Raw genomic sequence first — 72089 nt, forward strand, 5'->3', positions numbered from 1 at the left:
ACTCAACTAGAAAGAAGGGGGCCACTGGCATATTTAGCAAATTGACCCATTGAGTAGATCTGTGCTGAAGTGACATAGGTATCACCACACACCTTTGCAAAACAGTACTGTGTGGCCATTCAGATGAACAAGGAAGCACAATTGGGTCAGATGGTACTACAACACCTATTTGCCAACTTATTTCATTCCAACTAGACCAAATAAAGGGATACTGCTGTATAATCTAGTGCCTGACATGTGAATCCACAGAAGGATTCATGCTGCAAAACAAAATAGCTTCTTACCTGTAGAAGTAGTTTTGCAGCCTGAAAATTTTCTGGATTCACATGCGACCCATCCACCTCCCCAGAAATGAGACAAGAAGCAAACAGGTGGGGAAGAGAAAAAATAAAATAAAAAAGAGACAAAAGAAAAAGAAAGAGTCTGTGGATGGAGGACCAGCACTGGACCTTCTGGTGTGCCGTCTGGCATCGGGCCGGAGCAGACTTGTTGCCGAGTGGTGGTTGAGGGCACCCAGGAAAAGAGGAGAGGAAGAGAAGAGCACAGCTTTCCAGACCCAGCCACTGGATGGTGGGGTAATGCACAGCATGTGAATCCAGAAAACTTTTCAAATTGCAAAACTACTTATACAGGTAAGAAACCTTCTCAATATATGTGTATACTATTCTACGCTTAACATGTTCATAAATCATTGCATAGTTTCTATATAAGATGATTTTTTAGATGCTTATGAGTCTATTTTTATTATATCAATAGGTAAATATTATGTTAACTATTTATCTACAAACATTTCACTATTAAAATATTGAGGAAAGATAACATAATCCTATAAAAGTACACAAAAAATTAACTTCAAATGCTGCAACACTTGGAAGTCTGTGTTTATGCAATACATCCTTAAATCTCAAAATGTTATTCTTCTTTATACATGTATCCACTTACTAAGTAAGCATGTATCTATATATTTATTGCTTTAGTCCTACTGTACTAGAGAAAAATAATCACTCTCTCGAAAGCTTTACTCTGTCTCACCATCATCTTATACCTCTATCAATCTATCCTCTATTTCCACTCTCTGACTTATCCCAAACCCATTCTACTACTATGATCTCCAAAATACCCCTCCCTAGACTCTTCCCTCCTCTACCCCTCTTGGCTCACCCAAACCTTAATTTACTACTTTTATCTCCCTAATCCTTTTCTACAGACTCTTCTCTCCTTCATCGCTCCTTTAATCATCCCAAACCTTATCTTACTACTATGATTTCCCAATTAACACTTCTGAACTCTTCCCTCTTCTATCCCTCCATTATTATTAATCCAATGAACAGACTCACATGTCCTCCACTCAAATGAACTCATACCTCTCCATACTAAACTATACTGATATTTCCCTATACTAATCCACAACTTATCCTTTTAGGTTCTGTAGTTCGTGCTACTCACCGAAAAGCCCTTTGACGCCTCATCAGGGGTAGTAATTGCTATATAAATACAATTACCTTTACAATTACAATTACAATTAGTAACCAGTCACCAGCAATGATCCCCTTCAACAATGGTGCAAGGGTGTGTGCAGTAGTGCAAGACACCAGTGTGTGTTCCAGTGCAGCCAGGGAAAAGAAATCTGTTGTGAAAAAAACATTCCTACATATACCATGCCCTAGCACTTTCACACAGGTGCATAAGAAAGTGACCACCTTTGTTGTGCTTTGTGTGAAATCTCCAACTGTGCCTCACTTACAGTGTCCAAAGAATGTAAAATGGTCCAGAAAATGTTCAAATATGTGGTCAACTAACAGTTGTCCGTAGGCCTCTGACAAAGCTACATATACCTTCACAGAGTACAAGTCAATTGTTACATCATGTACAACTCAACATACACAATGGTACCAACTCTTAAATATGAACTGATGACGAACTACTGAAAGCAGAAAAAGCGTAATGTATTTTAACCTATCATTACTACCTATACCAACCTACCCTACACTATTTAACCTAACACTAGCCTGAAATGTCTACATTAATCTTAAACTACCTAAACGCATTGTATACTATTTAAACATATCCTAAACTATTGTAACTATTATGCACACATGACTAGTTAAACATCAGCCTCCCACTCCCTTCCCATACCTAGATTGGTACAATACAAACAGCAACTACACCTAAACACATATTAACTATAAATGTAAAGCTAAACAATTATGTATTTTTGGGGTATTTTTGATTTTTTTAAACAATAAATATCCACCCTCCACCCATTTGAAAACCTAAAAGTATTAACAAATATTTTTATTAAAGCTAACCCCTGCCTACACTATACCTATATTAAGCCCTAAATAACACTATGCCTAATAGACATACAATAAATACAACAGAAGAAAAAAGAGAAGGGTAATATACAGAGGGAAAGTTAACACCAGTTCCGAAACATGAGTGAACCAATACATCTTGTATGTTTAGTTCAATTTCTCTGAGGCTAGCCAGAACTCGTTGTGTGGGGTCCATCCTCTAAACAATATTCTTAAGTTCTCGCAAAATGAAATATTTAGAAACTGATCTTCGGTGTCTTCTTTGTCTCCTGACTTTGCAGATGGTGGCTGGGAGGCAGCAGATGTCTATGGTATGGGCTGGGCTTGGGGCGGCAGCTGCTGCTGCAAATGTGATGATGCCTTTGAAACACCGGATGCAGCTTGTTGGCTGTGGCTGTGATTTTTTAAGACCCCATTGCCTTGGCCCTCTCTTACAGTTTTCCCAACTTTTAAAAGGCCCTTGAGATACACCTAATGTGGCGGTAGCGATCCAAGCATCCTTCATAGGTTTTAACCTGGTCAGCTTTCGTGTTATCTAGGGAGGTACAGTAAAAAATGTATAGATGAATCTGTAAATGTACATGACGTGTGTGAAAATATGCAGACATTGTTATACAATCATATGAGTCTGTCCGGGCCAACTCTAAATGATGAGATACAGATATGGACACTATACCTTCAGCACAAAGACATCCCCCACTTGAGCAAGACAAACTGAGTCAAGTGCGGTCAGTGTACATGCACAAAATGGAAATGTAGTCACAGTATGATTACAACTTTCTCATTCAGACTAATGAGTCACACTCATGATGATGTGTTTATATTGAAACTGGACACATGGTACACAAATTGAAACTTAAGGTATCATGCAAGTGGGCTAAAATTTGTTCAACTACACACGTGAAACTTGATGTAGTAAGACAGTTAACGTAGTTTGTCAATGGCAATCTTTGTGTAGACTAGTGCAATTTGTCCAGCTGGCACCACAATGCCAATCAGACATATTCAACGGATTGAGGCCTACTGACCCTCCATAGGTTTTTAGCAGAAAGTACTTATAAGTATACACATCGCACAGATACATGAAAGCTGACTATACAGTTAAGACCTGCCAAGCAAAGCAATATCACCAAAAACCTGCCATGTGTACATCCACACTTCCAATGTGCATTAGTCAGTAATTCTGGCAATGATTTAGACATTACCATTGTTACCTAGAGTAGCAGGCCTACAACCTTATAGCCTCCCAAGTAAATGTCCCTTTGTTACACCATTTCACATATTGATGATGTGGCCTACTCTGAGGGAAGCTCACGTACCACTGAGGCTGAATTACAACATCCATAGCTTTGATTAGTGTGAGACATTGTTTTTTTTAATTTTTTTAAAGTCCTTGGGATAATGTACTAACACCCTTATAGAAACACATGTTGCCATTTTTTGTAATTTCTGTCATGGCTCAAAGCCTTGATTTCATATAAGTTAGCACTAACACAACAATGTTTTCAACATCTATCGTAGTCCAAATGAATTGAATGTGATGGCTACCCTCCAGACACTGTCTTGCATGATTTTATAGATCAGGTTTTGATTTGACACACACCTAGATGGACAAGCATGTATCTATAAACATTTTCAGTGTTCCACCTTGTAGGAAGGTAGCCTCTTTCTAACCTTGCTACCCCCACTTTAGGCCTGTTTGTGAGTATATGTCAGGGTGTTTTTACTGTCTCACTGGGATCCAACTAGCCAGGACCCCAGTGCTCATAGTGAAAACCCTATTTGTCAGTGTGTTTTATATGTCTCACTGGGACCCTGCTAGCCAGGGCCCCAGTGCTCATAGGTTGTGGCTTGAACGTGTTCCCTGTGTGGTGCCTAACTGTGTCACTGGGGCTCTGCTCACCAGAACCTCAGTGCTTATGCTCTCTCTGTCTTTAAAATTGCCACTGCAGGCTAGTGACCATTTTTACCAATTCTGATTGGCACACTGGAACACCCTTATAATTCCCTAGTATATGGTACCTAGGTACCAAGGATATTGGGGTTCCAGGAGATCCCTATGGGCTGCAGCATTTCTTTTTCCACCCATACGGAGCTCAGACCATTCTTACACAGGACTGCCACTGCAGCCTGAGTGAAATAACGTCCACGTTATTTCACAGCCATTTTACACTGCACTTAAGTAACTTATAAGTCACCCATGTGTCTAACCCTCACTTGGTGAAGGTTAGGTGCAAAGTTACTAAGTGTGAGGGCACCCTGGCACTAGCCAAGGTGCCCCCACATAGTTCAGGGCAATTTCCCCGGACTTTGTGAGTGCGGGGACACCATTACATGTGTGCACTGCATATAGGTCAATACATATCTGTAGCTTCACAATTGTAACTCTGAATATGGCCATGTAACATGTCTAAGATCATGGAATTGTTCTCCCATGCCAAATCTGGTATTGGGGTGCCTATCCCATGCATCCCCGGGGCTCCAGCATAGACCCCGGGTACTGCCAAACTAGCTCTCTGGGGTTTTCACTGCAGCTACTGCTGCTGCCAAGCCACAGACAGGCTTCTGCACTCCTGGGGTCTGTGCAGCCCAGTTCCAGGAAGGCAGAACAAAGGATTTCCTCGGAGAGGGGGTGTTACACCCTCTCCCTTTGGAAATAGATGTTAAGGACTGGGGAGGGGTAGCCTCCCCCAGCCTCTGGAAATGCGTTGAAGGGCACAGATGGTTTCCTCCTTGCATAAGCCAGTTTACACTGGTTCAGGGATCCCCCAGCCCCTGCTCTGGCGTGAAACTGGACAAAGGAAAGGGAAGTGACCACTCGCCTGTCCATCACCTCCCCAGAGGTGGTGCCCAGAGGTCCTCCAGTGTGTCCTAGACCTCTGCCATCTTGAATGCAGAGGTGTGAGGGCACAATGGAGGCCTCTGAGTGGCCCTTGCCAGCAGGCGATGTCAGAGACCCCTCCTGATAGGTGCTTACCTGGTTAGGGGGCCAATCCTCCTCTGAGGGAAATTTAGGGTCTCTCCTGTGGGTTTCTCATTAGATAATGAATGTAAGAGCTCACCAGAGTTACTCTGAATCTCCCTCTTCAACTTCTGCCAAGGATCGACCGCTGACTGTTCCAGGATGCCTGCAAAACTGCAACAAAGTAGCAAGACAACTACCAGCAACATTGTAGCACCTAATCCTGCCGGCTTTCTCGACTGTTTCCTGGTGCTGCATGCTCTGAGGGCTGTCTGCCTTCACCCTGCACTGGGAGCCAAGAAGAATTCTCCTGTGGGTCGATGGAATCTTCCCCCTGCTAATGCAGGCACCAAACTTCTCCATCACCGGTCCTCTGGGTCCCCTCTCATCTTGACGAGCGTGGTCCCCGGAACACAGGAGCTGAATCCAAGTGACCCCGACAGTCCAGTGGTCCATCTGTCCAAATTTGGAGGAGGTAAGTCCTTAACTCCCCCGCCAGACTTTAATCCTGTGTACTGTGTGAACTGCAGCTGCTCGGGCTTCTGTGCACTTTTGGAAGGCATCCTTTGTGCACAGCATAGCCCAGGTCCCCAGCACTTTGTCCTGCATTCCTGAACTCACTGAGTTGAACACCGGCTTCGTGGGACTCTCCCTTGTAGTGTTGAGATGACTGCCTTGCTCAGTTTTCTTGCACACCTGTTCAAGTGCTTCTGCAGGTGCTGCCTGTTTCTGCATGTGCTCTCTGTGCTGCTGAGCACTTCCTCTGTCTCCTCCTCCAAGGGGAGACCTTCTGGTCCTTCATGGGCCCGGGCAGCACCCATTTTCTTTAACTGTGACCTTTGCAGCTAGCAAGGCTTGTTTGCATTCTTTCTGCATGGATACAACTCTGCATCCTCCAGCAGGCCGCGTGGACATCTTCTGTGCAAAGGAGAAGTTCCTAGCATCTTCTGTTGTTGCAGAATCTTCAGCTTCTTCCACCCGGAGGCAGCCATTTTGCACCTTCATCTGGGGTTTAGTGGGCTCCTGCCCCCCCAGACACTTTTGTGACTCTTGGACTTGGTCCCCTTCCTTTGCAGGTCCACAGGTCCAGGAATCCATCTTCAGTGCTTTGCAGTCAGTTGTTGTCTTTGCAGAATCTCCTATCACGACTTTAGTGTGTTTCTGGGGAAGTAGGGTCACTTTACTCCTACTTTTCAGGGTCTTGAGGTGGGGTATCTTGGACACCCTTAGTGTTTTCTAACACTCCCAGTGACCCTCTACACACTATACTAGGCCTGGGGTCCCTAAGTGGTTCGCATTCCACCTTCTTAGTATATGGTTTGTGTTGCTCCTAGGCCAATTGCATCCTATTGTATTCTACAGTGTTTTCACTACTTTTCTAACTGTTTACATATCTGATTTTGGTTTGTGTGTATATTTTGTGTATTTTACTTACCTCCTAAGGGAGCATATCCTCTGAGATATGTTTCACACATTGTCACTAAAATAAAGTACCTTCATTTTTAGTAACTCTGAATATTGTGATTCTTATGATATAATGCTATATGATATAAGTGGTATAGTAGGAGCTTTGCATGTCTCCTAGTTCAGCGTAAGCTGCTCTGCTATAGCTACCTCTATCAACCTAAGCTGCTAGAACACTACTAATCTACTAATAAGGGATAACTGGACCTGGCACAAGGTGAAAGTACCATCAGGTACCCCCTATAAGCCAGGCCAGCCTCCTTCACAACTCAGATATCTTTTGCCACACCTAAAGTCAGTCACCCTGGAATTATGGTGCTAGAGAGGTCAAGCAGCATGTATGAGCAAGGTATACTCAATGATGAAGAACTATATCAGGCATATTGAGACACATTTTGTATTATTCTGACTTTGCGATACATTCCTGTTCACATTTGGTAAGAGTGTCTGGGTATTAATATTGCATATCATCAGCACCTGTGTCATACACAATTTTGCACATTGGCAACATAAACCTACCCATTCAAGATTAACAATGTACAATTGACTTTGCTGCTAAATATGTTGAAACATGATAAGTTATGTTTATGCTGTTCTTTTTACGACCAAAATTGTTTGTTTTGAATGCCTGCAGAGTATGCACCAGATGATGGTTCCTGTGCCTAAAGCATCAAGACTATAGATATTCTAACCTCACCATTCATTTAAAGATATTTAAAGCATGGGGGCGTGCTTACATTGAACCTGCATTCACAACTACATGCCTCTTTCTTCATTCCAAATGATTCTGTAGCCAAGTTCTGTTGTGTTGGCACACAGACTGTAAACTGGTTGTAGTGAATAATACCGCCCTAAACACATCACAATGTTAATTAGATCACACACAGATGTCAAAAAGCTACATACCTGTACTTATTACACTTACTGGTAGCATTGGGATCTCTGAAGCTGTCCACCTCACCCTTGTTGTATTGGAGATGATCACCTAGAAGACAGAGATTCAAACCAGGGGTCTCCAAACTTTTTTGTAGCGAGTGCTACTTCTAATCAGTGACAATCATCGTAAGCTACTGAAGGCTAAAAAACTAGCGCATTGTCACTAGACACCCCACAATGCCCATCTTGATTGATTTTAAGCCTAATGCCCATAGTGGCAGATAATATGGGTTGAACAAAATACCTTGACTAGTGTCACTATGACAGGGTTGCCATGTGTGCCAGTGAAAGTGTGGTCTTTTTGGATGTATGTACATGTGTGCAAATGAATGGGATATATGTGTATGGGTGACTGATAGTTTGTGTCATAGTTACTTGTAGCACAGGACAAACATTTTGCCATACGTATCCCTGCTACATGTATAACAGAAACATACAACTATTTTTTAAACAGGAGAAACCTAAAGTGCAAACATTTTCATAATATGGAAATTTTTCTGAACCTTAAATTTCTCCCATTTAAAAAATAACTGCATTTTTTCAGTTATAAATATGGCAGTGTTCTACTGGCCACTTGCGGCAAGAGGCCTGCTGTTTTTAAAATGCAACACTCTGAAAAATAATTGAGACGATTAAAAGAAATGGTTAGATTAACCATTAAGGAAACTTTTCATTTTAAATTTCTCTGATTTAAAAGCATTGCAGAACATCATTTTGTTCTCACCTGCTATACTGAGTTGACAAAGACTTTAATTTAGGAGTGCAATAACTTAGTACTTCAATTCTTTACCTCCGGGCCACAGCCTGAGTCATAAATCTGACTCCAAACCCACTCATTATCAGACTCTACTATCTACAGCCTGATAAGAATAATGTAAAACAGACGCAGTCTTCCCTTAACTTTAAAAGGACAAAACTGACCCTGTGCTTATTTCTAAATTAACTCACAGCTGTGAGCTACTCTGAAGGAGCCTGGGAGCTACTGGTAGCTTGTGATCATCTGGGTGGAGACACCTGATTTAGACATTGCATTGTAAATAGCAGAGTTACACATGGTCAAACGTCAATGCTATTAAGTATGACATCTAACAGTTCTGGGTATACACAACATTCTTGACAAACATATGTATACATTGTATTAATATGGGATGCAGCTAGTCAGCTTGCAGGGCTGACCTCTCTGGATGTTGAAGGTCAAAGATATTTTTCGTCAAATGCCAGAACCATGCCTCAGACATGTGCATTTTTTGTCAGCATCATGTCAGGCCCCATTGTACCATGACACATGGGTGACACCATTGGCCGTAGGCAGAGCCAAGGTTTGCTGTGTTGTGAAAGGACAGGTTTATATTGTGTGTGGCATTGTAAAGACCATATTATATTTTTAATGGCACTGGTGTGCATAGTGCTGACCATTGGAAATTCTATGCACCTTTCAACTTTGTGCATGGATGAATGCCTTGTAAGCTGGTTTCTTTTGTGTTCTCTTGTAAGTCCAACATTTTTGCACATTTCAATTATTCAAAGACATATTAAACTGTGTACGTGTACAGCACAATTCATCACAATTCATCACGCATGGAACCTTTTACATCAATGGAGATTGCACATATGCTTTCTGCTTATCAATCAAAAGTGGAGCTCTGGCAATTTGGGAGCATTGCCTGGTCATGCTCACAATTGCATACAGCCACCCACAACCCATTGATCTGCCCCTTGCGCTAGGGTCTGGCAATGTAGCTACTGCCACTGGTTTGCTTAATGCTGGCTTAATGTAGCCACTCTGAGGCACACAAACTTCCATTAGGTAGGTTTATTTCTTTACATTAATTCATTAAAATGCACATGTTGCATTATGCAATATGAAAATACAACAAATCAATAAATGCTCATAGAATGTTTACGTTTTGCATGACTACTATATCTACTTTGCAACATGCAGATGGTACATACACTAAGATCTAGTCAATGCAGGCCCACAAGATTTGTCTCCCAAGCCACCACATCAGCTCAGTGATGTTTTATTTGAATGAAGGACCAATCTTTGCCACGTACTTATTGAGGTACCACGGCATATGCTCACACCTGACCTTTCTGTCTTTGTGTGGATACCCCGGGCTGACCCTACCCTTGGAGGCCAACATTCTGGGCAGATAATGCACAATGAATCATAGGAGCCCACCCAACTCTCCGTCTGAAACATTGTTCCCCAACCCTTTCCTGACATGTTCCTATCCATCCCTGTTAGTCCTGGCATCCTTGGCTTGGTCTCCCCTGTCTTTTTTGCCTCTGTTTCCCTTGTTTTGACTGTGTGCTGGGCTTTGTTTTTGCTGTTTTTGGTACTCTGGGCACTTTACAAGTGCTCCTGTGTAAAGTGTATGTGTAATTGACTTTACCATGATTGGCATATCTGATTTATCAGTAAGTCCCTAGTAAAGTGGACTAGAGGTACCTGGGCCTGTAAATCAAATGCTACTAGTGGGCCTGCAGCACTTGTTGTGCCACCCACATTAATAGCCCTGTAAACATGGCTCAGCCCTGCACTGCAGTGTCTGTGTGTGCAGTTTTAACATGCCAATTCGACTTGGCAAGTGTACCCACTTACCATGCCTAATCCCTCCCTTTTTATATATGTGAAACACCCCTAAGGTAGACCATAGGTAGCCCCATGAGCCGGATGTAGTGCACGTTAAAGGTGGGACATGTATTGATGTGTTTACATGTCCTAACAGTGAAACACTGCCAAATTTGTTTTTCACTGTTACGAGGCCTGCGGGTTGACATGGTGGCTGCCTTTAAATATTTTTTTATTATAGAGCCCCTTTGAGAGCAGATAGAAATATGGAGTTTGGTGTCTCTGAACTCACAATTTAAAAATACATATTTTAGTGAAGTTGGTTTTTAGATTGTTAGTTTGAAAATGTAATTTTTAGAAAGTAGGCAAGTTCTTGCTTAAACCATTCTGTGACTCTGCCTGTTTGTGGATTCCCTGTCTGGGTCAGACTGACAGTTGGGCTGTTTGTGAATCTTCTCTGGACAGTGACACAAAGGGAGCTGGGGTGTAGCCTGCATATCCTGATGAGCCATCTGAGTTAGAGTGGAGGGAGGACTGGTCACTTACACCTGAATGGGCTGTGCCTGCCCTCACACAATGTACACTCCAACCCCCTGGTGTGTATCTGAGGCCTGGCCCGGGCAAGGCAGGATCTTGTGAACAACAGAGACTTTCCTCTGAAGTTTCTCTACTTCAAAGGCAGAAATGGGTATAAGTAGTGGACCCAAAACCCATACTTTAGATTACTTCTGGAACCAAGAGGAACCTCTGTCAAGGAGAACAGCTGAAGAGCTGAGGCAAATTACTGCCCCTGCCTGTGACTATGCTTTGTTGGCCTATCCTGCAGTTGCTGCTTCTGCCTGTGAAAGGGGACAAAGACTGGACTTTATTGTTCATTCTTGCTTGTGAAGAATCTCCAAGGGCTTGAACTGAGCTTGCCCCCTGTTTTGAAGTCTCAGGGCCATCAAAGACTTCCTCTGCCAGCACATGAACTCTTCTGAGACTCTTGCCCTGCTAAGTGGTGAGCTCTCCAGTCCCTGGGCCCTTGAAAGGTGAAGTTGGAAGAAGAAGAGCTGAAATCCACACGCAGAACTCTGTGCTGGGAAATTTTTCTGCAACACAGCTGATAAACGATGCTCCATCTACATTGCGGCTGAGAGATCAACACATTGTGGCTGAAGAAATGACGCAACGCTTGCAGCTGCTGATAATGACACACACCCCACAGAGCTTGGTTTTCTAACACCGTGCAACTGGATTTCCCACGCATCATCCCTAGGCATCAAAGTCATCGTGAATCGGCGCACATATGATGTGCCCTGTCAGGAAATTGATGCATCACTATCTTGCAATGGAGACAAACAACACATTGCCTACCTGCCCAGAGAAGAATCGATGCATGGTCCTACTTGCGAGTAAGATATCTTCACATCACAGACTTTTCCGACGCATGCTCACCCATGCTGCTTTATTTTTAACTCAAACCAGGAACTTTGTGTAAAATCAACGTTTCTATTGCTTTCAATGGAGTAAGACTGTTATTCTTTTGAAAGTTAATATTTTGACTTGTGTAGGTTGTATTTTGGTCATTGTGGTCTTGTTCGATTTAGATGAATATTACCTATTTTTCTAAATTGGTGTGGTGTCCATTGTTTAGTGTTTTCACTGTGTTACTGTGTGTGTTGGTACAAACACTTTACACGTTGCTTCTGAGATAAGGCTGACTTCTTGTGCCAAGCTACCAAGGGGGTATGCAGGGGTTATCTAAGTGTGTTTCTCCATTGCCCTGACTAGCGTGAGGGTCCCTGCTTGGACAGAGTGCAAACTGACTGCCAACAAGAGACCTAATTTCTTTTAGTCATTGGTGAACAAAACCACAAAGAAACACCCCTTACCACTATATCTACCCATAATTTACCAACCCCTTAAAATGACAAACACCCAACAATTTAAAGTGTTAGAAATGGGGTCTCTAGTTGGCAGTGGTTTTCCACCCTGTCCACGTAGGGACCCTCACTCCAGTCAGGGTAAGGGAGTCAAAGGACTATGATAACCCCTTCTCACCTCCTTGTTAGCTTGGCAGGAGCAGCCTGGCTTATCTCTGAGGCAATATGTAAAGTATTTGTACACACACGGCAACATAGTGAAAACACAACAATAGTACTCCACACCCATTTAGAAAAATAGCCAATATTTATCTGAGGAAAACAAGAACAGAATGACAAAAATCCAACATACACAAGTTAAGAAATCACTTTTTAAAAGTTTAAATCAATAGGAATCAATGGATGTATCTTTTTAGCACAAAGCACATGGGATGCGTCAGAATAAAAAGACGATGCAGGCCACAGGGGAGGTGGGGCACCAAAAAAGCAAAGCGATGTGTTGGTTCCTTACTGCGCAGGGGAGGTGATGTGTCGATTCTTTCCTTGCAGGAGATGTGATGCCTCAGTTCCTTATCAGCTGGGGAGGTAATGCGTTGATTCTTTCCTTATGGGAAAGGCATTGTGTCAGTTTCCAGATACACAGCCTCAGTTCCTTACTGTGGTGCGCAGTTGATGAAAAATTGACGCTCAAGAAAACAGTGTGGAAAATTCAGACATGTGTGTTGATGGAGCTGCAGTGAAACTGGTGTTGTGTCGATTCTGCAGTCACAGGACTGCTGCTGCGTCAATTCTCCATCCGCGGAACATGCACTGCAGTGATTTCTTTAGCCCCATCGCGTAGGTTTATGGATTTTCTTCATCAGGTCACCAGCTACACTTACAGGGGACCAGGGACTGGAGTTGGCATCACTTGGATAGTCAGGACTCTCAGCAGAAGAGCCAAGGCACTAGCAGATGAAGTCTGTGATGTTCCTGAGACTTCTTAGCACGAGGCAAGCTCAGTTCAAGCGTGTGGAAAACATTGGAAAGCAGGATGTAGAAAGCAAAGTTTAGTCCTTTCAGTCCCAGGAGAGAGGCAGCGAGCAACAGGCCAGGAAAACAAAGCAACAGGCACAGTGGTAGTCCATTCTACAGCATTCAGCTCTTCTTCCTGGCAGAATGTCCTCCGTCCAGGAGAGTTCTATGTGGGGTCAGGGGTCCAGTTCTTATACCCATTTCTGTCTTTGAAGTAGGCAAACTTTAAAGAGACATCTTTGTAGTGCACAGGACCCTGCCTTTCCCTGCCCCAGCCCTAGACACACTCCAGGGGGCTGGAGACTGTTTTTTTGTGAGGACAGGCACAACACTATTCAGGTGCAGGTATCAGCTCTAGCTGAGGAAGACCCATCAGCGTGGTGATGGGCCATCAGGATATGCAGAGCACACCTCAGCTCCCTTTGAGCAACTGTCTAGAGTGAAGGCACAAACAGCCCAACTGTCATCCTGACCAGACATGTACTCTACAGACAGCAGGCAGAGGCACAGAATGGTTAAGTAAAAAAAAAGTAAGAAACTTTCTAAAAGTGGCATTTTCAAACTTAAAATTCAACATCCAAATTCACTAAAAGATGTATTTTTAAATTGTGACTTCAGAGACCCCAAACTCCATATATCTATCTGCTCCTAAATTGAAATTATACTTGAAGATATTTCAAGGAAATCCCCATGTTACCCTATGAGAGGGATAGGCCTTGCAATAGTGAAAAACAAATTTAGCAATATTTCGCTATCAGGACATTTAAAACACACCAGTACATGTCTTACCTTTTATATACACTGCACCCTGTCATGGGACTGCCTTTAGCCTAACTTAAGGGTGACTTACAAGTAGCAAAAGGGAATGTTTGGGTCTGGCAAGTGGGTGCACTTGCAAGGTTGACGTGGTAGTGTAAAACCGTACACAGAGGCACTGCAACGGCAGGCCTGAACCATGCTTGCAGGGCTACTCATATGGGTGGCACCATCAGTGCTGCAGGCTCACTAGTAGCATTTGATTTACAGGCCCGGGGCACGCACACCTGGTGCACTATACTAGGGACATACTAGTAAATCAAATACACCAATCATGTACAATCCAATCACCAATACATTTTAGACAGAGAACATATGCACTTTAGCACTGGTTAGCAGGGGTAAAGTGCTCAGAGTCCTACAGCCAACCAAAACAAGTCAGAAGAAATAGGAGCAAGTAGGCAAAAAGTCTGGGGCTAACCCTACAGAAAGGGCCAGGTCCAACACAAAGACAAATATTTATAAAATACAATATTAAAAACACAAAAAGTGACACATGGACAACTAATACACCAGCAAGGCCAAAATATGTTCACAATCAAAGCCACTCTTCAAAACGTCTCCAATAGGCAGCACAATCTAACAGACTGTAAAAGAAAAGAAAAATAACTTGGACACTTCCTGGTGTGGACCCTGCCACCCCCATTGCATCATTTCCTCTGTGTATCCCACCCATTTCTGCCAATTATAATTTTTATGGCATTGTTGCTGAAATGGCAAAAGTGTGATGGTTGCACTGTGTAATGACACTTCTGCAGTCAGTTCCATACATTGGATTGATGTGCAGCTTAAGACCAGGGTACATGGTTCAATGCGCAAAGCAACGGGGCGATGAGTGGGTTCTGACCCACACAACTGGCCTAATATGTGGGATCTACTGTAGATGACTGTGTAATGCTGGATCACACATTTTGGGCCCACTTCAATTGGTCCTGGACTGGGTTAGCACCAGTTGCCGGGTCTGTGTGACAGAGGGCAGTGTGCAGGTGGAGAATCTGGGTAACTGAAAGTCTTGCATGTGCCTGTAAGTTCATGATAGGTGGCCCGGTACATTGCCCGTGAAGTCAGTCTGTGTTCAAGGAATGCATGTGTATTCCTTATCCCTCAGCCAGGGGAACAGCAGGCAGGATGACAGCACAGGAACGTAGGAGTCATGAGCTGCATGATCACACATCAGTTGTCACTGCCATCACCAGTGTACACATCTGGATGTCCCCCACAGTCATATGTGCATGTAATGATTGCTGCTTGGGTCAATGACCCACTCTATTGTATTTTCTATTCTGTGTGTCACAGATGCAATAGACACTTCGGAAAGCACAGAGACAAGCTGCCTCCCCCATACTTCAGTGTATGTCCCACCCAGCTTGCAGATTTTCTGGACTTTCAAACTCCATCTGGTGTAATTCTATTATTCCACATGGTTTTGTCAGATACCCATGTCTTACGAACAAAGCTAGGCAAGGTCCTCCATGTAATGTAGTAGGGCAGATACTTCCGTAGTCAGGGTTGTATGTGTAAACTGAGTTGTGTGGCAATTGCACAATGCAACATGGTACATGCCCATCAAAAATCAAGCCCTCCTTGCATAGCCCTGTGAGGGGTCATTCATATATTCAGATATCATGGCATTGCCTAACTCGGAATTAGAGAGAGGTTTAATGACCATTCCATGGGTGTACAAATGCTACTCCCATGGTCTTAGACACATTCCCAGACTTATAGGACCAGGTAAACCTTGGAATGTGCCAGAAAGTACAACCTTCCGGGAATGGCATAACAAGTAGTTATAGCATTAACATGTCTTGTTGCTTCATCTTTGAATGTGTTCTGCATTCTGCAGCACACTTACATGGCTCATAATGTCTCACAGGATAGTTTTCTTGCAGCAAGGTGCACCTTCATGCAGAAATGCATTCCTTTATGTGACACATGCACACTTGCATAATGGTGCAAGGGTGCCTGCATTGGCACTAGGCAGCCAAAACATCACTGGCGCAGGAGAAAAGCCTGGAATGTTTTGTATTCTGTTAATACAGCACATTACTGCTCTTTTGCTTTCCCACATAACAGTGTAGTAGGGTGATGGACTGCACTGCAATGTGTGGCCATGCTCATAAAATGCCCTTCTGGTTAGAGTCACTGAAAATTCAGGGAGCAATAGTGTGATTCACAGGGATTGGCTACCATCATTATGACATGCAGCACACACACTCAGTCCCCGTACACTGTCTGGTTCTACACTCCCTTGGAACTTTACCAGATTGTGTCAAGGTAATCACACAAAACCCGCAAACATTAACTATGTGCACACTGTTCCACATTTGAACCTATGTGTTGTATATGTCTTGCATAGACACATGCACACCTCACTTGGTTTTATCGTGCGCAGATTTTATGATGGACATGGTGTTGGGCAGGGGTGAGTGTATCACACAGCAACATACCTTTTGAAGAGGTGAGTGAGCCAGTAGACCTCGCTGCAGTGAACCAGGGTCACATGGCCATGTTCAGAACTACTGTTCAGTACACAGCATGCTGGCACCCCCACTTTAGCTCAGTATTACTCCTGGAAAAGGCAGTAGCAGTACATCTACTAGGAGGGCAAGTTTTTATGTGGCCCTCCTGGTCATAGAACACTACAATTCATGACACAGGCCTATGTAATAGCACACTCATATTCCATGTTCCCTTTTGGGATGATACAAGCTTTAGTGAGCCCTCCAATCATGCAGTTGTACACTCAAAGCCGGGGTACACCACTCTTACCACGCAGAAGTGATTTCATACTCAACACCTCCATTGCACCATGTTTAATGATTAACTTTTGACATGAACACTTCACAGTTTTACCATCTTGGTATGCCTAAGATGATGTGATGCTTGAAAAAACATCTCCATTGTTGTACTTCTCTTGTTAATGCCACACATTGCAAGGTCATCTGTTCATAGGCTTGTGTTAAAGGCCCTTGAGCCTCATCACATTGCTGTGCAAAGCATGGAAAATGTGTATTTTTTCAACTGTGGCCAGATGTTCTATATCTGACAAACTGCCTAGGAAATGAGTAAGGTGTATTGTTTTGACAATCCCCACACATGCATATATGTGTTTATTACAAATAATATTTTAATATTGACACCTGGTACTAGGCATTTGCCCACGACAACTGATGCTCATGGTCTGTGTTGGTATCTGTGACAATATTTGCTCCTGCAAAGTGATGACAATTTGCATGCTTTCTCAATGCTGAGACACTCTACAATGAGGGGTTTGCCTTAGGTAGACCAAATTGTGGATATTGTTTCATCAATCATTTAGTGCTATGTGTAACACATTTTGCTTCTGCAGAACACAGAAAGACTGCTGACTGTGCTGCACTGCACTGCTTAAGTGTTTGAGGACAGGAATGGAAAATGTAGATGTAGATATGTGGCAATCCTGGCCTGTCCCTTTCATACAGTATAGGGCATCAAATTACATTGGTACGTTGGTTGATTTTTTTAATTAGAGGCATGGTCCCTTGTTGCTGAACACCTCAGACAACATGATTGTTACATGTTGAGGCCTACATCTAGTTGAGAAGATATGAGTGAACAGTTTTTTACATTGGCTTTGCCATAAGGACAACACAATGAATGAGTTCAAATGTTAATTCATACGTTGAATAGTTAACTTAATTTCAGACATTTTCTCCATCATGTTGTCATAGGTGTTCTTCCGGTTCCTGCAGAGGTGAGATGTTTCAGCAGTTCTTGTTGCTGGGCATTGGAGAACAGGAGGTACTAGACCATGAGTCAGATTATGTCATCCTGTACAGAGAGGAGGAATGCAGAAAATGAACCCTGCGTGATTCATGCCACTCTGGCTATTTTACTCTTCAAGGAACCGAATGTCAGCATGTGAAGCTCAGGTATTAGTGTCACATGTGGGGGAATGGTATTGGACGTTGCAGTTGGTGGCTGGAGACTTGGCCCAATTTTATGGAGTCATTTGAATGATGGTCTCCCTCCATCATCCCTCCTGAGTCTGAAGACTTTTATGATCTCATCTTCCCTGAGGTCAATGAGCGATATTTGCTACAAGAACACACGTTTCCTCCTCTTTCACTGCCTACGTAATGGTAGTGGTGGTCTCCTTGTGACTCCTAGGTGCAGAATGACGACCTCCATGGCATAGATGAGCCTGCCAAAATGTTTTGTGGGGTTGCTCTTTTTGTATCCCTGTGTCATTTCCTACACCTGACTTGCAGATGGGATGCAATTCTGGCACATTTCAGGCTTTGCAATGCACTTCACAATGATGTGTGACAAATTGGAAAACCCATTAATATGTCTGTGTTACATTTACAACGTATTTTGCCGGGTAACACCTACATTCATTTTTTATATTTTGCATTGCACAGCTACTTTGGGTGTCCCTTTTGTCCCACGCAAGCCTAATAAAATGAATAATTTTGACAAATGCATTGTTTTATACATATGACTTACTGGCGCAGCAGTGGCAGAAGCCTTTTAGAAATATGGCCCATAATATTCAAACTGTCTCTCCATTTAACCCTTTGATGCCCGGTCCACAACTGTATTTTAGTAAAAATATCTGTAAAACAAATTAACAGATTGAAATAAAAAAATAAGAGGCCATAGGTTGTGTAAAGGTCTGATTTCAAGCCATGTTTGGTGTAATACAATTCATCAGTGTTTGCTATTGCATTGTGAACATTTTTCTATAGGGTGCTGAATAAAAAGCACAACTTTCTCTCCTCTTCCCCTAATTATTTCTCCATAAATGGATCTATGTGATATATTTTAGATGCCAAATTTTACCCAAATACTAGGCAAATGCAATCTTTTTTAGACAATCATCAAACAATAGTAAAGTTGAAAGCAAAGCATAAAAATTATTTCCAAATGAAACTGACACTAAAACTCATATGGAGAGTCACAGTAAGGTAAAGTAAGGTGGATCTGTAGAGGGATGCCTGTCACCCATTAGGGCAGTCTATGGAGATTTTGAGGAGAGATTTGTAACAACCCTCTCTCCCAAAGGGTAGCTTGCCTTTAGCTCTCTATGGCCATTGTTGGTGGCCGGCATGTTTTAGATTTAACACAGTAACTCATAATCCACATAAGCAACCAAGGGATCTAATCTTAAACACAGCTCTGTGTATGTTTATTTATGTTGTGCACAAATATGACAGTATGCTATCAGCACATACCATAATCTTTACTCAAGCCAAAACCAGCAAAGCAGTAGGAATAAATATGAGGCAAGTGTAAAAGAACGTTATTTATTATCAGCCTCTTGAACAAAAAGACAAAGAAAGAAATACACATGCAATAATCCTGGAGTTTAACAGACCCTAAAACTAGTGTGCACAACAGAATTACAAGAACTATATTAGTCCACTGCGAACACTCCTTCCAAACCAGAGACTGCAATGTTGATTCTTGAAAATCCTAAAGGTCTGTAGGGCCCATTTCATGTTGTGCCCAATTGTTCACCAAAACCTCAAAGTTCTTTAATTTTTTGGTGTCCCATAGGCTCAAATTACTTTACAAAAACCCCCTCTGCCCAAAAACTAAAAATCTTCTTAGTAACGGAAGGCAAGACAGGTCAATGATGCAGTGGAAGAACACAAGGTAGATTGAAAATTGGAATAAACTAGCTGTAGCAGTGATGCAGACAGGGTTCAAGTTGTAGCCTAACAAACCTCTAACATGTAATGTCAATACATCTGCATTATCAATGAACTGGGTTGGGTAACTCTTGGTTAGCCAAAAGGCATGGTGCGAATAATGAGCCCCTAAATGAGCCAAAGATGGCTGCTGCTCCAAGTTTCAAAGGACATTCTATTCATTCCCTGCCACCTGCCTCCAAAGAAAGCAGACACAAGAAACAATCTTGAATGGAAGAAAATGTATAAATCAGGTTATAGCCAAGGTGCATGTAGAAAAGCAATCTGTCATCATAAAGGGTCGAGAAGCCTATAAAAATGGGTACTGCATGGCATTAGCATAGAGCATTAGCTGTATGGTCTCATACTGCCCCATTTTATTATTAGCTGAAAAACAGTATGTCTATAACCGTTACACTGCTTGTGTACTCCTACATCTCTTTGTACACACCTTTGACCCTCACAAGCATTCCACAAGAATATGGCCCCCTAGCATAGATTGGGCATGACATGAGGAAAATAAAATATTGATGGGTGGATTTCAGAAAATAAGGTAATTACTCTGGGGACCTGACCTGACAATTCAGGCTGCACTGTTCCTCTTGAAGGAGGACTATGGTTGATTTTCATGTGGCTTGCTGCTGTCTGAGGTGGAATGCTGGCCAAAAAACATGGCTGGAACACGCTCCCTGAGTTATTACCAGTAGTTAAGATTAATTAAAGTATTCCACTTTTCTGTATTCCTTAGTGTGATGCCCTAGGTGTAATGTGTATGCCCAATTATGGGGCCTATGCTCACCGTTTCATAGGACTCAAGCTTCATTCTGCTGATATGGTCCACATATTCCAAACCTAGTCTGGGGTTGGCTGTGTTCCTATTCAGAGGCATCCAGGCCTGGAAGCTTGTAATAGACTGTGGTGGGAGACGGTTTCTATTGGAGCAGAACCCTGGCTGACTTACATATGGCTGGTTCCTGTCTGAGGTGGCATTGTGCACAAAAACACGAGGGAACAAGAATCATTCCCAAGTAATTAGCAATGGGTAAAATTAATTTGAGAATTCCACATTACTTTTTTTTATTCCTGCCAATTTTCCTATTATTTTAGCTAAATAATACATGTGTTTCTACATATGAAACTAATCGGTATAATACACACAGGCATGTATTTTCTTGAATACAGTCTAGAGGGGAATAAAAAATGTATATGCGTCTTCAGATGAAGATTCCAAACTTCCAAACATTCATGGTATTAGTACTATTTAGAAAAATGAACTGAACACCTACATCTGACAATTTCCTGCTTCACAACATGCCAATTGCAGGCTATTAAGCCACAGCGATCATCGTTAAATCGAGATGCCTGGGTGGGCTGCACTGAATGATGCAGATGCAATGGAGATTGGTGGTTTGCACATCAGGGCAGAACAGGCAAACATACATTGAAGCAAAAAGGGGCTCAGAGCAGAGATAATGTCAAGTGACAGCAAATAAATCTTTGCCAAGCAAGCCCCTGTACAGCAGCAGACATTGTCTCCTGCTCCTGTGAAGTACAGCTAAAACTGTCACTGTATTTTTCTTTAAATAAATCCTTGCAGGTTTTTAAATCTACACTCCACAGAATTATTTTCTTAAACAATTACTTTGCCAGTTTGAGGACTTAACTGCACACCACATTAGCAACCAGATTTGAATAAAGACACCCATTTCTGTCCCTGCTAACCTTAGTTTAACCCGTCAACTGAGGACATGGCAATTATGCACTCCTTGATTACCAATACCTTTGTATTTTTTCCAATTTGACAGGTTTTAAGGCAGGTTTGCAATTGCTTACAGCCCATTCCCAACAAGGGCACAAGTACTCCTTAAACTGGAAAGCACCAAAGACGTTGGAAACTCAAAAATCTCCAGTTGCCTAAGAGCAGTTGATCAATATTGACATAGAGTCATCTCAATTTGAATGCTTTCAAATCTGAAATACTCACATCTAGGAGACCAGGACGAGAAGGAACTGTAGTACTTAGGTACTGTAGTACTGAGGAACTGTAGTACTGAGGCAGCTTTCTGTGAGGAACAACAAATCATACTATCTAGGTTCAAAGAACGAGGTTATCCCATGTGGGTTCTTAACAAGGTCATCAAACGCCTCTCCCAGATAAATAGGGAAGCTATACTTTCTGAGAATGAGTTAACCACTCCAGAATCCACCACCAAGAGAGTCATTCTTACATATAATGGGAATTCCAGATAGATTAGGCACACATTAATCAAACACTGGGATGTCCTTAAAAGTGACCCTATCAGAGGGAATGAAGTGGGGGAAAGGTCTTCGATTACATTCTGGAAGGCCAAGTCTCTGAGATTCATTAATATGCAATGACTTTACATTGACCAATGGTATTGCGGAACATGATCTCAGAGGTTTCTTTCCCTATGGTCACTGTAAGGTTTGTAAGAGTAGCTCTAATACGGATGAGCAGATGGTGGTTGAGGACAATAAATGCAAGATCAGACAATTCCTAACATGTAGCTCCCAATATGTTATTTATATTTGAATATGCCTGTGCCAATTGAGATATGTGGGTAGTACTGTATGCACAGTGAGGAAGAGAGTACAAGAACATTTGAGAGCCATAGAACATATCCTTTGGCCAGAAACTTTCAAGATACACACAACAGTGACCAAAACAAACTGCCTTTCTTTGCTGTTAAACAAAGTGAATACAGTCCTAAAGGGGGGAACCAGATCTTACGGTTACGAAAAAGAGAGTCTGTTCTGATTTTTGATCTAGAGACCTTCAGCCCAGAGGGGTTGAATTTGGATGAAGAACTGAGCATTAATTTGCAACCGTAGTAGCATTTCTCTGTCGAGTGGATATTTGTTTACAATTAGGATGTGACTATTGAATATACTTAGTTAGTTATAGATGATTGTGTCTTTTCTTCACCTCTAATCTTCTGCTTGTTTTAGAATATGTGGATGGTTCCCCTGAATATTGTTTATTATGCACTATGGCTCTCATAGGAGGTATTATTACACTGTGTTTTTTCTTTTTTGCTTTTCTTTCAGGAGGAATGGAAGGGGCACCTCATCCTGGACCTACAGGATCCTCTACCCTTTTTTCACTTTTTCGGACTTAAGCACTCTTCACCAGATAAGCACATTGAAGTTTTAAATTTATACACATTTGTTTTGTATTGATGGGGGTATGGGTATATCACTTATATAATTTAGTTCATATTCATTTTCTAATGAGCTACATGGTACAAGACCTATATGTATGTTTACTATTATCTGGGGATTCCCTGGAGTAGTTCGCCGACTTTATGTTGCATTCGGATATCACCAATAGGATGATTGAAAAAATCAGTCTTCTCTTTTGGAAAGCCAATATGTGTGTCTAATGAATTGCCCACTCAGGCTTGAATGGCTGATTGACTTTTCACCAGGGGTCAGATTTAATTTATTAATTTTATTTTTTCAGTATATATTACCCTTTTGACAATTCAGGGTGTTGTACCATTTGGGCCCATGTTTTTTGGCAGCTTTAAAAAATGTTATGGAATGTATTTTGAATATATTCAGGGGGTGTTATACTGGTTAGCCACCACTAGCACATCAGTTACACTTGGGAGCGGGCCGTGGTATTATGCTACTATAGCCATAATTGGCGATATTGGATGTGTACCACGCTGTCAAGTAGATAGGAGTTTTGGTTCAAATTCTTTTGTTTTTTCACTTTGTTTCATTCATAGTGAGTACATTCAATTGAGAAGTCCCAGGTACCTGTGGGTTACTGTTTTCTTACTGTACATTCATAACGTTTTATAGATAAAGGGCAATCATATCTTGATCCTATATACTCATATCTCTTTATAGGAAAGAGACAATTTGTGGCTGTTGTTTCATTTATTTTGGTGTATGATGCATGATCAAGTTTATGGCTTTAATGCACATTATTTTGTTTATAAGCTTGAATTTTCTAATATGCATACCTTCACTGATATACTACATATAATCATGAATATTTTAACCAGGTGTCCATAGATATGACATTATTTTCATAAATTGTATATTTTCTGCCATACTGTAAGATTTGGGATGTGAACCATTACATCTCATCATTCAAATACAGCAGCGACATTGGTTTTCCACTATTTCTGTTGTTTATGTTTTGTATCAGTATATCACATGGTGAATTTGATGCACAGGTCATGTGATCAAGGCCATGCAGTCGGCCAGAACGCATCATTTCGAGTAAAATCCTTGATGTCACTTATTTCCAGAGTGAGCATATTTTCTTTGCACGTATATGTGTATTTCTATATATATATTTATAAACATATATGTATATATATATATATGTATATATATATTAGACAAAAAAAATAGTTCCCAGAATGTCGAGGCTCTATGTGGCGGTCTTGGCAGGGGGTTGGGAACCCCATTAAATTACTACACGTGCTCCCTTGCCTTTTTGAAGGAAAAACCAAGACACCTCCGGTAGTTTAAAAAAATATCTATTGACAGAAGTACAAAAAGAGCTCCTCCCAATGCGTTTCAGCCGTAGCCTTGTTCACGGATTGACGGTGTGTATATGATTTTGAACTTAGTTTTGGTCTTGTCTTCGGACATGTTAAAGCCATAACATGACAGAAGATGTGGTGAACACTAGGAGGGCAGCTGCTCAAGCCCTTTATGCCAGCATTCACCCACGAGGGAAGGCGGTGCCAAAAATCAACAACAGGGGACAAGATTGAAAGGACAAATTGAAAAGATTAGAGAAATTAAGCAGAGCGCAAATTTTAAAATTGCGGAAGGCTACATCGCTTCAAAATTATGCAAATAATGGAACGGTTCCACGAGGCTTAAGAATACACATAATTCCATCATATGTGTCACTCAGTCCCTGTATGCTTGATGAATGGGATGAGAATTTAGCAGCAAGCTTACATAGAATGTTGAACAGTCTAATCAAACATGCAGTGGTTTGACAAATCTTTCAAAAGAAATTGTATGAAGAGGAGTAGGCAGAATAGACAGAGGATCAGGCAGAGGAAGCAGAAATGTTGGACGAAAACCACAGGGGCCAGTAGGAAACGCCAAAACAAGCCACTCACACAAGGAATAATGGAGCAAGAAAGGGTAAATCAGACTGTTATCAATCTTTCACAGAGAATTCTAACAGAGACTGAAAAACAGATTTTGTGTTTAGGCCTGTCCTTCTGTCCTCTCCAGAGATTCAATTACGTAGACACTAGAATTAACTTATTTAAATTTACAGGAAAACTAAAATTGAGAAAATGGTATCAGATGAAGGGGGCTCCTGGGAAAACCCCTGAAACCTGGGTGGTCAACTCCATAGCAGATACATTGACCACTGGGGAGGCAGATCTACTGATGACTTCACAAGAGTTGGAAACCAGTACAGAAGGATAAGGTTTAAGGGAACATATGGAAACTACTTTGTCATCTTTGGGAGTCACCTATGATGATTCCCTACCAAGTACATTTTAACTGCCATCAACTTTCTTGTCTCTGATGCCGCATGACAACATCAACACCTCTCAGGAGGTGGTGATTCAGGATTTGAAAAAAACTGTGGAGGAATACTAGATTGAGGAAGGATATTCATTTTACCTCTGAGCAGTATGATATTATGAATTCTTTAGCCAATGATGAGAACTTTGTCACCCCCCCTTCCTACAACGGTGTCAATATGGTTGTATTGAATAGGAAAATGTATATCCAAGAGACAATGACACAATTGAACAACAAAGATTTTCATTAAGTTGTAGAGAGAAATGTATGTGTTGAGAGCATGACATCACTGTGGGATGAACTGACAACCTGGAAGGATAAAGGTTTATTGTGTTGGGAGAAATATCTTTTCCTCAGAGAGGAGTTTCTCAAACTCCCCACTCTGTATCTACTGCCCAAAATACATAAAGATCCAAACAATCCACCAGGCAGGCCTATAATGTCATCGAGGGAGAGTGCTGCCGAAAACGTTTCCGAGTATGTGGAAGAGATACTAAGAGAGTTTGTGGTAAGCCTCCTCTCATATGTGAGAGACATTAAGGCCCATATTTATCCTTTTTTTGCACCTCATTTGCGTAATTTTTGGATGCAAAAATGGCGCAAACTTAAAAAATATAATTGTATTTTGTAAGTTTACGCAGGTTTTGCATCAAAAAATGATGCAAATGCGGCACAATAAAAGTACAAATATGGGCCTAAGGATTTGTTAGGTAAAATCACTGGGATGCCTTGGGAGACTGATTTCTGTCTCATGACACTCAATGTAAGCTATTTATAAACCATCTTTGATCATGAGACAGGGATCTCTGCATGCAAAAAATGTTTCAGACCAAGACCAAACATGTTCCAGGACCATACTCTCATGATTGTGGAGATGAGGAGACATTGTCTTACCAACAACATTTTTCTTTTCAATGGCATCATTTACGGACAGATTTGAGGGACCTGTTTTGCCCCCAGCTTTGTGAACTTGAGGAATAGGTCTTTAGCAATGAGACCTTGACCCACGATTTAGAACATGTGGATTTATGGCATACATATATTCATGATGTTTTTATTATTTGGAAGTGCCTAGTAGTCTGTAAATAAGCTTAATGACAACTCTTTAAACTTATCCCTATGCCTAACCATTATCAAAAGCAGAATTACATTTCTGGATGTGGTTGTTGAGGCAACAGAGTATCTGGTAAAAACCTCTTTACATAGAAAACTCACAGTGGGCAATAGCCTTCTCCATGCTCAGAGTGGGCATGTTGAAAGTCTTAAATAGATTATACGTTACGGTGAATTCCTTCGAGCTAAAAGGAACAAAAAATAGTGGTGTCTTATTTCTGGGTATGAAGTTAATCCTTATGGGTCCTAAACAAAGCCATAAAAAGGGTTTTCCAGGACAATGGAGAAACCATCCTGTTCAAGAATAAAATCAGCAAACAGGAAGAAGAGGTCAAAAGGGTAATATTGACGTACAACGGCAACTCCAGGAATATCAGGAGTAATTAAGCGAAACATTTGGATATCCTCAGGTGTGATCCCATTATTGGGAAAGACATAGGGGCAGACCTTTGATTTATTTTCATAGATCTAAGTCTCCTAAGGATTGCCTTACCCACAATGACATCACACTCAGAAAAGGGAACAAAGAACATGGCTTACAAGGTTTTCACCCATGTGACAAAGGTAAAGCCTGTAAGACCAGACAGCCTGTTAAGGAGTATGAGACCTATGGAGGTAAAACACGTAAGATCAAACAATTCTTCACTTGCAGTTCCCAGTTTGTCATTTATACTTTGGTTTGCCGTTGCTCTTTCAGATATGTCGGGAGCATTTCATGCATGGTAAGGAAAAGAATCATGGAATACCTTACAGCGATCGATCATTGCGATAGCAATTATTCAATCACCAAACATTTTCAGTAGAAGCATGCAAGACACCGGACACTACTTAGATTCTTCACTGTGGAACAAGTGGTATAGAATCACAAGGAGGGGGTAACCACACCCTAAGATTGAGAAAGAGGGAGTCAGAAATGATCATTGATCTCAAAACAATGAGCTCTGGGGGCCCGTTTTTGTTCTTTCTACGCTCTAACCCCCCCTTTGGCAAATCAAACCCAACTTCCCTCGCCCCCCTCTCTCTCCACTCCTCTTTTTAGCCCATCCCCCTTTTCCCCTTCCCCTCCCACCCCTAGTCTGGCTGTGTATTATTTTGTTTGTTACTTATTATGATGGGTTGAGGATGTTGAGTTGATCAACCCCATGCTACTTTAGGATATTTTTTAATCTTGTCATGTTCTTTGTGCCTGTGTTTTTGCAGGAGGAAAAAAAGAGGACCACCCAACTGTGTTGCACTTTTGGGAGGAGTTGCCCTATCCTTTCTTCAATGCACACAGGGTGCTACACGTCTTTTCAGCTACGATTTTGTTAGTTACACTTGGCAATAATGGGTAGGGGGTTTTCTATCATGTTGGGAGCCGTTGTTAGTTTAAATTTCTAACATTCCTTTGTAGTATGATGGAGTTACAACAATGACATTACATGTATATTTGATTTTTCGGGGCTCTGCCCACAGACTGATGTGCTGATTTATTCAGTATTATAAGTCAAACTAATCTTACATTAAGGACATAAAATATAGGCTGAGTTGTTCATTTACAAATTTTGTATTATCAAACAATGTTATATATTCTTATATGTAATCTTATGGAGTATTACTCAAGGAGTTATCTTCCATCTATATAAGTGGGGCCAGTAAGATTTCTGTGGAGAAAAATATTCTTCGAGACAGCTTGGTAACCTGGATATTTGCCCACTTGTGCTTGATGTGTATTGTCTGTAGTCATGTTTGTATACTGAGGCCCATATTTATACTTTTTGACGCAAAACTGCGCTAACGCAGTTTTGCATCAAAAAAATTAGCGCCGGCTAACGCCATTCTGAAGCACCATGCGGGCGCTGTATTTATTGAATGACGTTAGCCGGCGTTAGCCGCCGGCGCAGTCTGGTGTGCGTTAAAAAAAACGACGTACACCAGGCAGCGCCGGCGTAGGGGGATATGGGGCTTGGGCGACAAGAAATGGGGCAAGTCAGGTTGAGGCAATTTTTTCGCCTCAACCCGATTTGCGCCATTTTTTTTTCACTCCCAACCCCCATAGAAATGACTCCTGTCTTAGCAAAGACAGGAGTCATGCCCCCTTGCCCAATGGCCAGGCCCAGGGGACTTCTGTCCCCTGGGCATGGTCATTGGGCATAGTGGCATGTAGGGGGGCACAAATCAGGCCCCCCTATGCCACAATTTTTTTTTTTTTTATACTTACCTGAACTTACCTTAATGTCAATGGGATGGGTCCCTCCAGCCTTGGGTGTCCTCCTGGGGTGGGCAAGGGTGACAGGGGGGGTCCCTGGAGGCATGGGAGGGCACCTCTGGGCTCCTTCAGAGCCCACAGGTCCCTTAACGCCTGCCTTTTGCAGGCGCTAAAAAACGGCGCAAAAGCGGCCGTACGTCATTTTTTTTGACCCGCCCACTCCCGGGCGTGAATTTTGCCCAGGAGTATAAATCCGACGCACATGCCTCGGAGTCGATTTTTTAGACGGGAACGCCTACCTTGCATATAATTAACGCAAAGTAGGTGTCCACGCTAAAAAATGACGCAAACTCCATGGACTTTGGCGCTAGACGCGTCTAACGCCAAAGTATAAATATGGAGTTAGTTTTGCGTCGGAATTGCGTCAAAAAAAACGACGCAATTCCGGCGCAAATGGAGTATAAATATGCCCCTGAATTTTACTATTGTTGTATATATATGTGCCGGCTTGTTAGCCGCATTTGTCCAGTAGAAGGCGTTCTACCGAAACGCGTTGACATTTCACTTCAGGACTCTGTGAAACCTTTACAACAAATAAATTTGATGAATTGAATTTGTTGAACATGACTCTGTTCCAATGATCAGGATTTATTAACGGGATTGGTGCAGCCGTCAGATGGTCATTGTTCCATCTGTTGAAGATTATTGTTAACGGGGTCTCCGGTACGCGATACGGCTGGCACGCCAGTTGAGTGCGCGTGGATTTTACAACTGGAGGAATTTTAAAATTGCTTTACACGCAGCACCGTGCCTTCGTCATCTGGATGCGAATACAGCTGAACTGACATGGTAGGAGTGTTACGTTCCTCTGGGGGGTTGGAGAACACCCGCGGGGTGGAGGTCACATTCCTCCTTGCAGTCAGGCTATTAAACATCCGGTGTTTTACATCGCACTGGAAATTGGCACACGTCCCGGAAAACAAACAACAAAAATAAATATTTTAAAGGATTTAATGTCAGTGTTTGTAATACGGCTTTCCCAGGGTACATTGTTACAAGCATAGAACTAATTTGCAAGAAAAAATCAACAAGCTAAAAAGTATCCAGTTTGTCACTGGTGGGTACTCACACAGCGGCCTGTATTTTAGATTTATTCACTCTTCACGTTTCGTTCTCCATTCAGTAGCTAAAAACTGAATACTATCAAGTGATTGTGTACCTTGGGCAGCTCGTGTTTATTGTAATCATGGCCATACGGAGAAGGCTATGGGAACAAGCAGCAGCTGAATTGTTTGATAATTCCAAGATATGCAATGGACCCCCGGGGGTTCAGATGCACACTACCTCCAGTATTATTAGTCAATTAGAGAAAGCACGTATTTCGGAACTTAATAAGTGGTGGGAGATGACATCATTAACCAAATACATTGAAAGTGGTAGAGTGCCAAGGGGCCTACGTATTTTAATATTACCCACTTTAGGTGATATGGATCTGGATTTACTGGAAGAATGGAGAATGCAAACAGCAGACTGTTCGACCAAACTCATGGGAACTCTAATTACCCAAGCAAAAAGACGAATGGATGAACAAATCACTAAGATTGAACAACTAACTAAAGATTTAGAAAAGATAGCTAATCAACAAGAAGTTTCCAACCAGCTAGCCAAAATGGAAGAACGGATCAAAAATAAGGAAGAAGAAATTAAATTACGTAAAGCACACAAGTTTAATAGAGACAAATTGGGTTATGAGCATGGAAGAATTTATAAGTTTGCTCGGAAATATGACATCGCAAGAACAAAAGATGTATCCAAGAGTGGAGCAGATGTTGTTATACATCACACATCTGCTGATGACAGTTCAGAGATAGGGTCCTCTGCAGATGAGGCACCACGAAAAAAGTTGGATTTTCAGTGGGAAATGCGTCTCATGCAAATGGTCACGCCACCCCCTGGTCAAAATCACAGACGTGGCAGAGGAAACGGAAGACGAGGCGGGGTAAGAAGAAGAAGCAATCAACAATAGAAATAGATTCGAACCCCCAACTCGCCAGTAATCTGAATTACTCGAGTACTGTTGTAAACATCTCCCACAGTACATTTACAGATAATCAATTACGCATACTTGATCTAGGATTAAGTTTCTGTCCGAATGTCCAATGGGACTATGTTGGTACACAAATTGAGCTCTACAAATTTGTCTGCAAATTAAGTTTAATTAAACACTTCTCCAATAAGGATAAAAACCCAATTGTAGAGAATGTGAACAGAAGGGCTGTAGTCTCCGGATTCAACATTGCGGATAGTCCACAATTGATGGCTATTAATGATCTGGCCAATGAGAGTAATGAACTTGGATGCTTAATACATGATGACATTAACACCAATACTTCTACACTCAATGAGATGGGATTTGTCACCAATCTTCATGATAATAGCTATTTGAAATTGTTGAGCAGATTCAATCCCCCACTACCTAGTGGAAATTTGATTGATACATTCTATGAGCTAGTAATTAGCGATATTGATAAATTCCGCACCAGAGGTCCATCGAAAACAACAAACAGATCCAACTTTACTCAACAAGACTGGAAAGATTTAAACATATTGAGATCCAACACATCCATTATCATGAAACCCTCAGATAAGAGCGGTAACATCATTATTATGGACACATGTGACTATACAAAAGAAGCTTACCGACAATTGATGAATACAGATCATTACGACAAGTTGTGATAAAACCTATTACTCAATATCAAGTGACATATCATGGGATGCTTAATGAGTGGTATACCAAACAACTTATGGACTATAATGAGCTTATGTACTGAAAGATTGACCAGCCTAAAATTCCATGCATCTACATTCTGCTTAAAATTCACAAGAACAAATCACATCCCCCAGGCAGACCTATAGTCAGCATGAATCAGTCTCTGCTTGAAAATACCTCGCGATATTTAGACCTGTTTCTGTGCACCTTTGTTACTGAATTATCATCATATCTACGTGACACTAATGATTTTCTGGCTAAGATACACAATGTTCCATGGCATAAAGACTATCTAATGGTCACCATGGATGAGGCCTCCTTGTATACCTCAATCAAACATCAATATGGGTTTCAAGCATGTAGATATTTTTTACAAACACGACCTATTGAATTTCTTCAGCACACTAATATGCTTTTATCCATGCTACAATTCTGTTTAACCCATAATTTGTTTCTTTTTGATAATGATTGTTTTTTATAAAAACAAGGGACGGCTTTGGGGGCGTCTTTTGCTTCCACGTATGCCAACCTGTACATGGGCTGGTGGGAGAAGGAGGTGGCATGGTCTGAAAACAACAACATCTATATGGATAGAGTCGTATTGTGGGTGCGCTATATTGATGATCTGTTTATCATTTGGGATGGTACTGAACAATTATTGTTGGAATATATAAATACACTAAACAATAACCAATATAACATCCATTTAGAAGCCACTTTTAGTAGAGAAACTATTGAATTCTTAGATGTCCTATTAGAAGTGAGAAATGATCATCTAGAGACCACCATATATCGCAAACCCACGGCTTGCAACTATATATTACATGCCAATAGTGGGCATCCCATGACATTGAAATGGAGTATTCCGTATAGACAGTTTCTGTGGGCTCGCAGAATATGCTCAGATGAGAGTAGATATGATTTGGAAGTCAGGACTATGATGGAAAGATTTTTAAATAGAACTTATCCTCTTAAAATTTTGGTGGATGCATAGAATAGAGTCAAAAACAAAAGTAGAGATGAGTTACTCTTCAATAACACATCAACTAGCAGTGAGCTGAAACAATCATCTCCTAGAATATTTTTGCAGTATAATCAACAACATGATTCATTGAAAACCATACTTCAGAAAAATAGGCACATTCTACAGAATGATCCCATTATTAGGGACAGCGTTGGTCCACATCCGTCCATAACTTTCCGTAAGGCTCGCTCACTAGGGGATCATTTAACTAGAAGTTATTTCTCAACGAAAGCTAGTACTTCCTGGTTGAGCCAAAAAAGTTTGGGATTTTGGAAATGTGGCCATTGCAAGGCTTGCAAGTATGCACAAAATATGCAAAAATATCAAACTTTTGATGGTTGCTATTGTGATATTAAAGATCGTATCACATGCAACACGGAATTTGTGATTTATGTTGTCCCATTTTATCATTCTATGGCATCAAATCCATTAAAAACAATCCTAGAGCCGGTGATAGAACATTAGAACTTAGACAAATGGACCGAACATGATTTTATTATTAGGTTCTGAATCTCCTTGGGGACATAATCTTGATGCTGAGTTACATGTCCATCTTAGATGATATAATGATTGTTTACTGTACTCATTCCACATTAGCAGAGAGATCTTGAATGTTGTGAAACCTTGTCCATATTAAATTGTGGATATAATATTATTATTTTACTACTGCCATTCATAAGGGGTGATTTTAAGATTATAATTGCCATAAGTGATTTTGCAGAGACTTATGAAAATATATTTGTCTCCAACTGAGGTTCAACAAATTTTTCAGAAAAAACTATTTATCTCTATATATATTTTTTTAGAATTTTTTTAGAACTTTTTCTTCCTTAGAATTTAACAATTATAGAAGAATGAAGAAATATATACATTCATTTTTTATTGCATATTAATTTTTTATCACTATTTTGCACCTGTTATAGACACTTTATTTAATATAGAAATAATTTAGATTTTTAGTACTTCGCACTTTAGTCCGTGGCCTCTTCTCAATTTCATTTTGAATACATGCATATACTAGGTAACCTACAATACAGATCGAGAGAGAGAAGATTTAATCTACAAAACACATGTATTGCCCTCAGATATTCATTTATATATCATGATAGAATTAGACATACCTCTGGTCCAATGAACTTATTGATCATACATAGAGGACAAAGCGTAGGTTGATAGTGAAGTGGTAAATTATATCAAAAGACCATACTCCATTGGAGTTTAGTTTCATATTGCAATTTGTTGTGTATGTGAGATTGATTTGATATTATATAATTGGTTTCAAATGTTGAATTTAATAATGAATAAGATTATATATATTATAAACTATAACTTTACTGGATATTATTTTATACTAAATTATAGGATAATAGTTATTTTGTTGATTGGTTTATATGTATTGACGAATCTCTCATAACACACTATTTATAACATTTTGTAGTACTTTGCAATATTTATAATATTTATGATAATTTTAATAATTGAAATATTCACAGTTGTTTGTATTTAAAAACCTACATTGAAATACATATCCTAAAAAAACATATCATATAAACATTTGATTAATTTGAGTGATGGAGGTTGACCAGAAAAATTTACGATATTGGTTCAAATGATATATTAACATATAATTTCATGTGTACAATAGTTAATTAATGATTTTTTTAAAGATTGAATAAATGATATGTACCATGTATTTAGGATACCTATGTGATATATATGATACATTTATGTTCAAACCATTGAAAGTGATTCCTGTAAAGATTGTAGAGTTAAAACTTTAGGCTCTTGCATGTTTTAGGGTTGCTGCGGTAGTAGATCACACTAGAATGCTATGAAAACAAATGATAGATTTCTAACTTGTATATATATGGTGCCGGCTTGTTAGCCGGATTTGTCCAGTAGAAGGCGTTCTGACGAAACGCGTTGACATTTCACTTAAGGACTCTGTGAAACCTTTCCAAGAAATAATTTTGATGAATTTAATTCGGCTTTATTGAACATGACTCTGTTCCAATGATCGGGATTTATTAACGGGATTGGTGCAGCCGTCAGATGGTCATTGTTCCATCTGTTGAAGATTATATATATATATATATATATATATATATATATATATATATATATATATATACATATAATTAGCAGTGCATGACATGGCATGGCAAGGTAATTAGTACCTTTCTCAATGTTGATCAGACACAAAACAGCAAATAACACAAGATCAGTTTTCAAATCGATTCGCACATCCCTATTGGATAACAAATATCGACCACCAAAATTGACTGAAGTCCTTAAATTTGCATCATCTTCACATTGATTTTGTTTATATTAATTTCAGGTACTTTGATGATTAAGTAACCATTTTCCTTGTGTAGGAAAACTTCTCTGATTAGCACAAATTGCTCGCTTGATGTATAATACACAAGACAGGGAGTGCTTCTTTGTACTGAATAGTCTTGTAATGTGCCCCATGTCCTGCAACAATTGCTGTTTTACAGTTACTATAAACCCCCAAAGCATTGTACTTGGCAGCTGGGGCCTTACCATTGTTTTAATGATTGACATCATGTCAGCATTTATAGCTTTGGTGGTTCTGGAATTTCATTTACATTGTTCCACAAAGCCACTGTTGCAAATGCTGAACTCCAGCGGGGTGCCCTTTTGTGTGACGGTAGCCTCACATAATCAAATTACAAAACAAAATTAAGAGTACTCAATGGGTTGTATTATGCCAATTTTATTATCGCCATTCAACAGATGCGTTTAGGCAATGTTGTCTTTTTCAATGTTAATTGCACACAAAACAGCAAATATCACATGGTCAGTTTTATCGTTAAATATTCTATTGCAAATATTACATTGATATTATCAATGATGTTATGAAAGAAGGAGTGATTATCGTAATTTGTGGAGTAATTGGCAGTGCATAGCGACGATGCAAGTTATAGTTACCTTATAGCACGAGTTGTAATTACTTGAGGTAACTCTATCTATAACTGGTGAATTTCTATGGTTTGGTACGGTTACAGTCTGAACCTGACTTTTATGTCCCTGTAACCTTTATTCTTTTCAGGGAATTTCTGTGTTTTTTTAAACAATAGTAAGTTTAATTACTATATGCTAATTCAAAGGGTGAGGCTAACTCCCTAAAAACACCCAACCTTGCAATGTGCACAATATTCACTTGTGTGCATGGGAGGTTGCCAGCCAGACCCTGAGGCCAACAACCCCTAACCACCCAAAATCATGACGTGCACAGTGCTTTGGCTGTGCATGGCAGGAGTTGGCTGTGGCTTCTATTGGTGTGAGAGGGTTATCTGGGGTGAGAGTGGCTGTCATCATCAGTGTTTTGCTGGGTTAGTCAGTATGTGCCCTGGTCTGTGAGTGGGTGCAGCAGGGTGTCAGTGGGTCTGTGAGTGGGTGTATGATGGTTTGAGTGAGAGTGTAAGTGGGTGTGTAACTGTCTGAATGGATCTGTGAGTGGGTGCATGAGTATCTGAGTGGGTCTGGAGATTGTGTGCTTCAGTGTCTGAGTAGGACTGTGAGTGGATTCGTAAGTGTCTGAGTGGGTGTGTGAGTGGGAGAATTGATTAAAAGAGAGACAGAGAGAGCAAAAGAAAGTGGCAGGGAGAGAGAGAGTTTTTTAGTCTTTGATATCAGATATATTTGGAAAGAGGAATTTGTTTCTAATTTAAAATTGCAAATGTATTTTTTTTAAATATAATAATTTGTTTATTAAAAAAAAACATTTTAAATGATTCCAGCTGGACTCAGACCCCTAAAGCTCATTGTGAAGTTCTGCAATCTTCACACTGAGCTATGGTAGTTTTTTTTTAGCCCTTTATGGGCTACCTGGGACCGAAAGGGAGCCCTTAAGGGCCTCCAGTGGTCCCTCCTCATTAATTTATTTGTTTACAAAAAAAAACAATTGTAACTAAAATGCCCTTTTTGGGCTATCTGGGACCGCAAGGTGGTACTTAAGGGCTCCCCGCGTTCCCTTGTTATATATTTCTTTATTTTAAAAAAATGTTTAAATAAAAAGCCCTTTACAGGCTACCTGGCACTGCAGTGGCACTGCTTCAGCAAGTACAGAGCTGCTTTGACAGTAGCTCCATGCTTGTTGAAGCATTTTATCCCTACCCTCTGCACTCGTGCTGGGGGCAGACATGAAAGCTCTGCTGTTTGACAGCATGACCTGCTTTAGAGGTCCTGCTGTGAAACAGCAGAGTGTTTGCTGTGGCTAGGCTGCAGCCAAGCCACAGCAAACAGCTATGCCCGGGGATGGACACCCCCAGTACATAGCAGGGTTTGACTGTGGGTGATGGTGGTCCCCTGGGGCCATCTATAAATGTAAAGATAGCACTTGGAGTGGTGGTACTCTGGGCTAATGGGGGTCTGAATCTGGCCCCCTTTCAATTGTTTTCTGTTTGCCCTGGTGGGGTGGTGGTCTCCAGGGCACGGGGGCCAGAGGCCCCCTCACATGTATCTTTATAGAAGCCATGGGGGTGGTGGTCCCTAGGGCTTGGGGGTCCCATAGGGACCCTCCTTTCTATCTTTTAAAGATTTGTCCCGTGGGTGGTGGTCCCTGGGGCAGTGGGGGGCTGTGCAGCCCTCCCGCTCCAAGTACAGTGTTGCCTCACGAGGTGGTGGTCCCTGGGCAGCGGGGGCACACAGTCCCACCTACAAATACAATGCATTTTGGCTCTGGTGGTGGTGGTCCCTGGAGCACCCACAGGCCCCCACATAATATTAGTTGAATGACCTGGGGGAGGTGGTGGTCCCTGGCGCAGTGGGAGGGGGCCAGGCTGCTCCCTGCATATTACATGAAAGCTCTGGGGAGGTGGCAGAAAGCAGGGCAGCAAGGGTGCCACAGGCCCCCTGCATACAGAAAAAAAGCTTCGGGGAGGTAGCAGTCCCCGGGCATCGGGAGGGGGCCAGGAGGCCCCCACCACTTAATTTGTTTTAAAAGCCCCAGGGACTTGGTCCTTCTGGGGGTGTTAGAGTAATGAAGCACATAAGACCTCACTTCATTTTCTTTTGATTTTACAAGCGGAACTGCAGATTCACTGTATCTATGCTCAGAAAATTAACAAAAATACTTTTTTAGCCTTTTTGGGACCCCAGCTAAGGGGTCAGGGTGTTCGTCCCTTGGCCCCTTGTGTTTTTTTGTTTTACTTTTTTGGGGACTCAGCTTAAGCCTAGTCCCAAGATTTCAGACAACACTTCAACAACTTCTGTTGTTGAAGTTTTATCAGCCAATCAGACCTCTGCACAAGATTGGGAGGGGTCACGAACCCTTCGCATCCCTAGATATACAAATGTGTTTTCCCCTTAATTTCTCAAAAAACTAGTAACCGAATTACACCAAAACAAAAAAACACTCTTTATTGACCAGGACCTACCCTCCTGCCAAATTTGGTGTAATTTCATCCAGCAGTTTTTACGCTATCACTGTTCAAAAGCCCTATGGACAAATGAATGGGGAAAATGTGTTATGGAAACCCACTTTTTTTTAGCCCCCCCAAGACGGATCACCCTGAAACTTTCCAGGCATCAGCTGACGGGACTGGCAATTCTTTTTGGAACGTTTTGTGAAGATTCGTCAAGCTGTGCCAAAGATATACGCGAGTACAAAATGATTTTTGTATGGAAACTAGGTCCTAACTATAACTACCTTGTGGCGATATATATATATACCTTTTACTCTCTCCAAAGCTCTACCCTATACCTCAGTCAATAAATCCTCTACCTCCACTCTCTGACACATCTAAAATCTCATTCTACTACTATAATCTCCCAAACAACCCTTTCTAAATTCTTGCCTCTCGTATCCTTCTTTTCACTCATCCGAAACCTCATTTTACTACTGTGATTTAACTGATCTGTTTCTGGAGACTCTTCCATCCACTATCTCTTCTTTTACTCATCCCAAACCTCATGGTACTGCTATGATCTGCCAAATAACATTTTCTAGACTCCTCTTTCCCTCCATTATCCTATTCAATCCAACTAACTGTCTTGGATGTCCACCGCTCAAATGAACTCATATTTCCCTATACTAATCCACCACTAATCCTTTTTGGGTTTCACAGTAGTGTGTTACTCACCAAAAATCACTTTGATGACTCACCAGGGGTAGTAAGCACCATAAATACAATTACAAGTTACAAGTCGGAAGTGGACACGGTTCAACGGATTCCCCCCTGGTAATTTTGGTGAGGGGGCTCCCTTTGCCTCACCAGAGGACAAGGAAGCCTCAAAACTGCACCTTGGAACCGTGGAGCAGTAACCAGGTGGCTTTCTTAGGCTCGGCTCATTGTTGTTCATTAGGTGTGTTTTTGAAGGTGTCCCCCGCCAGTAACAACCGCTGCAAATCCTCTCACAAGGAAGGGATAATAAACTATGTCCCATAATTATACTCTGTTTGTGCCGGATTAGGGTAATTTCATTTATGCAAATCTGGCGCAAACTTAACACCATATTTATATTTTGATGCTAGACCCATCTAGCATCAAAATATCTGAGTTTGTATCATTTTCTCGATGCGTGAAACTGCCTTACATCAATGAGATGCAAGGTAGGTGTTCCCGTCCAATAAATGACTCCAACACCCAAGCGCCATATTTATCCATCCGGGCAAAAATGACGCATGGCTGGGAAGCGGACCCAAAAAATGACACAAAGCCCGATTTGCGTCAAAATTTAATGCCTGGGTCAGAACAGGTGTTAAAATGGGGCAAACACACTACTACCCAAGGAAAACTCACACAAGCAACATCATTGCTCAAGAAGGACAACATGGAGGTGCTACCCATGCAGCATGCCAGAAGAAGCAGAGCACAAGACCAACAGCAGCAGCTACCACCACACCAACATGTACCCCAAAGGCAATACAGAAGGCAGGAGAGGCTTTTCAGGAACAGGACAACCCTCCAGAGCCTCAGGGAACAGGATATCATCCGAGGTACAGACTCAACTGGCAAACCATACAGCAGCTGCTGTACCAAATTGAGCCACGGATAACACCCAGCCTGCAGACAACACACAATATTCCACCAGAGACCAAGCTGCTAGCTGTCCTGCACATGTTGGCAAGTGGCACATTCCACACCATGGGTGCCCCGGTTGCTGGGGTATCACAGCCCTCATTCTCCGCCTTCCTTCTCAAGGTCCTTATTCCATCCTCTCCCTCACACCCTGCCACAACAGCTTTCCCAACAAACAGCAAAAGCAGCAGGAAACCAAACAGGGGTTTTACCAAATGCATAGCTTCCCGCATGTGCTTGGTGCTATTGACTGCACCCATGTCCGGATTGTACCACCTGGTGCAACCGAGCACCTATACCATAACAGAAAGCACTCCCACTCCATAAATGTGCAGGCCATTGTTGATCATCTGGGATTGTTCACCAACATCTTGGCAAAGTATCCTGGGAGTGTTCATGATTCCTTCATCTTTCGACACAGCACGGTCAATCGGTACTTCCAGGATGGACGATAGGGCAATGGCCTTCTTGTCGGTAAGTCCATAAACCTAGTAATATACACACTGCACAGCAACCCTGTAGGACACACAATACATACATCACTACATTGATCTGTGGCCAGGAAGACTCTGAGGTGTGACACAGATAGTTATGTTGGACACGCTGACACAATGGGTTACACATCCATGGAGAAATGACGGTTGCCAATAACAATAGATGCCACTTTGGAACTACAAGGGACCAATTTCAAACCACACAGTGACAATGACATGGCCTGCACTGGAAGTACAACTTGAAAGATGAACCATTTACTATTACATGAGGCTACGTAGTCAATACCATACCCTCCCAAACAATAAGTACTGTGGAAGGGGTGTGTGCAATGTGTGTTGCTGCAGGTCAAACACCATGAGACACATAGCATGATGATGCTGACTCACATGTAGGTGAGATGGAAGTACCGAGGCAGTAACAATCACACTCCTGGGGTGATGTTGCCAGCTAGCAATAAGGAAGTGGACTATGCGATGAACATATATTGTTGTGACACTAATGCAAACTGCACACTGCTGCACATACTGAAAGAGCCAATTCTCCATCTAAATTGCAGATGTACAGGGAGATGGCCCTTCCTGCACAGATACATCCACCTCCACAAGCCAGTTTGCCAGCTTACGTGGAGCAAGTTCGGTAGTGTAGGTGCACGGTTACACATCAGCCAATGGCAGAGGGAACCACAAAGGTCTACATAGAACCAAGTCATACATGGGACAATTGTGCATTGTCAGTACTGAAAACCTCTGTGCTCTCAACATAGGGATATGTGTTGGGCATTGCTACCAAGCCCAATCAAAGGGCCTCACTTCTGGTTTTCATCTACAATTACATATGTCCAAGTGGATGGGATGTCCAGGCCATGTAGTGCAACCATGTTACCACCACATTGGAATCTATTGAGTGTGTGGAAGTATCATGTCCCCTCCAGTGAACACACACTAAAACATGTAGCTTACTATACAATGCATGGGAGATATACACTAAACTGCAATTTGGAAACTAAACCATAGATATCAGGTCAATGAGCCAAGCACAAGTTCTCAGGTCAAACAATCCACTGCAGAAAGAACCTCACAGAAGCCCAGGATCCCACACAATGCCACAAACACATACGAGTCACAGACGACACAAGATATCAACTGCCAGGCTATATGACATTCCTAGTGCCAGCAACATCAAAATACTAACTCCTAATTTCTTCTTCAGCTGATGAGGGTTATGGGATCCAGCCATGGATCATGACCCAATTCCCAACCCAAGCACAGCAGCAAAGCGTGCCTATAATGAGGCACAGCAGAGGACACAGACCCTTGTTGAATTGACATTTGGCATTCTGAAGTCCAGATTCAGGTGCCTGGACATCACCAGAGGCAGCCTACTATATTCCCCAGAAATGGTCTGCAGGATTATAGTGACTTGTACCATCCTGCACAACATTTGTGTTAGGAGGAACATCCCCCTATATGAACCAGAACAAGAACTGCCTGAGGAGGAGTAGGAGGCGGATGGTGCCAGGGAAAATGAGGGGGAACATCCAAACACAGCTGCAGGAATGCGTCGCAGACAGCAGATAGTTCAAAACATTTTTCAACAATAGTCCCTATAAACACATTGTTACAATATGGAATTAAACACCTCACTTTATCACTCAAACCTGCTCTGGGTACTTATTTATGCATCACATGTTCTTTAGGAATGTGAGAATTACCTCAGGGAGTATTTCACAAAGACAAATCTGACTACTTCTGATGCCACATCACATTTGATGCGAATGATTGTACAGCACAGTTTGTAAAAAAACCATGTTTTCTATTTCACATATTAAGGCCAAAATCATAGAACCACAACTATGACAGACATCCATGTTGCCAACATGGTCTGCTGTAGCACATGACACACAACTATGACATCCTCAATCATAAGGTGAATAAGCGCATCATACATGAGGCAGTGGATGTGAAATAGCATTGGTAACAGGAATGAATCAACAGACCCTTGACATTAATAAGTGTGACATTTGCTATCTCTGCTAGGAGCTTGTGTGGCAAGAGGTGCATCAATCCTGAAAATAGATAACATGAGTGTCCTAGGTATGACAAGCAATGGTCACAAGACATGCCCTGTGCAGTCCATCCCTGGTAATATGTCCTGCCACAACCATGTTTTAAGTCTTTGCCCTCCGTTCTGTAGGGGACGCTGTACAAAGACTATCTGTACCCTGGGAATCATCATCAACACTCACCCAGACTCCCATTCTGACTCCTGTTTGCTTCCCTTTTCTATATTGCATGACATAGTACAACTACGGTAGCCTGCATGGACTTCAGGTCCCATAATGCACTGCCTGGTAGTCAGTAAGACCTGTACTCTTCTGTCCATAACTTTCCATGGGAAAATTCTGGTTGTCCCCTTATACTGGATTCTCTCCTCCAGGACTTGTGAGAGACTGAAGCTGCACACACCTGTGAGCTCTCTCGTGCAGCCCAGCCATTTGACTCTGCCCTGGCCTTGCTTCTGCCTGGAACTGCTTAGAAGCTGCCATTCCCTGAAGCTCCTCATCGTGCATTGAAGTACAATTCATTTGTGTACCAGAGCCCTTGTTGGATTGAGTTATAGTCCTGATTATCCCTGAAACTGCTCTCTGTTTCCACAGTGTTGCTCCTGCTTGTTCCAGTCAGACTCTGCTACCTGTTTTTCAGCCTTGATCATGTTGGTTCCTGACAGAACCTGCTTCCTGTTAGCCAGACCTTTCCTGTTAGCCAGACCTGTTCCAGTCTTTGTGTCAACCAGAGCCTGTTCCCTGTGTCTGCATTTGCATCCTAGTTGTTTCCCTTGCCCTCTGTTTCCTCTTGGAGTATTGTGTCTGGTAAGTTTACTATCAGTCCTCAACTGTATAGACGTGTTTAATTTTGTATTCGTACTGGCACATGGTTTCCAGGAGGCGAATCCAGCCCCCATCCTTTGTCTAGTTTTGCATGTACTCATTAGTGCCAAACAGTGACAGTGTGCTATGGCTGTATACCTGGATTTGTTACTGTGTCTCCACCCAAAAAATAAGGGCTAGTCTCATGTATGTAAGGACAATCCATGTTTGTGCCCTGAGGGTCCTGACACAGATTCACTTCTGCTGCCACCTTTCAATGGGGTTTGCGTGGTGACTAGCTGTGACATTAATCTGCACAGAGGCACTGATGTTCCCTGTTGCTGTGGGAAGCTCAGAGCCCTACCCTGTGTACAAACGTAGTGATGAGCCATGAGTGTTTGTCCATTACAGATCTGTTACATATTTGTCCACACTAAGGTTGCTCTGTCTTCACTCTTCTGTATTATCTGCTGTACCATAGCTGCCTATCCCCCCTTGTATGCCTTTAGCTGATCTTCAGCTTTAGGACAAATCTGCTTTGAAAGATACTCTGTGAACTCAAGGGTTGCCCCAACAGACTCCTGAGTAGACCTGCATGAAACCATAACACCATGGAGCCCAATACTGACACAAGGTACATATGCTCCCACACTTGAACTGGACACATTTGTGCAATGCACCTCTGAAAATATGTGAACACATGCAGCCACACAAAGTGGAGAAAGGAAAATTCAATACCTTGAATTTGTCAGTAACCAAGACATGTAAGGGTTCCATGTTGGGGGCCTGTGCAAAGTGATAATTGTAAAAAAAATGACACACTGGGAAAAGTAAATTAAATGTGTATCACTGCCCTACAAGGCCTAATATGTTTGGAGTGTGAGTGTAACCACACATTACATTTTTTTACATTGTACATACATTTATCCTATAAGTTCCACACCATGCAATCGGAAACAACTGAACACCTCTCCAGGGGAAGAGCAAATGGGAGCTATATGGGCATTAAACTTTAAAAGTACTTCTTCAAAGAGAGTGGCATGATGGTCCAAACTTAGCAAGTAGGAAATTTTAATAATGAGAGAAAATCTCTATGCAGGTGTGACTACATACACAATTAAGTACATCAGGCACCAGTAATGGCCTACACTAAGGGCACATCAGGAACAAGCCTCCTTACAGCTACAGTAGTAAAGAGATTTCTATAGGGATCAAAAAGGGTGGAACCACCAAAAGCAGCACCATGACCTTTGTGGAACCTGAACACGGTGTTAATACAGATAATGACAGAACTATTCAAACCCATGCACAAAGTGGATCTAAAGTCTCTCACCATCAAAACAGCTGTCCTAATAGCACTCACATTGCTGCTGAGAGTTCGTGATTACAAGCACTGGCAGTCCAGGACCTGTATTTGCAAATACACAAGGTGCTTAGAAATAATCCACGCTTCTTACCAAAGGTGACGATGCAGTTCCACGTTAATCAAAGTATATTATTACAAGCTTTCTCCGAGGAACCAAAAACAGAAGCGGAAAGGGCCCTACACACTTTGAATGTTTGAAGGCCTTTAATGTACTAACTACAGGAAACCAAATAATTTTGCAAGGTAAACCAGCCTTTCACTTACTTTGCCAGAGAAAACAAGAGATCACAAGTCTCTAAGGCAACCATTGACAGATGGATTGTTACCACCATTCAAACTTGCTATGCAAAAGCTGGAAAACAGTTAGCTGCAGAACCCAGAGGGCACTCAACCAGAAAGAAGGGCGCCACACTGGCATATTTAGCAAATTAATCCATTGAGTGAATCTGTGCTGAAGCGACATAGGCATCACCACAGACCTTTGCAAAACAGTACTGTGTGGACCTTCATATAAACAAGGAAGCACAATTGGGTCAGAGGGTACTACAACACCTATTTGCCAACCCATACACATTTCATCCCAACTAGACCAAATAAAGGGATACTGCTGTATAATCTAGTGCCCGACATGTGAATACACAGAAGGATTCATGCTGCAAAACAAAATAGTTTTTTACCTGTAGAAGTAGTTTTGCAGCTTTAAAAATTTCTGGATTCACATGCAACCCATCCACCTCCCCAGAAATGGGACAAGAAGCAAACAGGTGGGGAAGAGAAAAAAAATAAAATAAAAAAGAGACATAAGAAAAAGAAAAAGAAAGAGTCTGGGGATGGGGGACCTGCACTGGACCTTTCCGGGGTGCCGTCTGGCATCGGGCAGGAGCAGACTTGCTGCCAGGTGGTGGTTGACAACACCCAGGAAAAGAGGAGAGAAAGAGCATAGCTTTCCAGACCCAGCCACTGGATGGTCTTGTAATGCACAGCATTTGAATCCAGAAAACTTTTCAAATTGTAAATCTACTCATACAGGTAAGAAACCTTTTCGATATATGTGTACATTATTCTACACTTAACATGTTCATAAGTCATTGCATAGTTTCTATATAAGTTGTTTGATTAAATTCTTATGGGTCTCTATTTTTATTCTATCAATCGGTAAATATTATGTTAACTATTTATCTACAAGCATTTCACTATTAAAATATTGAGTAAAGATAACATAATCTTATAAAAGTACACAAAAAATTCACTTCAAATGCTGCAACACTTGAAAGTCTGTGGTTATGCAATACATCCTTCAATCTCAATATATTATTATTCTTTATACATACATCCCCTTAATAACTAATCATGTATCTATATATTTATTGCTTTAGTCCTACTGTACTAGAGAAAAAAAATCACGCTCTCGAAAGCTTTACTCTGTCTCACCATCATCCTATACCTCTATCAATCTATCCTCTATTTCCACTCTCTGACTTCTCCAAGACCCATTCTACTACTATGATCTCCAAAATATCCCTTCCTAGACTCTTCCCTCCTCTACCTTTCTTGGCTCACCCAAACCTCAATTTACGACTTTGATCTCCCTAATCCTTTTCTACAGACTCTTCTCTCCTTCATCGCTCCTTTACTCATCCCAAACTTTATCTTACTACTATGATTTCCCAATTAACACTTTTGGACTCTTGGCTCTTCTATCCCTCCATTATTATTCAATCCAATGAACAGACTCACAATTCCTCCACTCAAATGAACTCATACCTCTCCATACTAAACTATACTAATATTTTCCTATACTAATCCACCACTAATCCTTTTAGGTTCTGTAGCTGCGTGCTACTCACCGAAAAGCCCTTTGTGAGTGCTAAATAAATACAATTACCTTTACAATTACAATTAGTAACCAGTCACCAGCAATGACCCCCTTCAACAATGGTGCAAGGGTGTGTGCAGTAGTGCAAGACACCAGTGTGTGTTCCAGTGCAGCCAGGGAAAAGAAATCTTTAGTGAAAAAAACATTCCTACATATGCCATGCCCTAGTACTTTCACACAGGTGCAAAAGTAGGTGACCACCTTTGTTGTGCTTTGTGTGAAATCTCCAACTGTGTCTCACTTACAGTGTCCAAAGTATGGAAAATGGTCCAGAAAACGTTCAAATATTATGTCAACTAACAGTTGTCGGTAGGCCTCTGACAAAGCTACATATACCTTCACAGCATATAGGTCAATTGTTACATCATGTACACAACTCAACATACACAATGGTACCAATTCTTATATATGAACTGATGACGAACTTCTGAAAGCAGAAAAAGCTTAATGTATTATAACCTAACATGACTACCTATACCATACCTATACTACCCTACACTATTTAACCTAACACTAACCTAAAATTTCTACATTAATCTTAAACTACCTAAACGCATTGTATACTATTTAAACATATCCTTAACTATTGTAACTATTATGCACACATGACAAGTTAAACATCAGCCCCCAACCCCCTTACCATACTTAGATTGGTACAATTCAAATAGCAACTACACCTAAACATATACTAACTATAAATAAAAAGCTAAACAATTATATATTTTTGGGGTATTTTTGATTGTTTTAAAAAATAAATATCAACCCTCCACCCATTTGAAAACATTGAAGTATTAAAAAATATATTTTTTAAACTATCTATTAAAATATATTAAAACTGACCCCTGTCTACACTATACCTATACGAAACCCTAAATAACACTATACCTAGCAACCATACAATAAATACAACAGAAGAAAAAAGACAAGGGTAATATACCCTAGCGCCTTGAGACCCTCACGGGTGAATAGCGCGCTCTATAAATGTTCTGATTGATTGATTGATTGAATATACAGAGGGAGAGATAACACCAGTTCCGAAACATGAGTGAACCAATACATCTTGTATGTTTAGTTCAATTTCTCTGAGGATAGCCAGATCTCGTTGTGGTGGGTCCATCCTCCTAACAATATTCTTAAGTTCTCGCAAAATGAAATACTTAAAAACTGATCTTCTGTGTCTTCTTTGTGTCCCGACTGTGCGGATGGTGGCTGGGAGGCAGCAGATGTCTATGGTATTGCCTGTGCTTGGGGCGCCACCTGCTGCTGCAAATGTGATGATGCCTTTGAAATACCGGATGCAGCTTGTTGGCTGTGGCTGTGATTTGTCAAGACCCCACTGCCTTGGCCCTCTCATACAGTTTTTCCAACTTTTAAAAGGCCCTTGAGATACACCTAATGTGGTGGTAGCGATACAAGCATCCTTCATAGGTTTTAACCTGTTCAGCTTTCGTGTTATCTAGGGAGGTACATTAAAAATGTTTAGATGAATCTGTAAATGTACATGATGTGTGTGAAAATATGCAGACATTGTTATACAATCATATGAGTCTGTCCGGGCCAACTCTAAATGATGATATACATATATGGACACTATACCTTCAGTACAAAGCCATCCCCCACTTGAGCAAGACAAACTGAGTTAAGTGCGGTCAGTGTAGATGCACAAAATGGAAATGTAGTCACAGTATGATTGCAACCATCTCATTCAGACTAATGAATCACACTAATGATGATGTGTTTATATTAAAAATGGACACATGGCACACAAATTGAAACTTAAGGCATCATGCAAGTGGGCTAAAATGTGTTCATCTACACACTTGAAACTTGATGTAGTAAGACAGTCAACTTAGTTTGTCAATGGCAATCTATGTGTAGACTAGTGCATTTGTCCAGCTGGCATCACAATGCCAATCAGACTGATTCAACGGATTGAGGCCTACTGACCCTCCATAGGTTTTTAGCAGAAAGTACTTAAAAGTAAACACATCGCACAGATATATGAAAGCTGACATACAGTTAGAACCTGCCAAGCAATATCTCCAAAAACCTGCCATGTGTACATCCACACTCCCAATGTGCATTAGTCAGTAATTCTGGCAATGATTTAGACATTACCATTGTTACCTAGAGTAGCAGGCCTAAAACCTTATAGCCTCCCAAGTAAGTGTTCCTTTGTCACACCATTTTACATATTGATGATGTGGCCTACTCTGAGGAAAGCTCACATACTACTGAGGCTGAATTACAACATCCATAGTTTGGTTAGTGTGAGACATGACTTTTTTAAAGTCCTTAGGATAATGTATTAACACCCTTATAGAAACACATGTTGCCATTTTTTGTAATTTCTGTCATGGCTCAAAGCCATGATTTCATATAAGTTATCCCTAACACAACAATGTTTTCAACATCTATCATAGTCCAAATGAATTGAATGTGATGGCTACCTTGCTGACACTGTCTTGCATGATTTTATACTCAGGTTTTGATTTGACACACAGCTAGACGGAAAGTCATGTGTCTATAAACGTTTTCAGTGTTCCACCTCAGGTATCTTTTGCCACACCTAAGGTTAGTCACCCTGCATTATGATGCTAAAGAGGTCACATGAAGCAGCATGTATAAGCATAGTATACTCCATGATGAATAACTATTTCAGACATATTGACACACCTTTTGTATTATTCTGATTTTGTGATACATTCCTGTTCACACTTGGTAAGAGTGTCTGAGTATTAATATTCCATATCATCAGCATCTGTGTCATACACAATTTTTCACATTGGTAATATAAACCTACCCAGACAAGATTATCAATGCACAATTGTCTTTGCTACTGCATTTGTTGAATCATGATCAGTTATGTTTATGCTGTTCTTTATACGACCAAAATTGTTTGTGTTGAATACCTGCAGAGTATGCACCAGATGACGGTTCCTGTGCCGAAAGCATCAAGACTATAGATATTCTAACCTCACCATTCATTTAAAGATGTTTATAGCATGGGGGCGTGCTTACATTGAACCTGCATTCATAACTACATGCCTCTTTCTTCATTTCAAATGATTCTGTAGCCAAGTTCTGTTGTGTTGGCACACAGACTGTAAACTGGTTGTAGGTGAATAATACCGCCCTAAACACATCACAATGTTACAAAGACCCCCCCCAGATGTCAAAAAGCTACATACCTGTACTTATTACACTTACTGGTAGCATTGGGGTCTCTGAAGCTGTCCACCTCACCCTGGTTGTATTGCAGATGATCACCTGGAAGACAAAGATTCAAACCAGGGGTCTCCAAACTTTTTGGTAGCGAGTGCTACTTCTAATCAGTGAAAATCATTGTAAACTACTGAAGGCTAAAAAACTAGCACATTGTCACCAGACACCCCCACAATGCCCATCTTGATTGACTTTAAGCCTAATGCCCATAGTGGTAGGTAATATGGGTTGAACAAAATACCTTGATTAGTGCCACTATGACAGGGTTGCCATGTGTGGCAGTGAAAGTGTGGTCTTTTTGGATGTATGTACATGTGTGCAAATGAATGGGATATATGTGTATGGGTGACTGATAGTCAGTGTCATATTTACTTGTAGCACAGGACAAACATTTTAATATATGTATTCCTGCTAAATGTGTAACAGAAACATACAACTATTTTTTAAATGGGAGAAACCTAAATTGCAAACATGTTCATAATGTGGATCATTTTTCTGAACCTTAAATTTCTCTCATTTAAAAAATAGCTGCATTTTTTCAGTTATAAAATGGCAGTGTTCTACTGGCCATTTGGAGCAAGAGGCCTGCTGTTTGTAAAATGCAACACTTTGAATAATAATTGAGGCGATTAAAATAAATGGTTAGATTAACCATTAAGGAAACCTTTCATTTTAAATTGCTCTGATTTAAAAGCATTGCAGAACATCATTTTGTTCTCACCTCCTATACTGAGCTGACAAAGACTTTTATCTAGGAGTTCAATACCTTAGTACTTCAATTCTTCACCTCTGGGCCCCAGCCTGAGTCATAAATCTGACTCCAAACCCACTCATTGTCAGACTCTGCTATCGACAGCATGATAAGAATAATGTAAAACAGACACAGCCTTCCCTTAACTTTAAAAGGACAACACTGACCCTGTGCTTATTTGTAAATGAACTCAAAGCTGTGAGCTACTCTGAAGGAGTCTGGGAGCTACTGGTAGCTCGAGATCAACTAGCTGGAGACACCTGATTTAGACATTGTATTGTAAATAGCACAGTTACACATGGTCAAACTTCAATGCTATTAAGTATGTCTTCTAACAATTCTGGGTGTACACAGCATTCTTGACAATCATATGTATACATTGTATTAATATGGGATGCAGCTAGTCAGCTTGCAGGGCTGAGCTCTGTTGAAGGTCAAAAGTATTTTTCATCAAATGCCAGAACCATGCCTCAGACATGTACATTTTTTGTTATGGTTCTCAGCATCATGTCAGGCTCCATTGAACCATGACACATGGGTAACACCATTGGCCCTAGGCAGCGCCAAGGTTTGCTGTGTTGTGAAAGGACAGTTTTATATTGTGTGTGGCATTGTAAAGACCATATTATATTTTTAATGCCACTGGTGTACATAGTGCTGACCATTGGCAATTCTATGCACCTTTCAACTTTGTGCATGGATGTGTGCCTTGTAAGCTGGTTTCTTTTGCGTTCTCTTGTAAGTCCAACATTTTTGCACATTTCAATTATTTAAAGACATATTAAACTGTGTACGTGTACAGCACAATTCATCACACATGGAACCTTTTACATCAGTGGAGATTGCACATATGCTTTCTGCTTAGCCATCAAAAGTAGAGCTCTGGCAATTTGGGAGCATTGCCTGGTCATGCTCACAATTGCATACAACCACCCACAGCCCATTGATCTTCCCCTTGCGCTAGGGTCTGACATCGTAGCTGCTGCCACTGGTTTGCTTCATGCTGGCTTAATGTAGCCACTCTGAGGCACACAAACTTCCATTAGGTAAGTTTATTTCTTTACATTAATTCATTAAAATGCACATGTTGCATGTTGCATTATGCAATATGAAAATACAACAAATCAATAAATGCCCATAGAATGTTTAAGTTTTGCATGACTACTATATCTACTTTGCAACATGCAGATGGTACATACACTAAGATATAATCTACGCAGGCCCATAAGAATTGTCTCCCAAGCCACCACATCAGCTCAATGATGTTTTATTTGAATGAAGGACCAATCTTTGCCACGTACTTATTGAGGTACCACGGCATATGCTCACACCTGACCTTTCTGTTGTTGTGTGGATACCCCGGGCTGACCCTACCCTTGGAGGCCAACATTATGGGCAGATAATGCACAATGAATCATAGGAGCCCACCCATCTCTCCCTCTGAAAAATTATTCCCCTACCCTTTCCTGACATGTCTCTGTCCATCCATGTTAGACGTGGCATCCTTGGCATGGCCCCCCCTGTCTTTTTTTCCTCTGCTTCCCATGTTTCGACTGTGTGTTGGACTCTTTTTTTGCTGTTTTTGGTACTGTGTGCCACTTCCTTCCAATGATGCTGGAGGCGGAAGACCATGTGATACAGGGGTATCACACGGAGACGGCTGCGTTGGGCAAAGGTGCTCTTCCACCTTAAATGAGTATTCAACACCTCCCGGAATGAGCACTAACTGAAGCATCGCTGGGCTGACCTGGAGGCCCGAGAACAAGACTTGCTGGACCACCTGGGTGTGGTGCTCGATAGCCCTGTTGATGAGTATCACATTGACAAATGTGCACAGTAGAATGCCCCTGAGTGACAGTAGCAGATGTCTTGATGTGCTGCATGCAATGTTTGTGGCCATGTGGAATGCAATTTGAACAAACTGTTAGTGTACCAGTAATGAGATGTATTACACATGTTAATACATGGTAACAATGCAGTCCAGAGTTTCGTTGAGCCATGTCCGACTATTATTCAGGGCCATATGTACCAAGCTATTTATAACTTTTACTAGTGGCTACGTTTGCTGAAATTTTGTGTTTATGACAAATATTCATTCAAATGCACAAACCAAAATTTTCCATTCTGCTATCAGATTGCACAGTCACAAAACAGGGTTTTCTAGTGGCATTTAGAAATAGGCTTTCAAATCCTATCATTGAGTTGCAGGTGACTATTTGTTTTATTCTTGGGCACAAATGCTGGCACTAAGCTATTGCAGTTACCATACGTTTCAACTTGGCGCTAACCCATTTTCAAAAGGGGTGGGGTCCCCATGGGATCCCTTCCTCGTTGTAAATGCATGTTCAAAAACATTTTCTGCGCATGAAGTTGTGCCACGAGCCACTGACTGCTTCCAGAAATTTCTTTCAGTAATGAAATAGGTTTTTAAAATACTTTCTGTTTACCCCTGCTGAAATAAAGCTGCATTTCAACAAATATTTACATCCCAATATGAAAGCAGTCAAAGACTTGGTGGTCTGCGGAGCTCAGCAGGCCAGCATCCCTGTGAGTGCCGCCATTCCCAAGGGGTTTGCAAAATGAGACCTACCTCATCATCATTCGAGAGGTGGGTCATTTGCTACCCCACTTTTGAATTGCAAGTCATTTTGAGTGTTCTACCTCTGATCATCCAACTTGCTAATTGCTAGTTGCTAAGTCTCGCATTGTGTGAATCATAATACCTGATATAGGTACATATGGCCCTGAGTGACACATTTCAGGTTCAATGACTACACCTGTTCCTGTGTATTCTGTCAATGATGATCAGCTAAGACACTGTCAGCATACCATATTTCTCAGTTTTGGGACAGCAAAGTGGGCAATCCATGTTTAGCTCTACATTGTCATCATTACACACACAGAATCCCTGCCATTATGATGTCATAGGGGGCATATACAACTTAGGGGACACTGCCAATGGGACATTTGTTAGCTACATACAACTGTGCCACATCTGTTATGGACCACTGAAAGCACAATAATTGCTGACGGAAAACTGACCCACATGTCCATCACACAGTTACTCATTGTCCCTTGATGCACAAACCACAATACCGGAGCCACTTGTATTGTAGTGCACCAGGGAAGTGCCATTGCAATTGTCAACCAATTACAAATAATGAAATGGAGTACCATCTGAAACTGATTTTTCACAAAACTTTGTAGTTAGGTTTAGCACCACATAATTGTTAGGGCTAGTGCATATGTGTGTCTATCACTCACTGAAGTGTCAGTGTCAATGCAAGTTTGCAGTGGTATATCTGTTGGTGTGTCTACATGCCTGATCTGTAGCTCAATCATATACAATGTCACACACTGTGATGTTGTTCCCAAGTTTATACAGTGATCAGACATTGAGCATACATCTCCTTTCCATGTCTTACAGGTGGACCGGCCCCCTATACCATTGGGGAACTGGCTTGATTTGAGGGCCCAGACATATCCAGGAAGTGTGAAAATGTCTGTCCTGTGTTATGATTGCAGCTGTTATATGATTGACTCTTGTGTGTTGGACTCATTGCAAGATAAGATGAGCTGGCACGTGTTCTGATATATGTCTTAACTTGAGGTTGATATAGTGTTCCATGCGAAGGTTAGACATTCACTGTCAGAGAGTCATATCTTGGGAGTTGTGTACTGCGCAATAGGCAGCAGCAGGTGAACAAGGTGATTGGTAGCCACATGAAGGCCCACATTTGATTTGGAGGTGGTCCAGTGTCAGAATATTGACAGCAAGTCATACCCTAATTTTCACAAGACAGTGATGCATCAGGTTTCCACACAAAATTGTGCATCCCTGTACAGTATTGTAATGTACATGTAGGATAGTATGGGTGACTGTCCCCCAGCATCTAGCCCCAAATGTTGTACTCCATTTACGTGGCACTTCAGTGGTATGTGATGGGCTTGCAAGTAGGTCAAGGCCAGATGTGTGCTTGCAGCAATGTGGGTGATTTAGGAAATGGGTCAGGCAGATCAGATGTTGATAGTTGTCCACAAATGGAAACACGAATGTAGATGTGATTGACCAATGGATACCTCACTCCTAGTTTGCAGGCCTCCTTACATGTGTTCCACTCACTAAATCCATGTACAGCTGGACGAGGCTTTGTGGTTGTCCTTGACGGTTGTGATGATGTATTGCATGCCCATCCCCCTGAGGCACAGAGGTAGGGGGAGAAAATATATGTAGGTAGGTGTGATGGTCACAGTTTAGATGACAGACATCTAATTCAACTATGCATGTGTCCCGAACAACGCTGACCCCTTATGATTAGCAACTGCATACCACCCTGCCAATTACATATACAAATTACAGGTCTTGTGTGCCTTGATGTTGATCTAGATGATAGGGGTTAGTCGTCCTGGAACATGTTGAGTACTTGCTGCATTTGCATTGTGACACATTGCACTACATAAATGCACAGATCACTTAGGGCCAGATGTAGGTAGGTGGCAAATTGCGAGTTGCAATTTGCGAGTCCTACTGACTCGCAAATTGCAACTCGCAATTTGCTATGCAGAACGGTGTCTCAGACACTGTCTGCGAGTCACTATGGGGTCGCAAAGACCCACCTCATTAATATTAATGAGGTGGGTCGCAATTTGCGACCCCATAGCGATTCAGGGCACTCACGGGGATCGAGGCCTGCTGTAGTCAGCAGACCTCCATGTCCGTGACTCCTTTTAAATAAAGCAGTTTTTTTTTTCAAAGTGCAACCCGTTTTCCTTAAAGGAAAACGAGCTGCACTTTGAAAAATAAACCGAAACCTTTTGTTTTGGTATTTTTCAGGGCAGGTAGTGGACCATTGGACCACTGCCTGCTCTGATAAAATATTTTTTGTGCCAGACACAAAGGGGAAGGGGTCCCATGGGGACATCTTTCCGTTTGCGCCTGGGTTACCATCCAATTCAAGTGGATGGTAACTGCGCTTTCATTTGCGACCGCAATCGCGGTCGCAAATGAAAATGCATACCATTGCGACTCGCAAATAGGAAGGGAACACCCCTTCCTATTTGCGACTCGGAAATGCATTTTGCGAGTCGGTTCCGACTCGCAAAATGCATTTCAACATAGCAAAGTGGCTTTAGCGTCTCGCAAATGGCGTTTTTCTCCGTTTGCGAGTCGCTAAAACTTTGCTACATCTGGCCCTTAATTTGGTACACACCTTGCTGTGCTTTGCTGTGCTGTTAAATACGTGATCGGTAGGCCGCGTTGCCATGTCATTCCTCAGGGACAATCTATCATCTGTACTGTGATTTGCTCTGCATGTGCAATTTGAGGATGAGTGTTAGATTATCATCCGTATATGCATCACACAATGATGCCACTAATGTTTGCCTGTTAATTTTTTACAGTTGCCAACACGAATGCCGCAGAGATTAGAGCGTTCCAGAGGCAGGGAGTGAGATACAGGCATAGCCTGGGTGTGGAGTCTGCTTTAGAATGATGGCAAGACGCTATCATCGGGAGAGAGCCACTGGAGCATGGCAGGCTTTTAGCCAAGGGGGCCCGGCATTGGCCACAACAGGTGTCGCCACCACCACGACTGCAGGCAGTGGCACAGTGGCCACCAGTATGTCAGCCACACCTGCTGCATCCTCAGCCTTGGGAGCTACAGCCACAACACCTGCTAACCATCACTTTCAGCACCCCTGACCACAGCACATGCAGTTACACAGACCACCACAGCAGCTGCTTTGGATATGGCCGCAATCAGGCAGCTACAGAGGGACATGCGTAAGGTCCTGAAGAAAATGGACAGTCTCTAGTGGGACGTTGATCGTAATAGCTGGAGGCTCAAATCAATTAAGAAAACTCTGAGGAGGGCAAACCTCTAAGTCCTGCATTGCCTCAACCCTAATTCCGTCCCCTCCCTCCTCATTCCTTATCCTGTTAGTGGGTTTAGGGGGTTTAGTGATAGGTTAGAGTAGGTTATTAGTTTAGATAGGAAAAGTAGGAAGGGGTGTGGGGGTTATATTATTACATGTTAGTTTGTGGGTAAGTGGGTGGATGGGGATTGATGTTGAGGCTTTTGTGTATACTTTCATAAAAATATAAATATATATATATATATATATTTATATATATATATATAAAAAAAATATATATATATATATATATATATATATATATATATATATATATATACACATATACATTTAAAAAATACAAATAAATATATTTGTTTAGTATTAATTAGCATCTGTTTAGGTTAGTCTATGTTGTCCTACATGTGTCCCGTCATATAAGGGGGGTGGGGGGTTAATGTTTAGAGTGTTTAGTTACATGTGATAAGTAAGTTTAGCATAGGGTAGTTACGGCCAGTTGTGGGTAATGTATAGTTAGGATAGGTTAGGTTAGTATAGGTGTGTAACATAGTTTTAAGTTGTCTTTTAGACATAGTTAATAAAGTTTTAGGTACTCCTTCATGGTATGTGTCATATGTTTGGGGATCTGGGCCGTTGCATGAGTGTACAGTGCCAAATTTGTGTTGGCCTGTGTGTTCCCTCCTGCATCCACATCCCACTCTTGACATGTTAATTCCCAATTCCAACTGAGCTGTCACATTGGCAGCTACAACAAAGCTACATCTCTATGCATCTGCCATCCATTGTACTCACCACTCAAGGTGACTATAGTTCCCATGTACTGGACAGGTGGGTGTGATTTTTAAGCTGTCATCGTTTGGGTCCTGTGTTGGAATCTTGGGCACTGTGGGACGTCTGCCTGCAGCCTGATGTTCATGTGAACCCTGATAAACTGAGTGGTATACAAAATTCACGCCTATGGGTTTAAATTGTACTCCCAGGTTACATTATTGGCCAAACACTCTTACCCAGCCATTCCTGATGTATGTTGTGGCTGTGGCATGTATGTGTTGAGTCAAATGTCACATACACAATGATTGTCTTGTAGGGGATGTGGCTAGCATTGAGTTTAATCTTGTAGATACCTTGGGCCTGACATATACTATTTTTACACAGCATTTGACCCATTGTTTAACACAACAGCAGCACAAACCTACAAACTGCAATGATATTTTGTGAGTTTGTGCTGCTTTTACTTCAGATATTAGCCACAAGCAGCACAGATGATTTAAAAATCCAGACCACCCTGGGGCATAGATATCAGCCCATATTATTTCTGAGCTCTTGTATTGACGTTCTGTGACCATTGACATGTTACAAGCATCACAAATCTCCAGCAAAGTAGATGTGCCACATTACACAGAGACAAAGTGGTTGTGTAGGTGTTGTTTATTTTAAAGCGCTGTAGTGCAATATTTACATAGTCCAGGTTTGTGAGTCAATTAGTGTGAAGCATTCTATTGTGACGCAACACAAGTGCATTGTTGAGGGACATGTCATTGGACATGCTGCGATGGACTGTCATTCAGTGCAGAGGAACATGAATTGCCAATTGGGTAGTGAGAGACAATTGCAGTCCATAGTGGTAATGTTAACAGTGTGTCGGAGAAGAGTGCATGTCACCAACTGTAGCAAGACTGGCATGTTGTCAAGCACAGGACAAAGGAAAAACACTGCCCATGTGGCATGGCTGGTGTTACCGGGTACTCCTACTGGTGAAGGTGATCTGTTCCATCCTCTGATGTGTGTGTTGTCTCCTCTGCCCTTGATGGTGGTGGTGGTGGGTTTTAGGGGGCAACACACACTTCAGTGGTTGGAGAAGTGGACTCCGAGATCCTGGTAGCTGCCATCTGTGGAACTATTAAGGGCATAACTACAGCAAGGAGGTGCTCCTGGTTATTGAGTATGGCAGCAACATACCTGTTGTAGGCAGCCATGTCTGCTCTGAGGGAGTCCAGCTTGTTGTCATGCATGCAGCTGCAAGATTGGGAAGCCAGGTGTTGTGGCAACTTCCTCACAACAGTGGTGAGGTCCCTCACATACTGTTGGAGTCCTTGCAGTAGTGATTGTGATACTTGAATGGCTGCTGACTGTTCTGCGGATGTCATCATGTACATGCGCATCCCACAAGGCTGGCTGCCATAGTTTGCTTCTCCACCTGCACCTCCTTGGCAAGCTCATGCTGTACTCCCACAACTGTCCTCTCAAAGGTGGTCCAAGTGTCATCAGAGTCCTCAGCTATGTTAGAGCTGGCAGGTCGTACTATCGGGTTGGTGGGTGGGTCCTCTGGGATGGCTGCTACATGTGGGCTCCTCCGTGTGACTGGAGGTGGTATCTGGAGGGTTCACAGGACATCATGGAGGGTTTCCTGGCTGATGGTTGTCAGCTCATCATCAGTGTTATCAGGGTAGTTCAGGACAGGCAGATCCACAGGAGAGCCATCATCCTCTGCAATGGGATATTGTACAATCAGTGTGTCTTTGTTGTGGCAGTTGTAATGTGACTTCACTGACTTCCTATTGTTGGAACAATACATGTGTCACCATTGGTAGTGTCTCATGTTGATGTTACATTGCATTGCACTGATGGGCCTGGCAGAGTTCCATTTCCTCTTATGACTGTGCGGGTGTGTTTGCCTAGCAACACACAAATGTCCTCCCCCTCAATGCAGTTGTCTGAGCACTATGACACTTGAGATGTTGCATGGCTGCATTGCAGCAATTGTGACACAGGGGTAGACCCTGGAATGGGCAGCATGGGTATGAGATTACTGCTGTGTACTTAATAATGTATGTGACAGTGCCTGTTGTTTATTGAGTCTATGGACATGAGTGGTTGACAGGAGTTGCACTTTGATAGGGATTGAAGGGATTGATCACGTAGTCATACTGATCCCTCATTTTGAGTGTGTTTGTGCCATGGACACCTAACTGCCATTTCCTAATTCACCAGCACACACAGCACAGGTAGTAGTGGCAAGCGTTGTCAATGGTAAATGCGGCTTGAGCCAATGGCCTGAGACTGGGCATTGTCCTCTAGTTTACATTCTGACAATACCAGCTGTCCTGTGACAGCAGCCCAGTTTTACATTCTACTCTAGCACCCTGGTCTGCTACAGCATTTCCAGCCGCCTTGGCATGGCGGTGAACTCACATGCAAAGGTTGTTGGTGTTGTGCTGTACCCCTGGATGCCCCTGCACAGCCCATGCACCCATGCAGTGCTCCTTTGCCCTTTCCACTGCCTGATTTCCATGGCTGACATGCATTGTGTAGTAGGTATGTACCTTCCCCTTCTTGCACCTGCCATTAAGGCATTTTTGTCCCCCATGCAACTTACCCGGCATAAATGTTGTTTCCAGGAAGTCTGTGCTGTCCTGTCTTCAGACTCCTGTGACGATCTCCTCTGGGATGACGGCTGCAACCATCTCCTCCATCTCGTCCTGGGCCTCCTGCAGTGCTGGACTCCCACCTCCGGTCTGCAGTGCTGCCTTCCTGTTCCTTGACATTTTCTCCTTTGTCCTGCACTTGCAGTCATGTCAGCATTTCTTACACACAGTGGCAGTTCTCCTGACCTCTGCCACACTGTTAATCTTGTCCCCAATTTGTTGTCAAGTTACCTCTCTCCTTCCAATTGGCAATTTAAAGTTGATAAATAATTGATGCTGGTGCTCAGTCACCTCTCTGACCAGTATTTCATGCTCTTCTGCACTGAAATTACACCTCTTCTTCTTGTTTCTCCCTTGGGTCTTGTCTGTGTCCTCCTGGCTGGTTCCTGGTAGACTGAGGTCTCCCCTGGGTCTCTCCTGGCTTCTGGTATCCATTTTGGGACTCCTTAGCACTGTCTGCTGCGCTTGTGACACTAATTGACGCTATTGTGGTGAAAAATGGGGCATATCCGGTTTGGGAAGTTTTCCATGTTGCAAACCCGATTAGAGTAATTTTCCCTGCGTTAACGTCATTTTGCCTTATGACAAGGTGCAATGGTTAGCGTAAACAAAAATGACTCTAACCTCTTCTTAGCGCCACCGTGCGTCAAAGTATAAATTTGACGCACGGGTGGCGCTAAGAAATGGTGTTAGCCTGCGTTAACTTTTTTGACGCAAAACTGCGTTAGCGCAGTTTTGCATCAAAAAGTATAAACCTGGCCCTATGTTTATTATCCCTTCCTTGTGAAAGGGGTGGGGCATTGGGGGTGACAAGCAGAGGGGAGTGCATTGTGCAGTCCCCTTAGAACGCATGTGTTTTTGGCCGGCCGTCTCAGGCTGGCCAAACACACAGGTGCAGTAGGCTCTCTAGCACCCAGCAACAGAGTTGCTGGGCTGGGGAGAGCCGGCACAGGCTCCCAGTCTGCTTAGAAGCGCCCTGGCTGGGCACTCCCAGCCAATCCTGATGCTGCTTTGAGCAGCATCAAGACTGGCCGCAGGGTAGGCTGGGAGCCTGTACCTATGTGCAGCAGAGGAGCGGTGCGGGAGCCGAGAAATGTTTTTTTTTATTTTATTTTTTTAAATGTTACTTATTACCCCCCGCGACACGCCCCCCCATGTGCCGACCTGCCCCAGGAACCCCTGAGATCTGTGACTGGTTGCTACTTTTAAGCATCCTGATCAGAGAAAGATTTATTAGTCCTGAGAAATATCATTTATTAAGCACCTTTTTTTTTTATTAGGGTGTTAAGTATGCCCTTTAGTTCTCAAATGTGCATAAGCTCTCGAAAGGGCATGAACACTCACTCATTTATGTGAAAAAATATTTCAATGCCTTGAAATTCAGATACATTAGATTAGTCTTAGAGCAGTGAGCAGGTTGCACTCTTAGGGCAACAAGTAAAACTGAGAAGTAGTGCTAAATGTAGGGAAGTCACTGAGAGCTGGTATCATAACATTTTTGCCATTTCATGTTAAGAGTGAACAAACAAGTGTACACTTTATAGTTGGTGAGTGCGGGTGGGAGTAGACTGAACATGTGCAAAATCACAAACTTTATTTTTATTTAGCATTTCTTTTTATACCACTGCAAAGGGCTTTAAGCTATGTGTTATACATTCAGAAACTCTGGACATTTCAGACGACTGCTTATTTCATTCTAGGACATATAGGTTTTCTTCTAGCAATGATTATATGGGCTCATAATTTGGGACTTGCATACTGGTGATGATTGAAGCCAGAATTGATGTGGGGGCATTTGTGCCTATGTTTCAAAGTTTTACTAAATGTTGTAGTTCATTTAAAAAACTGTGCCGTCCATATCTAAAAGAGCACTCAGTGGTTTGTGACTCTTTATACTTTGGGCCTCATTATTACCTTGGAAGTCAGGTGACCGCCATGCCGGCGTTGATGGTAGTACCATTGCCAGGCCAGCAGTAATGACCGCCCAATAATGACCAAGGTGATGATCCCTCTCATAGACAGCCAATGTACCACACCAACCGCCAGAGCAGTACAAACACTGAACACGGCGGTTACAATCTCCAGGCAGCCGAAAGACAAGGATCCACAAGGATCCACCTACTATATTATGACAGCACACCACCAGGGTTTCCGGGGCAGTAGCAACGCCGCCAAAAGCCAGGCAGAAACACATCATATAAAAGGAGACGCTCACCTCCAGGGACACAGAGGAGTCCACAGCTGCCATGAAACCTGAACTGCAAGTCTTCCTGATGCTGTACCACACCATGGCTGTCCTGGAGCACCAACGTCTATTAAGACAATTATGGTGTGCACAGCCTCCTAGCACACAAGGGATGGACTATTGTCCTATTGTGGACTGTCCTACAGAGATGGATCTCAGAAGGTCAACAGCCTCCTCACTGAGGGCAGCAGGGCTGACTGGAGGAGGGACTGAGGTGCTTAGGGCAAAGGAGATGCCCACCCTCCTGTTTGAGCGGGCACGGGCAACTCAGTGGGGGGCTATTGGGAGGGCAGTGCTAGTATGGGGGTGGTGGTAAAACCTGTAGCTGGGGTGGTCCCAGAGGTGTCCGCCACCACTAGGGAGCTCCCACCAGAGTTAGTTGTATCAGCTCCTGTCCCCACCATGGTGATCCCCTTGCCCTCCGTCCCACTGGTCCCCTCAGCGTCAGTGGACTCTGCCTCCTGGGTCCCGTGGGCTACAGCTCCCTCACTCGCCGGTGCCCCTGCTCCTTTGCCAGATGATGATAATGCACACATGGACATGATGACAAAAGGAGAGATGGGGAGAAAGAAAGTGAGCACAGGGTCAATCACAGTACCAACAGCACAGATTTCATACACATCACTGTCACACACTGAGACTAAGAATGGGCAGTATGGACCACACTGGCATACTATTGGCTAAGTACCGCAGCAAGTAGGAGCCAAACACTGCCATCTGCACACTAACTTGGACCAACTAAGCCCTGTCTGCCATGGAAAGCCAGCTACCTAGCTATCAAAAACATGCATTTCACCCAATAAACTTAAGCTGGACCACGCAGCAACGTCTAAGCTGGCATATCGGGCATCCACTGACTAGCACCCTGCACCCAGATCCCACGCCAGGCAACAGAGATGGTTGTCAAACACACTGTACTCACCCCCATGTGGCTGCTGTGATGCCCTCAAGCGCCCATCCAGCTCTGGGTAGGCCACTGCCAGTATGCGAGCCATGAGGGGAGTCAGGTTCCGACAGGCACCCCTCCCACATTGGGAGGCCATCCCCAGCTGGGCCTCTGCGGTCTTCCGGGCCTAGCATCTCAGGTCCTCCCACCATTTTCTGCAGTGGGTGCTCCGCCGTCTATGGACCCCCAGGGTCTGCATGTCCTTGGCGATGGCACACCAGAACCCCTTCTTCTGATGGGCACTGACTTGCAGAGAAATCACAAACAGAGGGACACCATAATCCAGACTATCCAGATTGTCACACATATGGCATAGATACTCCATTTGCCCCTCATCAGGCACCCACATGATCCGTACTTCTGCTGTAAAGTAACACTCTCCGGTCGGCATATCAGCACCACTTTACTCTCCGGATACGTTATTTTGTGTCCTCCTGATACCCTTAAGTTAAGGAGGTGTATACACACACACCCCTTTCGTGCTTTTACGGACTGACTAAAACAGTGCTGCATACTGGATAATTAATATTTGGGATTTCAGGAGAGCTACTAGAGCTCCCTTTGAATCGTCTTTTTCTTTTCTGAATGTTGTATTGAGCCCTGAAGAAGTAATTGAGATGATTTTCTCTTAACACGAAACATGTGTTGGCTGTCATCTGTATTACCAGTATATGAATATCGCACTTCAAGAATAAATTGGATCCATGCTAACCTCCCACGGTCTACTTTGTACCTGATTGCTTGGAAGAGGACTTTACAGTATACGTACATGGACTACGGACCTTTTATTTAATTCACAAGTGCCTTGACATTTGTTGACAGGTCACAGCAGCACACGCAGTGGAGATGTGGTCCTGTGGAAAGTCAGGAATCAAGTGAAGTGGTAGAAAGAAAATGGCGGTCACGGCTGCGGCGGTGAACACCTTCACCGCCGGCATTGATAATCATTGTTTCCTACTCTCCATAGAGGTCCATGTTAGCCATGACGCCCAACGCGGGCAGAGTGAGGTCACTTCTATACCTGTCCCTGCATACAGGACACGCGGTTGCCATTTTCTACTGCTAGTACACATGTACTAATTTAAAAGTGTGTTATTGTTGTCAAATGTACACACCTAGGCAATCCCAGTGTCCAACATACAAACATGCTCTGTGTACAATGCTGTAGTGTGTTCATAGTTCCTGTTGTCACTCCCTTCTTACTTTTGGGTCCCTTAGGTACCAACCACCAAGTAATAGGAGGAAGAGGCATGCGCCCGTGTACAGACCCTTTGTAGACCTGGCTACACTGGAGGATAGGCACATTATACTCACCTATCGTCTGTACAGGGCCACAATCACAGAGCTGTGTGCACAATTGAAGCATGATCTGCTACCTGCTATCTGTTGCACCACAGTAATACCCCCTCTTTTGCAGGTACTCTCAGTGCTCCATTTCCTGGCAACTGTCTTTTTCCAGGTGACTGTGGGCTTGGCTACAGGAATGTCACAGCCAGTGTTCTCTGTTGTGCTTGCAAGGGTTTTGGAAGCCTTGCTCAAACACATATGCAGCTACATCGCATTCCCCCAGGTAGATGAATTGCCCATTGTGAAGGCTGGATTCTGTGGAAAGGGACATGTACCACATGTTATTGGGGCCATTGACAGGACCCACATTAACTTAGTCCGCCCCAGGGCCAATGAACAACTATACAAGAATAGGAAGAGTTTCCACTCACTCAGTGTACATATGGTGTGCCTTGTTAACCAGTACATCTCCCATGTCACTGTCAAGTATCCGGGGTCAGTGCATGATGCCTTTGTCCTGAGGAATAGCGGTGTCCCACAGCTGATGGCACAATTTCAGAGACACAGAGTGTGGCTTATAGGTGAACCTGAGTCCCCATCCAATGTATGTCAGTGTATACCTTCAGGAGTCATACCCCCTGCCATTGTCCAAGGCTAATGTGTGTCCCTCACTTCATTCAGGCGATTCCAGCTACCCAAACCTGTCCTGGCTCCTGTCTCCTGACCCCTGTTATGAATCCACGAACAGGGGCTGAGAATAGGTACAATGATGCTCCTGGGCTTAGCAGGAGGAATGTTGAAAGGACCTTTGGTCTCCTGAAGGCAAGGTTCAGGTGCCTCCATCTAACAGGTGGATCCTTAGGCTACTCCCCTGAGAAGGTCTGCAGGGTTGTTGTGTGCTGCATGTTGCACAACTTGGCACTCAGACACCATTGTGGTCATTACAACCCTGGCGGTCGGTGTTAAAGCGGCTGTAAAACCGCCAACAGGCCGGCGGTAAAAAAATTTGAATTATGACCGTGGCGGAAACCATCAACAAAGACAGCCACTTTAACACTCCGACCGCCACGGCAGTACAGACAAACAGGGCGGCGGTCACCGCCAACTGACAGGCGGAGGCCAATGTACCGCCCACAGTATCACAACCTACCAATCCGCCACCTTTTCCGGGGCGGATTCACCGCGGATAAAAACACGGCGTAAACAGCCATTTCAAAGGGAAAACGCTCACCTCTACACACTCCACGAGGAAGGAGGGCACCATGGAGCCGGAACTCCATATTCTCCCTGTGATAGTCTTCCTGCTCATCTACAAGGAGCATCAACGCCGGCAGCGAAGACAACGGTGAGTACTGCACCTATGACATAGGGGAGGGGGAGGGAAAAACACAGGGACCCACACAACCAACATCCCAACCCGACCCTCACCCACTACAACACACACACCAATGCATATCCAAACATTACAGTGACAACCCCCAACCCACTTGGAAGAATGCAAAGACCAAAGGAAATGAGTTGAACCATTGTAATATATCAAAATACAGTAACCAAATATATACATTTATATATATATACACATTAAACAAAATATACACACCGATTAGTAGTGCAGGTAATGCAGGGTTCGATGAAGGGCAGCCTGACCAGAATGAATGCCCTTCAGGAATGCATTTGTGTGTTGCAATTCCCTTTCTACACCCTGGATGGCATTCAAAATGGTAGACTGCCCAACAGTGAGAGACCTGAGGAGGTCAATGGCCTCCTCACTGAGGGCAGCAGAGGTGACAGGGGCTGAGGGAAGGTGATGCCCACCCTCCTGGGTGACAGGCACGGGGCGAAGGCTGAGGGGCTACTGGGAGGGCGGTGCTGGTAGGGAGCTCCCATCGGAGGACGAGTCCGTGTCGCTGGTTTCAGATCCTGTGACCGCCGTGAAACTCCCCTCGCCCTCCGTCCTACTGGTGTATTCCGAGTCTGTGGTGTGGCCTTCCATGGGCATGTGGAATGCAGCTCCCTCGTGATCTGGTGCCACTGTACCTCCGCCTGATGATGCTGATGCACACAAGAACAGGGAGACCACAAAAAGGGGGGGAACGACAGAAGAAACACAGGTTGAGTGCATGGCTTACCGCTACCGTTGGCGGACAATACAGACAGAGCAGCCCCCTGCACTAAGACGCACTGTTAGGCTCTACAGATGCAATTCTTGGGATATGGCCTACATGGCTATGGTCGACATCTGCACACATAGATGACACAGGGGCATGTATACCTGTACTTGGCACTCTACAGAGGTGGGGTGGGATGCCACATGGCCTGCATTACGGAGGGGCCTAGCCTACGGAACTCGCCCTGGCCTAGGGAAACCCACAGCCCTCCTCCCCCACCCAGACACCATCACTGCACGCAAAGTCAGCTGAATGAGAGTGTACTCACCCCCTTGTGTCTGCTGTGATGCCCTCAAGCACCCATCCAACTCAGGGTAGGCCACCGCCAGTATACGGAACATCAGGGGGGTCATGGTGCGACGGGCACCCCTCCCACGTTGGGAGGCCATCCCCAGCTGAGCCTCCGCCGTCTTCTTGCTCCGGCAGCGAATGTCCTCCCGTCTTTTACGGCAGTGGGTGCTCCTGTGGTGGACCCCCAGGGTCCGGACATCCTTAGCGATGGCACGCCAAATATCCTTCTTCTGGTGGGCGCTGACCTACATGATTTGTACAGGGGAAGAAGAGAATTCATTACCAACTGCACCGACCCACATCCCTACCCTTGCCATGTTCATCATGCATGCAGAACTGTGCCCCCTTCCTTCTTACAACCAGCCCTCTGCACACTGCATTGCCCATACAACGTGCTCCCTGTGTACTTACCTGTTGGTCTGGAGGACCGTAGAGTAGCGTGTACTGGGGGAGGACCCCGTCCACAAGCTTCTTAAACTCCTCTGCAGTGAAGGCAGGGGCCCTTTCCCCAGACGCACGAGTCATTGTCTCTTCCAGACCAAGTTCACAGCAGCACTTGCACTGTAGGTCCTCTCCTGTCGAAGATCAGGTATCGAGTGATTGAACAGATATAAAATGGCAGTCACGTCTGCGGCAGCCAAGTCCGCGGCGGTGCGTACCATCACCGCTGGCGTACATCGTCATTGGCTCCTGGGACCCATAGGGTCCAATGTTAACCAATGCAGCATTGCACCGCGGTCTTCGACCGCCTACCGCGACAGTGTACAACGCCAGCGCAGTTACCTCACATCCCATTGTCCCACTTTAGAGTTCAGGCAGCCGCCATTTCAGGGGCCCACATGGCCTAATTCACAACTGCATCACACAGACCTAGGCCTTGTCGCACAACACAAATACAGGCCAGATTCTGTGTATGAATGGTGTTCTGTGTAGACTGTGGGTACATACCTCTGAGTTGTTTGACTCTGTGGTCACTGTTGTCCTTCCTAGGCACTGTCTGCTGGGACATGTGAGGAAATGGCGGAATCCTCCGGTGAACCGACCGCTGGTGGACCTGTCGACAATGGAGGAGCGACATTTGATCATCACCTACAGGTATGACCATGCCACAATCCAAGAACTGTGTGCCCAGTTGGAGCCAGACCTGATGTCAGCAATCCGCCATCTCAGAGGGATCCCCCCTCAAGTGCAGGTGCTATCAGTGCTACATTTCCTTGCAAGTGGGTCCTTTCAAACAACAGTGGCCATGGCATCAGGGATGTCCCAGCCTATGTTTTCCAACGTGTTGTCCAGAGTGTTGTCTGCCCTGCTGAAACACATGCGGAGCTACATCGTTTTCCCTCAGGTGGAGGATTTCCCTACAGTTAAAGGTGACTTCTATGCCCTTGTACATATCCCCAAACTCATAGGTGCCACTGATGGGACCCATGTGGCTCTGCCCCCCCCCCACAGGAGTGAACAGGTGTACAGGAACCGGAAGAGTTATCATTCCATGAATGTACAGATGGTATGTTTTGCAGACCAGTACAGCTCCCAGGTAAATGCTATGTTCCCTGGCTCTGTGCATGACGCCTACATCCTGCGGAATAGCAGCATCCCTTATGTGATGGGTCAACTCCAGAGGCACCAGGTGTGGCTATTAGGGGACTCTGGTTACCCCAACCTGTCATGGCTACTGACCCCAGTGAGGAATCCCAGGACAAGGGCAGAGGAATGCTACAATGAGGCCCAGGGGCGGACTAGGAGGGTGATCAAACGCACCTTCGACCTCCTGAAGGCCAAGTTCAGGTGCCTCCATATGACAGGTGGTTCCCTATTCTACTCACCAAGGAAGGTGTGCCAGATCATCGTGGCCTGCTGTATGCTTCACAACTTGGCTTTGCAACAACAGGTGCCTTTTCTGCAGGAGGATGGTCCAGATGATGGTGTTGTGGCAGTTGTGGAGCCTGTGGACAGTGATGGGGAGGAAGCAGAGGAAGAAGACATTGACAACAGGGACTCAGTTATCCAGCAATATTTCCAGTGACACACAGGTGAGAACACATTACTGCCTACTACAAATACTTTCACACTTCTACCTCTATCCTGTCTGTCGATTTCAACCAGTATATGGTAACTGAGTTGTACATTTCCATTACGGTTTCACAGGTGTGGTTTCCAATGTGTGTCACCTGCTTAGATTCCTCATGGACTTGAGATGTGTGACATAGGTATGTTGACATTACATTTGAGAACGCATTTTTTCACTGTCATTGCTAATACACATTTTCGAAATCACAGACTGACTCCAGATTGTTTTGTGCTTCAAGGGCATTTATTGTAGTGCTCAATATTGGAGGGGGGTTGTAAAATGGTGAGGGGTGATGGTGGAGGAATGTCCATGGCAGAGTCCAGTCTATTAGTCTCACAGGTGCATTGCCCATAGGGCATAGGAAGTGGAGCTGGGGCAGTTCCAATATGCACAGGGTTACACAGTGGGACAGTAGGATGACAATCAGGGTGGTCTCATTTCTTGGCGGGGGTCTTGGCATCGTACTCTGTCTTGTTCCTGGATCTCAGGGACCGTTTGCGGGGTGGTTCTCCCTCTGCAGGGGGTGGGGTGCTGGTGTTGTGGTCCTGTGGCGGTGCCTCCTGTCCACTAGCGCCGGCGGACGTGGTGGGCAGTTCATCGTCCATGCTAGTGTCAGGGGCCCCTTGGAGTGCCACAGTGTCCCTCCTGGTGTTCAGTATCTCCTTCAGCACCCCTACGATGGTGCCCAGGGCAGTGCTGATGGTTCTGAGTTCCTCCCTGAACCCCAAATACTGATCCTCCTGCATGCGCTGGGTCTCCCGAAACTTGGCCAGGACCGTTGCATTCGTCTCCTGGGAGTGGTGGTATGCTCCCATGATGGAGGAGAGGGCCTCGTGGAGAGTGGGTTCCCTAGGCCTGTCCGCCCCCTGTCGCACAGCAGCCCTCCCAGTTCCCCTGTGTTCCTGGGCCTCCATCCCCTGGACCGTGTGCCCACTACCACTGCCCCCAGGTCCCTGTTGTTGTTGGGGTGGTGGGTTATCCTGGGTTCCCTGTAGTGGTGGACACACAGCTGATTGATGTGTCCTGGGTACGGAGGTATGGGCCCGCTGGGTGGGTGCTGTGCTGGTGTTACCGAGGGTGGAAGGTCTGTTGTGACCTGTGACTGGGTGTGGGTAACCGACTGTCCCGAGGCCCACGATGGTCCGGGCTGGTCATCTGGATCCAGTTGGACAGAGCTGCTCAATTTCAGTGTTGTGCTGTGAGGCTGTTGCATTATGCCAGCCACTAACTTTGCATCCAACCTGACTGTCACCTATGCCTTCCCTTATTGCAGATAATTCTGTGGTTACAACAGTGTAATACTGTGATGTGTACAGACTGCTGAGACACATTTGTAGGATGGATCAACAGATTACTGGACATTTGCACAGGATCATGCAGTTCATTACAGTACAATACATTGTGCATTACCTTCAAATAAAGCACCTCTACTCATGTTGTGTCCAAGGGTGTTTATTGAAAATTGGTATACAATGCAAAGTGCAATAGAGTGGGGTAATGGTTGGGAAAAGTCCAGTGTAGTGGGCCAGTCTGTTTGTTGCACAGGTCCAGTGTCCAAGGGCCCATTGGAAGGGGAGCAATGGCAGTTCTAAGTAGACAAGGTGACACAGTATGCCACGAGGGGGACATTCAGGAGGGGCTCATTGCCTGGCGGTGGTCTTGGTCATGGCAACTGTCTCTTGTGTCTGCCTGGGTCGCAGGGACTGTTTATGGGATGGTTCACCTTCTGCAGGGGCAGGGGTGCTGGTGGCCTGTGGTTCCTGTGGCAGGGCCTCCTGTCCACTAGCTGCAGCAGAATTGGAGGGCTGATCAGTACACTGGCTAGTGGAAGGGGCCTGCTGGTGTACTGTGTACTCCCTCATGATGTTGGCCATGTCACCCAGCACCCCTGCAATGGAGACCATGGTGGTGTTCACAGCCTGCAATTCTGGCTTGATCTCCTGGTGGTGTTCCCCCTGCAGCTGCTGGTTCTCCTGCATGATGTTTAACACCTGACCCATCTTGTCCTGGGATTGTTGGTAAGCCCCCAGGACATTAATGAGTGCCTTCTTGGCAGTTGGTTTCCTGGGCCTGTCCTCCCCCTGGTGCACAGCTGTCCTCCGACTACCCCTGGCCCCCTGTGCCTGTGTCCCTTGAACGGTGTGCCCAATCTCACTGACCCCAGGAACCTCATTGTCTTGCCTGTGAGGTGTGGACTCGGGTCCCTGTATGAGTGGGCACACTACTGATTGGCGTGTCATGGGGACAGAGGTATGGGGATGTTGGGTGGATGCTGTGGTATTGGATTCTGAGGGAATGCACTATATGCCTTAAACATGGCTGAAAGGAGAGTTGCTGTGCTGCACTTCACCACTTTCCCATAAATATGGGCCTTACCTTTTTTTTGGAGCTTTTCTCTAGATATCAAGTCCTCGGGCTCCTGGGATCCAGAGTTTGGCTCGACAATACTGGCCTGCTGCAGCACAATGCCTCAGGGAGCCCCTGGAAGGCTTTGTCCTCTGTGTTAATAGCGAGGAGCTCCAGAGCTTTCAGCAGGACAAATCAGCATGGTCCCAATGCTTTCCCTACTGTCCACCCATTTGTGGTTCGACAATGGCGACTTGACTCTCGATATGGTCAAACCAGTCTCCTCCTGGAGCTTTTCAGCAAAACTTCATAAATAGTTTTCATACTTTCAGATCTTCTTGTTTCTGAATTCTTCTGGGGGAAATAAGTGCCCCGGAGCTCCAGTCAAGGGTTCAGAGACTCTGGATTGTCCTTGGTGGCTAGAACTCAGTTTCCTATAATGCACTTGCACAGTCCAGGAAAACTCCAATTACCACTAGTCAGCTATGGTCATCCTCTCTTTTAGCTTGCATGTGACCTCTTCCATATCTGTTGTACCTGTTGCTGATCAAGAACTTCACGCCTTTTCCTCTGAGTCAGGCACAGTCCTCTCATTATGGAGTATTGAAAGTGCAGCAGGTGCAGTCCTTCTGTGTGCAAACCTTCTGTTGTGCAGTCCAAGGATCCAGCAGGGCAGTCTTTCTTCTGATGTTGTAGGCAGTGATCTGAGGAGATTCTACACCTCTCTCATATTTATTCTCCATTCTGGGCAGGCAAGATGGGGATGGACACCTCAGCCAATGGGGATAATGTTACCTCCCTCTGCTTTGGCTCCTTCCTGTGAAGTGTGGCATATTTTTGACTAAGAATGAACTGTTTTGACAAAAATCTAAATGGAGAAGTACTCCCCTTGGAGTGCATGTCTGTGTAACTCAAGCCACAGGTGTGTCTAACATCTGACCCCGACCCCTTCCAGCCCCTCTCCTAATCTAATTTGGAGGGCTCCCATCTAGCTGAAGATCAAGGAAGGGGGGGCTGGTCCGGGTCCTGTTACATCTTTTCTTCTACAGTAGAAGTACCGCTTAACTCCTCAACCGCTTTCCTCTCTCTGGCTTCCCCACACAGCAAATCGCCTACAACCAAATTGCTGTATTGTTTCAGCCCCAGGCCTCTTTAAACATGCTCAGGGAACAGCTTGGCTCAGGCTGTAAAACGCTTTCTATTCAGAAAAGGCTGCTACAGGGCTACTTTAGGTAACTTCAAGATAGTATGTTCTAAAACTACCCTCCTGTAATAGTTATAATATATCCACCCTTGGTGAGTTGTTGGAGTTATTGTGACCAATATTTTGATACTTTGAATGATATTGCTAGGTAGCTCCAGTCAAACGATAGACTTTATTAAGTTTAATAAAGCTTTTCTATGTCAGCCCATGGGGTTAGCAGCATTACAATAGGAAAAATGATTTTGGTGTTTTTTCCTTATCACTACATAAAACATATTTTTGCATTGTCCTCGTTTTATGTAACAGGGCACCCTGCCTTTGAGACTCATAAGTAAGAAAAAAAAGT

Source organism: Pleurodeles waltl, chromosome 1_2, assembly GCF_031143425.1.
Source record: "Pleurodeles waltl isolate 20211129_DDA chromosome 1_2, aPleWal1.hap1.20221129, whole genome shotgun sequence".
NCBI classification, from domain to species: Eukaryota; Metazoa; Chordata; class Amphibia; order Caudata; family Salamandridae; genus Pleurodeles; species Pleurodeles waltl.